Genomic DNA, 72,089 nt, shown 5'->3' with positions numbered 1-72,089 from the left:
GCAAGAATTATACAAATTTCACAACAGTTAAAATTCTATCCTGTCAGAGATGAAATGAACCACCTCTATTGTCACCAAGAGAATTTTCTTCAACGCATGTAAATCCCTAAAATGGTAAGGGGTGCGATCCAGATCCTATGCCTCATGACCTACCATTCAACCAGTAGGGTCTCCAAATTCATTCACAGCCCAACAACCAGTTAATCAATAAATGCCTAAAATATATTCAATTACAAGCAAGATGAAGCCTACATTTTGACATTTGCAAGCCTCTTACACTGAGCAAACAAAAGGGACATTGAGTTTGAAAGGAAGTGCTTTTTGGATCCTTATGTGAGAAAGTCAAAATGTTAGTCAGCTTATTATATATTTCCACTAACATTTCAGATAAAAGATATTTCAGATCAGTAAACGTATTATAAATTTTGAATAATGCTTCAAAAAATGCAACATTTTAGATCAGTCAACAAAATATTACGTAAGCGATACGTCAAGTAAAGCAGTTCAATAATTTCACAACACACATTGATAACGGAAGATACAGTGATATTAAAGAAGTATGACAGGATCTCCAATCGATTATGGTGGTCCCAAGCACAGTAATAAACATTGGGATTCAGGGTAAAAATAATAAAACCATTTTCACAATAGTCATTTTTGACATATGTCAAGAATCATTCAAGCCAATACGCTTGCTATGTGAACAAAAATAGTAGAAAGCAAGCAATGTTTTGGCAGTTTTGATCAAGAAAACAACCATTTTGATGATTGAACCATGTAATTGGAATACCCAATCCCAATGGCACAAGGTCTTAGCAGTCTTTGAGAATGCAATCTTTAATTCTCATTATTAAGAACTTTTTTTTGTTTTTGGTGAATAGTCATTAAGAACTATTACATCAATGAACAAATCAATCCAATTGAACACAACCCAGGAAACTATCAAACAAAAATATAATGTTGACATAGAACATATTAAAAAAAAATTAAAAAATTGTCAAACCAACCTTAATGTAAGGTGCAGCAATGTCTGAGTCCTTAATCCTTCTCATGAAAAGGTTCTGCATGCAATACAGTTAGTTTAACCCTTAATTTGTAAACCCAAAATGTGTAAAGACTCTAAACACTTTCTTAGAAACAAAGGTCGGTCTCTTCATATATGCATGAAGGAGCTATGAGTGTACAACTTTCTGAGTCTTTCTGAATATTATATATCTTTTGTTATAGGTCAAACTATATATGTGGAACTTTCATGATATGCATATATATACAAAGATAAGGGATATGAAAATGAAACCTTTTCTTGCCCTTTTCTCTAGGGCCATGAAACCAGTCTAGAAAACCACCAAAACACAAGTGGTTGTCACCTACAAACATTAACGTTGTAATCTCAGCCTTATATTCTGTAGTTTGTAACACTTTCTCTAACATCTTGTTGATGAATTAATGTTATGGTTGTCTTTAACCTTTCAGATGGTCCAAATTGACAAGAGTTGGATGACAATAAAAAATAGATTAAGTAATAGGGAGTATCAAGAAGGGTAGGCCTGAAGGATAAGATTTGGTGTCCATGTATCGACTGCTTGAACCACAAAATACATATGAGCCACGTTGTTAGGATTCATTTGATTCGAAGAGGGATATCTCTTTCTTACAAGAGTTGGGTGCACCATTGGGAACTAGTCCCCGTGGCTCAACCTATCACACCGAATGACGGTCACCATGACATACATAGTCAAATTGGAGGGGAAGATCCGGATGACGAGGATGATTTGCCTATTATGTTGGAAGAGGTTTGCAGGGGTTTTGCAATGGATGATGAAGGGGATGAATTACCTGCTAGCTTTGAGAGTGAACGGATAGAACTTTGATAAATTATTTGAAGATGGTCAACGTAAACTGTACCCAGTTTGCATAAGGTTCACTGTGTTATCATTTGTTATTAAGATGCTTCATATTAAGGTCTACAACAAGTGGAGCAACAACTCGTTTGATATGGTTATGAAAGTTTTCAAAGCCACTCTACTCGAGTGTGATGAGACTGTTCCATGGACCATATACGCCGCCAAATTTTTTTTGCATGATTTGGGTTTGGGCTATGTTCCTATTCATGTGTGTAGGTATGACTGTGCACTATTTTGGAAGGAGAATGAAAATCTTGATAATTACCCCAAGTGTAAAGAGCCTAGATACAAGTTAGATGACAGGAAGGGCTAGAAGATCCCTCATAAGATATTGAGGTACTTTTCTTTGACACCGAGATGGAAGAGATTGTGTATGTCCAAGAAAACCTTTATAGATATGAGATGGCACAAGGAGAAACATGTGGATGATGGAATATTGAGGCATCCAGCTGATGGTGCGGCATGGAAAGACTTTGATCGGCAACATCCTATGTTTGCCATGGATCCACAGAATGTAAGGCTAGGGCTCACCACCGATGGTTTCAATCCATTTGGAAATATGAGCACATCGTACAGTATGTGGACCATTATACTAATGCCTTACAATCTCCCATCGTGGAAGTGCATGAAAGAGCTTTTTCCCATGATGTCATTGCTTATTTCTGGACGATCGGCACCTGGAAGAGATATCGATGTTTACTTACGACCATTAATTGATGAGTTGAAGGATTTATGGGGGAATGGGGTGCAAACTTATAATGTAAAAAATGAACAATCTTTTAGAATGCATGCTGTAGTGATATGGACCATCAACGACTTCCTTGCATATGGTAACATGTCAGGGTGGACTACCAAAGGCTATTTGGCTTGTCCCATTTGTAATGAGAACACATCATCACAAAGGTTAACAAGTAAGATAGGGTACATAGGTGCTCGTTGTTACTTGCCCGAGAACCACAGATAGTGAATGAGCAAATTGTTTGACAGACAAAGTGAGTTCAGGTACAGACCTTTGGAGTTATCAAGGGAGCAAATATTAGTGTAAATTGAGACTGGGACACATAAGCCATTTGGAAAACATCCAAATAACAGGAAAAGACAAAGGGACGAAATCTAGTGTTGAATTAGACAAAGAGAAGCATTATGTTTGAGTTGCCTTACTGGAAGACACTCAAGCTTCGACACAACCTTGATGTCATGCACATAGAGAAGAACATATGTGACAATTTAGTGGGGACATTATTAAATGTGGATGGGAAGAACAAGGACACGGAAAAAGCATGAATTGATTTGGCAAATTTACAAATCTAGAATGGGTTACACCTATAGAGGCATAGAGATGGGTATACAAACTTGCTAAGATACGGGAGAGGAAAACAAAAGATTTTAATCAAGTTAAGTGCATCAAGAGTGAGAATTCTAAGGTATCGGTGAAGGATGAAGAGATTAAGGAAAGATGGAAGAACTATTTTGAGAAACTATTAAATGAGGAACATGGAGGTGCTACAATAGGGGGAGAAACAACCAATAATATGATAAACCAAGGCTATAGGTTCTACCGCAGGATTAGGAACTTTGAAGTGGAGATTGCACTTAAGACGATGAAAACAAATAAGGTTTTAGGACCCAATGATACCCCTATTGAAGCTTGGAAGTGTTTAGGTAAAAAGGGGGTTGCTTGGTTGACTAGGTTGTTCAGTAAAATTTTGTTAATTAGGAACATGCCAGATGAGTGAAGGAAGAGTATTTTAGTGCCAATCTATAAGAATAAAGGAGATGTCAAAAATTGCAACAACTATAGAGGAATCAAGCTAATGTGTCATATAATGAAAGTGTGAGAGAGGGTGATGGAACACCAATTGCGAGATATAACTGAGGTGTTAAAGAATCAATTTGGGTTTCTGCCTGGCAAGTTAACAATGGAATCGATTTATCTTTTCAAGAGAGTAATAGAAAAGTATCGAGAAAAGAAAAGAGACATTCATATGGTGTTTACCTTGAGAAAGCATATGATAGAGTGCTCCGGGATATAATATAGTGGGTGTTAGAGAAGAAAGGGGTGATAAAAGGTTACATTGATGTGATTAGGGACATGTATGAAGAGGTGGTGACCACTATTAGATTGCCTGCTGGCAAGACAAATGAATTTCCTATCATTGTAGCATTACACCAGGGATCTACCTTAAGTCCTTATCTTTCTGCTTTAGTTATGGATGAGTTGATGAGAAATATTCAGGATGACGTGCCATGGTGTATGCTTTTTGTAGACAATACTGTGCTAGTGGATGAGACTAGAGAAGGAGTTAACACAAAGTTGGAGATTTGGAGAAAAGATCTTGAATCTAAAGGATTCCAGATAAGCAAAACTAAGACAAAGTACATGGAGTGTAAGTTTAGTAACAGTAACAATGAAAGTAGAGAAGTGAAGATTGAGAACCAAGAACTGCTTAAGAGTGAACATTTTCGTTATTTAGGGTTGATTATCATAACAGCGGGGGAGATTGATGCAGATGTGGCCCATAGGATTAAGGTGGGATGGTGTAAGTGGAGAAGTATGTCTGGGGTACTGTGCGATAAACGAATACCTAGCTAACTAAAAGGTAAGTTCTATAGAACAGCTATTAGACTAGCGATGTTGTATGGGACGGAGTGTTGGGCAACTAAGAAACAACATGTGGATAAGATGAGCGTGGTTGAGATGAGGATGCTAAGGTGGATGTGTGGCAAGACTAGACAAGACAAAATTAGGCATGAGTGTATTTGGGAATGGGTAAGAGTAGCACCAATAGAAGATAAGTTGAGAGAGAATCGATTGAGATGGTTTGGTCATATTCAATGGAGACCAACAGAGGTAGTAGTGAAGAGATATGATACTGTAATGGTGGATAGGAGTGTTAGGGGACGGGGTAGGCCTAGATTAATGTTGGCTAGCATTGTAAATATAGATACGGATATTCTTCATTTGACTAACGAAATGGTCTTTGATAGGATCGCTTGGAGAAGAAGGATTCATGTAGCCAACCCCATTTGATGGGAGTTAAGGCTTGGTTTGGTTTGGTTTTCTTTGATGTCATGGTTCACTTGGCTGTTCAATTGCCGTGTGAGGCTATACTTGGAGTGCCAGTGCAATATCGGTGGATGTAACCAATTAAACGGTAATTATTTATGCTCTTACAATACAATTGTCATCAACCTATAATGGTAATCCATATTGTTGTATAGTCTTGACATAATAAAATTATTTTCTCTTATATCCTACTTGGAATTCTAAAAGGATTTGTTGCCAATAAAGTGCATGTTGAAGGTTCAATAGTGGAGGCGTACATTTCCAAAGAGTGTACAACTTTTGCTCGATGTATTTTGATGGAATTGCAATAGTGTTTAATCGAGAAGAAATGAATGATGATGGTGGTGACCATGGCTTGGGGTTAGCCATCTTCTCTCAAACTATTTGTCCATTTGGTCTAATCAGTAGGGCACCGGATGTGTGTGTCTGAGAACGAGAGATGGCTCACTGGTTTGTCTTATACAATAGCTCTGAAGTGGAACAATATTTGGAGTACGTTTTCATAATAGAAAGATTTTAAAGAGAAAATTTAGGTTTGTCCAATAATTCGTAATTGTATCTTTTACTTATGACCTCTTGTTATTAACTAGGGAACACAAGATCATTTTGCAAAAGAATTTCTGAAGTGGTTCAAAGAGCGTGTAATACATATATTTATCCAACATTTGAGCACATTATGTTATAACATACAAAAAGTAACATAACATATATTTCTTATGTAGATAAATCACCAGCGAAATCAAGGGTCGCTAGAAGCAATCGATGAATTGCGGTCGTTGGCCAATGGTCCTAATGCAATAGTCAACACATATTCGAGATGCATTTCTAATGGTGTTCGATTTCATGCCATCGATCGTGAAAACCATCATAAAACACAAAATAGTGGGTTGGTTGTAGAAGGGGAGTATAGCTTGCTTTTCTTGCTCCTTTCGGATACGACTAGCCCTATAGTTCAGACTCCTGTGGTTCTGAATTTGATTTCACAACTGCAATGTGAAATAGATAAACACAAATGAGTCAAAATCCGAAAAATCTTTAGGAAAATCAATGTTTGAATTAAATGCCCAAAATGGACTGTTTTGCCAGATTTTAGAGTCCCCACCTAAATATTTTTGAGAAATTTAGGAAGCTCGTGACTCGTACCAAAGGCCATTAGTCCGTTATCACCAAAGTGTCTAGGCTCGGGAACTTAGGTATGAGAGGGAAAGGTCATGAATTGAGCACCCCACTCACCCGATCAAAGATTGGCCTCTATTAATCATGATGTGATTCTTATTTACATTATATGCTCTTGTTCTGATTATTGGGCTAATTTTTACTATGTGCTACACACAAGTATAGATCAATCCACAAAATTTGGAACACATTGATTTCATGTTTGTTTTGAAAAAGTGTTTTGAATACATGTCACTTGAAAAAGTAAGCTCGTATTTACATTTAATCAGATTATTCCAACTTAAATAAAAAGGACTTTATCCACAGGCATTCAAACAAGTATTTCATTTACGCATTTAGCCTCATGGAAAGCATGCTTGACATAGCAACAATCATACACATGCAATATGCTAAAGCAATAAATGCTTACCTAGTACTCCAAGGCAAGCCAAACAAAGCAAAATAATTAGAAAACATGCATGCTCCTAAGCAATGCAATATGACTAATGCAACACACACATTATGCAAACAATTAGTTCGACTATTAGTATAGCATATGATTCAATCCAAGACATGGGATAAATCATGTATTTGATTAAAAGAATTTGAAATTGACATTGGTTAGTATGATAAGCCGAACCCTTATGCATGCTAGATGAATGGATGCGAGTCATGGACAATGCTAATTAAAACATGATGCTCTATGCTACCATCATAAGTTGAGAAATAAAAGGGAGAAAAAAATAGGGGTTGAAAGAAATACACACTTATTACAATTTTGCCCTCATGCAAGAGGGTCCGAATGGGTGCCCAAGTGTCCAAATTAATTAACTATTACAAATTTAAATGGAGACTAATTAGCTTAACGAACTAACTACTTATTACATACCTGAATGAATTCTAACTTTAACTAGCTATCTAATTTTATGACAACAAGGATATTATAACAATACTAATTGCAACAATAATTATTTACAACAATAATAATTACAATTATAATATTAATACAAGCAACAATGAGGCACAATGATCATATGCATAGTGTCCAGAAACTACTTTGTCTGCCCAGACCTGCTCTGTTTCACCCTCAGCCACTACCTTCTGTTTATGCCTGAATTCACTGTTTACCAAACATTGGGGGCGTCCAAAAATAGCTGGTCGTGCCCTAATTTTATGCCAAAAATATTTTTGTTCTATGAGGTGAGAACAGTGCAGACAGAGCCTTTCTAGGCCTTGTTTGTCTCTTCTGCTCTTCTCTGTCATGGGGAACTCAAGAGAAGAACGAATTCGAGTCTGAAACCATCAACAATAACAAGTTGATTGCTTGATGATTTCGGGCACGTTTGGATTTTTTTTTTTTTTAATAAATGCAATGAATAAGACCACTCCTCCCTCATATCATGGAAATTATCATGGAAATTAAAAAAGGGAGGTAGACACGTCTCAAGACTCATCAAAACATCATGAATTGGTATGTGACAATTCTTGACACGATGAACTTAGCATAATGTCTGGCCAAATCCAACTATTCTAATCCCTTTTCTTTATATCGGTTTTATTGATTTTAAGACAATTTTATTAGTCTTTCCATTCTTTAGTCAATTTGTCCAAAATGGTAGTTAAGTCCACTAAATGAGAAGAAACGTCAAATGAGAAGCAATTCTTGGCATGAAAAAGGGACTACACCTTGACGATGAACCTCCGTAGAGGTTAAGCCATTGAGCATAGGTCTCTTTCTCATGCCTTGAATAACCATCAATCTTTTGAAATAACTCTCAAACAAAAGAAAAGAAAAAAAAAATAGGGAGGTTGCAGAAATGATTATGCGAGATTGATCATTAGAGTGAGACTCTTGACATGAAAACCAAGCAAAGGAAAGCTATCAACTCGAATGACTCGGTGTCTAAGGCCTAAACAACCGAAGCCATAAGGACTTACAACACAACAAACAAAGTATTTAAAGACTAAACGAATTAAATAAATTAAATCAACCCTAAACGAATTATGTTAAGAGCACCAAAAAAAAAAGAAAAGAAAAAAGGGTAATAACAAGGAGATACCAAACTAGTAAGCAAGAACAAGGAGAGGTGGCTAACCCTTCCACTTTTGAGACTTCTAAACCATGCTTTTTAGCCCTTTTAAACTCTGAAAATCAGTTTGTAAGCCAACAAGAATAGTGATAAAACAAAGGGGATGAGTTATGAAATAAGGTTCAAGAAAGGGAGTCAACCCTCTCTACCTTTGGCAGCTATTCAAACCCAAGTTCTAACACTTGAAATGGATCCAAAAAAGCACAAGAACACAAGAAATAGATAGCTATAGATTGAAATGAAAGCAAAGGCAAAGGTGACAAGCTTATACCTCTTGAAAAGAGTAAGCTTTGATTGTTGATCAAACTTGATCCAAAGGCCCTCTCAAGTTTGAATTGTGATTCTCAAGGCTCAACCAAGGCTCCAAGGTTAAGGTTTGAGGGTGTGTATGGTGTATGGATATAGCTCAAGGATGGTAAGCTTGCTCAAAGATGGCTTGTCAAGAAAGAAGGAGCTCTTAAGTGAGTGTATAGGCTCTTTGGAAATTGTTCAACCCTCAAAATAGATATGACCTCGTGTTTATAGAATTTGAGCAAAATAGGTCGAAAATATCTTCAAAAATAGATAGCTGGCAGGCTTCTGCCCAAAACAGTGTTTATCGCCAAGAAGGTATGACCGGCCCTAAATGGGCACGGCCAGCTCCCAATGAGGCACGGCCGGGCCCCAATGTGCTCCCATGTTCCTCTGTTTCAGGCTCAGTGTAGGGTAGAACAATGTTCAAAAAGGGACCTCTGAGGTAAGAAGAGTGTAAGTAGGAAGGTGTTGGGATTGTTTTAAAGCTCAACCTTGGATTCCTTCATTGAAAGTCTGAATCATACACAATGCAACTTTCATCATCGAGTGCACAGGACAAAGCGCCCAAGTCTTGCGAGTGGTCAGAAATGGGGTGTCTACAGCGAGCATAAGGGTCATCCAATGCATTTCTATGGTTACTTGATCAAAGTATGGGAAATGACATGTTTGTTTAGACATCGAGTTAGTTTGTACCACTGTGAATGGTTTAACACTGGTAGTAAGAAGACTTTTCTCACGAGTACACATGTCACAAGTGTTGATGTAAAAAGTTGATAGTATGAACATGACCCCTTTGTATTCCTAGCTCAAGTAGAACAAGTATTCGACGTTAATGATACCAATTTAGGTGGGAATCGGAAAGTTGTAAAACGATTCCACTATCGAGCAATTTGGAATATGCCTGAGATGGATGGTTTGCTTGATGATGCTCTCAATAGTGTGGTCTAACAAGACGAAACCACTGAGGTTGTACCAATTGTGGACAAAACCAGTATGCAAATTGAAGGCATTGGCGATGAAGGGGTTTTGTGTAGAGATGATATTAAAGGTGAAATTATTTTGAATATAGTGGTTTTACAATCTCATATTCAAACAGAAGTCGAAGCTACTGATGATGCTTTCATTTGTGATACCGATGAAGATGACTTCAGTATGGACAATGATGAACAAGAAGGAGATGAATTTGACATCGATTCGGATATAAATCATGATATAGAGCCTTGATGTATTTATGTAATAGATAGTGATTGAATTGAGGAGATACTACCACAATTTTTGTTATATCTGTCTTTACTATGACTTGCAAATTGCATAGATGGATTAATCTATATATGAAACTATTACCCAAAAGACAACCTAAGAGGGGGGTGAATTAGGTTTTTACAAATAAAATAATAATACTCTAATAAAAATTATGACTAGCACAATAGATAAATATAGTTAATGAAATAAAAATAATTAAAACAAGTGTTCTAACAACTATGTTAATTAATGATTTTAGCACAATAAAAATATGAAATATAACTATGGCAATTTAAATAAAATAAAGATATAAGGAAGAGAGAGGCAAACAAATTTATAGTGGTTCGGCTTCAACTCAACCTACGTCCACTCCTCAAGCTTCACTTGAGATTTTCCGTTATTCTCTAGCTTCACAGGGTGCTAACAACCTTTTCATAGATGGAGCAACCCTCCACGGATTTTACACAAACTTTCTAAGTCCAAAAACCACTGAGAGTGCTACACTCTTATAGGATTGAAAAGAAGGTATTTTTGCTTTCACAGAAAGCTACAAGAATTATCTCTCAAAGATAGATATAAAAATGAGACTCTGATTTTTCTGCAATCCTCACACAGGAAAGATGGGCTTCAAGCTATATGACTGAATGTATAATTTCTGAGAGAGGATCTAAACAAAAATTGAAGAACACTTCTCAGAAAAAAATTTAGAGAATAGATGAGAGTGATTTTAAATCAAAGAATATTTTATGGTTTTTGTAACTTGTTTGTAGTTGCTATCACTTGTTCACATCAGAGGCTTTGGTATATATAATGAAACTTATAGCCGTTTATAGCTGTTGTATTCATTTGAATTTATAGCCGTTTATAGCCATTGTATTCATTTGAATATCTTTCATTCCATCATTACTAATTTGAATATCTTCCACTCCATCATTATAAATTTGAATATCTTCCACTTGAACCTTTGGAACCTTTTAAACTACTGTTGTGCTGGGCTGTTTGAACCTCTATTTTTGGGCTGTTTGAACCTCTGTTTTGGGCTGTTTGAACTCCTGATTTAATCAAATATTAAATACATGCTAACAACATTTATGATATAGAGGTGAGAAATAATGGGACAAAATAAATTTTGATTCTATTTTTGTCTTTCAAATAAATTAAAACATAATTAAATAAATCATCAAAATAAATGTTGATTCTATTTTTCTCTTACAAAGAAATTAAAACATAATTAAATAAATCATCAAAATAAATAAATCTAACAATCTCCCCCTTTTTGATGATGGCACACAATGATGTTTTGATTTGATTTGGGAGTAAGAAAAGCTCCCCCTCAAGTCATGCTCTCTGAATTCATTTTTAAAAACATAGGTTAGCACCTGTGTAATAAATAAGCTTTAATCAGAAACATGATATGAGACTAAGATATCAAACTATAAATACATAACATCAGATTAGTTTGAAAATAATATCATAATACATAATATCATATAATTTCTCCCACTGTGACATTATCAAAAGGAAATTATGGGTCAGAATCTAGAGAAGGAGGAGGAAAATGATAGTGATAAATGGCATCTATACAATTCAAAACATACATATATATATATATATATATACAATTCGCACGCCTCTCTTTGTTCCGTCGAAAATCGCGTCGAACATGTGTCATCGCTTTTGCGTTAGCCGACCGACAAAAGCGAGACGGGTCAATCAACGGCCTCGGCTCTTTCTCCCTCTTGTCTTCTTCTTCTCCGTCTTTTTCTTAATCACGCTTTCCTCTTTCTTCTTTTTCATTCGCTTCCATCTCTTTCTTCTTCTACATGAGACAGATAGAATATGGAGACTGAGCAGAGCAAAAAGGCTGCCAAAAATGACCCTCCTATTGATTACATCTCTTTCTGCTACTTTATGGCCTCATCCCATCCCATTACTCTCTTTCCGGACCTAAATGATCCCGTAAGCGCTACTAGACCGAGTGCCCCGGCTCCTACTCTTCCCAACCTTCCTATGATGTCGATTGAGCAAATAATGACAGCTCAATCAGACATTGAAGACAATCATTTCACACTGACGTCCTGTATGGAGATGGTGACTGCAGTCACAAAATTGGCTCACCAACTGCAGAACCGGACGAGTGAGCTCCACCAGGTCAACGCCCAACTCTTGCTACTCCAGCGCATGTACAAGGATGCGCGAGCAGAAATTTTGCGTATTAAAGGCCGAAAATAAAGAGCTTAAACGGAAGACCACCTCCATGGCCCGATTTGGAGCAACGTCGTTCTTGGCCTTTGATAGTTAGCGGGAAATCGTCACTCTCGACGAAAGCATGGGTGCAGGGCCTTCAAGGGCTTCCCAAGGTGATAAAAAGAGCAAGAAAACGATGGAAGAGGCGAGTAAGTAAGATCGGCGTATGGCCATAAAAAAAATGAAGGGTTTTTTTTTATGTAAATATGTTTATTTTGATCGGCGTATGACCGTAAAAAAATGAAGGGTGCTTTTTTTTATGTAAATATTTGTATTTTGATTTGTTTTTGTTTTTATGTTTAAGTACTAAAAAATGAAATTAAAAAGCAGAAAAAAATAAGAAAATTAAGCCCAAACAAAAAATAATAATGAGAAAAAAAATAAAAATAAAAGAAATTAAGTCTAATAGCAAAATAAAAAAATTAAATTAAATTAAAATAAAATAATACCAGTAGAAATTAAACTTAATACTACGTAGGTGTTGCTGGAATGGTAATGCCAAAAAAATACCATGAGGGTTTAAAAAAAAAAATCAATGTATGCAAAATTAATTTTACCTCAAAATGCAGAACTCAAAAAAAAGTTACATAGTTGAGAATAGCGAACTATTAAGGAGAATAAATGTATGAAGGACTTGAAAGCATTCAACTGATATAAATGTTTCCATATCAATGTAGCAATACACATATATTATTTTCACAAAAATTCAAGTTTCACAGTCATAACAAAACTTTTTAAGTAGAAATCGACATTCCAAGCTCGCCACAAATAAAATTGAAGCGATCCTTGCATAGGGGTTTTGTGAAAAAATCCGCCAATTGCCTGTCGGTGTTTACAAATTCAAGTACAATATACCATTTTTGAACATGATCTCTTAAAAAATGATGTCGAATTTCAATATATTTTGTTTGTGAGTGTTAAACTGGATTTTTTCTTAAATTGATGGCACTAGTATTATCACATTTAATAGGGACATGATCATAATACAAATCAAAGTCCTCCAATTGTTGTTTCATCCAAAGTATTTGTGCACAACAACTTTCGGAAGCTATATATTCAGCTTCGGCCGTTGATTAAGCAACATAATTTTATTTTTTGCTAAACCAAGATACTAATGAGTTACCAAGAAAGTGACAAGTGCCACTAGTGCTTTTTCTATCAAGTTTTCATCCGGCAAAGTCGGCATCCGAGTAACTAATTAAATCAAATGCAACACCTTTAGGATAAAACAGTCCCAAATTTTGAGTGCCAACAAGATATCTAAAAATTCTTTTAACAGCACTAAGATGTGATTCCTTAGGATTTGATTGATATCTAGCACACATACAAACACTAAACATAATATTGGGTCTACTTGCAGTTAAATAAAGAAGTGAGCCGATCATATCTCGATATTTTGTTTGATCAATGGACTTACCTTTTTCATCCTTGTCTAACTTAATGGATGTGCTCATAGGGGTTCCAGCTATTTTTGAGTCATACATACCAAACTTTTTGAGTAGTTCTTTTGTGTACTTAGCTTGGTTGATAAAAATTCCTTTCTTACATTGTTTGATTTGAAGCCCAAGGAAATAATTTACCTCCCCCATCATGCTCATCTCAAACTCACCTTGCATACACTTAGCAAATTCCTTACACAAGGTTTCATTAGTAGCACCAAATATAATGTCATCCACATATATTTGCACAATAAGTAAATCATCATTTTTAGTTTTAACAAAAATTGTTGTGTCAATCTTTCCTCTAGAAAAATTATTTTCAATAAAAAATTTACTTAATCGTTCAGACCATGCACGAGGTGCTTGTTTCAAACCATATAAAGCTTTTCATAGTTTAAAAACATGATTTGGAAAAGCATGATCTTCAAAACCTGGATGTTGCTTAACATAAACTTCCTTATTTATAAAACCATTAAGAAAGACTTTTTACATCCACTTGATAAAGTTTGAAATCTCTAAAACATGCAAATGCAAGTAACATGCGAATGGCTTCTAATCTAGCAACTGGAGCAAAGGTTTCATCGAAATCAATACCTTCTTCTTGATTGTATCCTTGTACAACAAGTCTAGCATTGTTTCTTATAATTGTGCTGGATTTATCAAGCTTGTTTCGAAAGATCCATTTGGTACAGATAATGGTATGATCTTTAGGTTTTGGCACAAGTTCCCACACTTTATTTCTCTCAAATTGGTTAAGCTCTTCATGCATAGCTATCATCCAATGTTCATCGAATTCAGCTTCTTGAAAGTTTTTAGGCTCAATATGTGAGATAAAAGCAAGCTACTACAAATGTTTCTAAGTGAAGAGCGAGTTTCAATACCTTTTGTAGGGTCACCTAGGATTAAATCCTTAGGGTGATTATGAACAAACTTCCATTCTCTTGGCAAATCATCATTGTTTCCTCCTTCTTTTTGAGGTGGAAGAATAGCTTGTTCAATCTCTTTGTTTAACTTACATGGTTGGTTCTCTTCTTTGTAGATACTTGAATCTTCCACATTTGGTTCTAAATCTATATTATCACTAACAGCTTGCTTTTGAGCAGAGATGTTAGTTTCATCAAATGCCACATGTATAGATTCTTCCACAACAATAGTTCTTTTATTAAAAACACGATAAGCTTTGCTAGTTAAGGAATAGCCAAGAAAAATTGCTTTATCAGATTTTGAATCAAATTTACCTAAGTTATCCTTACCATTATTATGCACAAAAAATTTACAACCAAAAACACGCAAGTGACTAATATTGGGCTTTCTATCATGCCAAAGTTCATAAGGAGTCTTTTTTAGAATAGATTTAATTAATGCACGATTTAAAATATAGCATGTGGTGTGAATGGCTTCGGCCCAAAAATATTTAGGAAGATTATTTTCGCAAAGTATTATTTTACTCATCTCTTCTAAAGTTCTATTCTTCCTTTCTACTACAGCATTTGGTTGAGGGGTTCTAGGAGCTGAAAAATTATGTCCAATACCATGCTCATCAAAAAACAATTCAAATTTCTCATTTTAAAGTTCTCTACCATGGTCGGTTCGAATGTTAGTAATAAGAAAGCCTTTTTCATTTTGAATTCTACGACAGAGTTTTGTGGAAGAGGAAAATGTTTCATCTTTGTGTGCTAAAAACATAACCCATATAAATCTTGAATAATCATCAACTATAACAAGACAATAATGTTTACCACCTAGACTAGATGTCCTTGAGGGACCAAATAAATCCATATGCAATAGTTGTAAGGGTCTAGTAGTGGAAATATGAGATTTTGATTTAAATGATGTTTTAGTTTGTTTTCCTTGTTGACAAGCACCACAAAGATGATCTTTTTCAAATTTAATTTTTGGAAGTCCATTAACCAAGTCCTTTCTCAAAAGTTTAGCAATTAAATCCATATGGGCATGACCAAGTCTTTTATCCCATAACCAACTATTTTCATTATTAACATATAAACATTTAACATCACTAGCATAGAGATCATTGGGATGAAAAACATAAACACTATCATGACGATTACCAACGAATAAAGTTTTATGATCATTTGTGCTTTTAATTATGCAATGTGATTTATCAAAAATAACTCGATTACCTTTATCACATAATTGACTAATACTAAGTAGATTATGCTTAAGTCCATCAACAAGTAAAACATTTTCAATAGAAGGATTAGGAGATATACCGATGCTACCAATGCCGATGATTTTTCCTTTCTTGTTGTCTCCAAAAGTAACAAAGCCTCCATCTTTGGATGACAGTGTAGTAAAGAATGATGTATTTCCGGTCATGTGTCTGGAACATCCACTATCAAGGTACCACTTCCCTTCTTTAGCTTTGGACTTAAAGCAAATCTACAAGATGACAACCAAGTGTTGGTTTTTGGTACCCATAGTTTCTTGGGTCCTTGGTTAGTTTTGTTAGATCCCTTAACAATCCAAATCTTTTTAATTCCCATGTTTATATTATTTTTGAATGGACAAGAAGATATATAATGACCATTTTTTCTACAATAATAACAAGTAATATAAGGGTGAGTCATGAGAGGTGCCTTTTCAAAAATTGTATTGAGATTCTTTTGTTTTTTAATAGGGTCATATCCAATGTCCACTTTATCGAAAACACATCTTTGATTTCCAAGAAGCATGTTGAGATTATTTCTACATTTTACAAAATTTTCAAGTGTTTTTGTTAAATCATAAATATTGTTTTTTAAAGTAGTTTTCTCATTAGAGATAATATCAAAATCATTTTTCAAAACAATTTTTTCTTTCTTTAATTCTTCTACATTAATAGATAAAGATGCAACAGATTTCTTCAACACATTAGTTTTGGCACAAACTTTTCTATATTCATCTTGTAGTTCATGGAATGCACTTTCAATTTCTTCATAAAGAGTAGTTACCTCTTCTTGAGTAGAGTCTTTATCTTCAAGAGCCAGGAAACATAAGTTGGCTACTTCATTTTCAATTTCATCACTTGAGCTTTCGTCTTCACTTTCTCCTGAAGCTGCTACCATGGCCTTTTTGTTTCTTTTGTAGTCTTTTCCATGATTCTTCAATTTTGGACAATCCATCTTCATATGTCCAGGGTTTTTGCACTCATAGCAAATAATAGGCTCTTTCTTGTTATCTTTGTTTTACTCTTTCTTGAAAGGTCTTCTTCCTCCATAATTGTTTTTCTTGAAGTGCTTTTTGAGATTTCTACTAAACATGGCATAGCTTTCATCCTCAATGGAGTTTTCATGTTCTTCTTCATTTGATGAGGCTTTGAATGCAATTTCACTTTTCTTTTTGTTTTCAACATCCTCATGTCCTTTCATGGTGATCTCATGAGTCATAAGGGAACCCATAAGCTCATCCAATCCAAGTGTGGAGAGATTTTTGGCTTCTATAATGGCCGTGACCTTTGCTTCCCAATTCTTTGGTAAACACCTAAGAATTTTTCTCATTAACTCACTATTAGTATAAGTTTTGCCATGAGAAGGTGTTTTTGCTTTCACCGAAAGCTACAAGAATTATCTCTCAAAGATAGATATAAAGATGAGACTCTGATTTTTCTGTAATCTTCACACAGGAAAGATGGGCTTAAAGCTATACGACTTAATGTATAATTTCTGAGAGAGGATGTAAACAAAAATTGAAGAACACTTCTCAAAATTTTTTTCAAAGAATAGATGAGAGTGATTTTAGATCAAAGAATATTTTCTGGTTTCTATAACTTGTTTGTAGTTGCTATCACTTGTTCACATCAGAGGCTTTGGTATATATAATGAAACTTATAGCCGTTTATAGCTGCTGTATTCATTTGAATTTATAGCTGTTTATAGTCGTTGTATTCATTTGAATATCTTCCACTCCATCATTACTAATTTGAATATCTTTCACTTGAACCTTTGGAAACTTTTGAACTGCTGTTGTGCTGGGCTGTTTGAACCTCTGTTTTTGGGCTATTTGAACCTCTATTTTAGGCTGTTTGAATTCCTGATTTAATCAAATATTAAATACGCTCTAGTAACATTTAGGATAAAGGTTTAGGTGAGAAATAATGGGACAAAGTAAATTTTGATTCTATTTTTGTCTTTCAAATAAATTAAAACATAATTAAATAAATCATCAAAATAAATGTTGATTCTATTTTTCTCTTTCAAATAAAACATCAAAATAAATTGTGATTCTATTTTTCTTTTCCAAATAAATTAAAATATGATTAAATAAATCATCAAAATAAATAAGTCTAACAGAAACTAATGCCTTAATGGATGTTCATTTGTTAATTATATATTTGTTAATTTTCACTCTTCATGTATATATTTGTACACATTTAAAATTTGTGCTTATCCATATGCTCCTTATGCTCTTTGACTTTGATTATTGTAAAATTACACAGAATGGCTCCTGCAAAGAAGATGCACCATTTAGCACCACCAAAGAGGGCATTAATTGAACCGTACTCATCCCCGACCGATACACCTACACATTGTTCTGAAGGTCTTGCAGCCGATGGATCTGAGACTATTGCACCTTCTTTGTCTCAAACTAATGCGATGTCAAGATCTGAGACTGTTGCACCATCTCTAGCTCAAACTAATGCAACAGTTGGATCTGAGACTATTGCACCATCTCCGTCTGAAACAAATGCACCATCTCCTCAAAGTCAAACGAGTGACGCAGATAATTAACTATGTTTCATCCAGCAAAAATTTATTTATTTGGTTATATTTTTAAATTTGTAAATACAATAATAATTTTCCTGAGACTATCGCAACATCTCATTCTCAAACTAATGTGATGTCAGGATCTCAGACTATTGCATCATCTTTGGCTCAAACTAATGCAGAAGCTCAATCTGAGACTATTGCACCATCTCCATCTAAAACGAATGCACCATCTCCTCAAAGTCAAACGAGTGGCGTAGGTAATTAACTATGTTTCATCTAGAAAAATTTATCTATTTGGTTATATTTTTAAAAAATACACTAATAATATTTTGAACATGAAGATGCATCTTCATCAAGGCGTGTGCGGGGACCAACAATTGGAAAAGCAAGAAAAAAAAAATTACGAACGGTAATGGAAACAAGCTCTATATTCCAATCACTGCAACATTTAATGCATTGGAAGGTCTGCTAGAGACCTCAGGATTTAATGAGATCGACCTTTAGGTTAAGAGGATGTGCCCCATTCAAGGCGTTTCCAGTTGCACTGTTGTTGATCCAACGACAAAATGGGTTGTTCAACAAGTTGTCCGGGTATGATTTTCTTTCAATCATGGTCTGTGTGGATTATGGAATAAGTGCTCTTTTCATGTGCATATAGGATGGATGGTTAGTAACTTTGTTGTAGTTTTAAGTGCTAATTGTTGGTTATGAAATCTTCAAAAAGTCTAGTTGCATAATGAGTATGCAACGAGTTTTAAATGTTGAACGTTGTGTGAAGTTTCGAATACTTGTTAAGGTTTTATTACTGTAGCTAGTTATTTTCAAGTTTCACATGTGCAATTATGTTGCTTATTTGGTTTGTAATAGTTCTAGGATAAATTTGAAATTGGGGATGACTATGAAGACAATTCACTATGTCAGCAAAAGGAAGTGTTATGTGTTACATAAAGATTGGAAAAGAAATGAGAGAAGCTTGTACATGTGGGAACTGACCCCTATGTCCATCCATATAAAGGAGTGAGCCTAGATGATTGGAAATATTTGATTGATCATGTATGGTTGGATCCCGAAAACAAGGTATGTTATGATTTAGTTATGAAATAGTAATGTATTATTTACAAGTAACTGAGATCTTCGAGAATGAAGGATTAATTTATCTACCTATAAACAACTCTAATCTACTCACATGTATAACCACCTTCAATATTACTACGTACTCTTATTAGTAGTAACTATATATGTAACAAACCCTTATAATGTGGATTATGTAGTGTCGCTATGACGTTGGAAAACTTAATAGGAGCGAGCTACCCTAAAATCACACTAGTGGGTCTCAATCTTTTTCAGCGGCGATGAGCATTGCGGTGAGATATATTTCATTGATTTTATTAACTTTATCCATACTTATGTAATATGTTATCACATTAATGAAAGAGTGTTGCTCAGTGTTTGGCATTGTCATAGTTGAAGAAAATGGTGGATTATTACCAGATATCTGTGATTTTTATGAGGACACTCATCAGAACAAGAAGACAAAAGAGTGGATTGATCCTACATGCTGTGATTTACATGCAAGTATTCTAATCATTTGGCCACTCATAGAAACTATTGTGTTTGTTTTATATTAACAATATTTATATTTTACAATTACAGGAGCATATGGAAACGGTGCGGGATGAGTCTATCACCTCTGGAACGCCGATGACGCAAGAGGATATCTAAAGAGCGGTTCTTGGAAAGAAGGGATACTTGAGAGGATTTGGGGTTGGACCAAAGCCCTCTTCCTATGAATCTGGGTCGAATGCTGCATCACAGGCACGTAAGGAGCAATTGAAAAAGCTTACATTCAAGTTGGAGATAGTCCGTGATGAGCAGTAGAGACAAATGAGGAGCAGCAAAAAAAGAAAGAGGACCAACAAATAAAAGAGGCAGAGAATGCAAGACAACGTGAGGAGATGCAGAGGCAGATTTTTTAACTTTAGAGCATGTTGGCTCAAGTTTTGATTAATGGTGGCCACCAAATTCCCCACCGTAGCTAGTCGTGGTAATGGGTAAGTGTGTTAAACCAGATTTCATTATATTTGTGTTCAAAGTAAAGGCAAACAAATGTGTAATGAGAATATAGATGAAAAATCTATAGATGCAAAATACAAAAACAAAAACAAACGTGTAGGTAAAGTCTATAGATGAAAAATACAAAAACAAACCAAAATAGGAAGATCAAGGCTTTTGTTAGGCATATATTCATATGTGAAAACAATTTATTATCCCTGTATGCCATAACCCAATAGCTTGACAACGTGCAATCTGTAAGATAGGTTACTGTTTTCTTAAACTTACTGTTTTGTAAATTTATTCTTGTGTTCTATTGCTTCTTTGACACCGAATAACATAGCAGCCAGCAGGAAGAACTGAGAGTATTGCACCATCATTGTAGCACCAATAACTTGCACATCCACCATATTCTTCTTCCTTTTCCCTATTCAATAGAACGCATGGTTAGATATTTAGACGCCAAAAATGTTATGAAAAAAAGGCAACAAGGGGCCGTTCGGGGGAAAAAATTGGAAGCAAACTTGAAACACCCCCGAGATCATAATGGTCACCTCGGCCTAGATTAAAGAAACTTGTGAGAGCAAGCGGCACATCAATAGGATGCACGGTTAGAGATTTAGATAATAAATTGTGATGAGAAGAGGCAAAAATGGGGCGTTTGGGAGAAAAAATTGGAAATAGCCCCCAAACAGCCCCGAGATCATCACGCTCACGTAGGAGTACATTAAATAAACTTGTGAGAGCAAGTGTCGTGTCGATAGGACGCACAATTAGATATTTAGAAGGCAAAAATGTAATAAAAAAAGGTGAAAAAGGGCCGTTTGGGGGCAAAAATTGGAAACAGACTCGAACCACCACCAAGATCATAATGGTCACCTTGGCCTAGATTAAAGAAACTCGTGAGAGCAAGCAGCGCGTCAATAGGATGCACGGTAAGAGATCTAGACAAAAATTGTGAGTAAAAGACACAAAAAGGGGCCGTTTGGGGGAAAAATTTGGAAATAGCCCCTAAACAGCCCCGAGATCATCACAGTCACGTAGGAGTACATTAAATAAACTTATGAGAGCAAGCGGCATGTCGATAGGATGCACAATTAGATATGTAGACAACAAAATGTTATTGAAAAAGGTAAAAAAAATACTGTTTTAGGGCTAAAAAATTGGAAATAACAACGAAACATCCCTGAGATCATAATGGTCACCTCAGCCTAGATTAAAGAAACTCGTGAGAGCAAAGCTACGTGTCAATAGGATGCATGATTACAGATTTAGACAAAAAAAAAATGTGAGGAAAAGAGGCAAAAACGAGCCGTTTGGGGGACAAAATTGGAAACAACCCCCAAACAGCCCCGAGATCATCGTGGCCTCGAAGGACTAGATTAAATAAACTTGTGAGAGCAAACAACGTGTCGATAGGATCCACGGTTAGAAAGTTATGCAAGAAATTGTCCATTGAAATGTGAAAATATGCACAGTTAGAAGCAAGAAATGGCATATCATGCCTAAACCTCGAATGTAACAGACATTTCTTGGCAACCTCATATATGAAAGCTATACCTTCGGCTTCACAGAGATGTAACAGTTGGAGAAATAGGAGTTATGAGAGGTATTGAATAAACTGCATTCATGGAATTACCATATAGCAAAAGGCTACATATATTTTCAATTACCATAAGACTCCAACAAAATGTTTTCAGAAAATCTTGTCAATCACATGGACTTACAATTGATAGAATTTTACACTTCACCCTTAAAACGGCTTCCACAACTTACAACAACTTTTTAAATAGTGGTGTGACTTCTAAGTTCAAAATAGCTCGAGCCAACAAGAAAACACTACCTTTTCTACATAGTTCTTGAAATAGTAACAAAAATAAACATTTTTGTAAAGAACAATAATAAGAAGCCTTATTTAACTAAAGACCACAGATGAAAAAATCTGGGGATGAGACCAACGTGGTTGGTATTAAAAGTAGACGACAAACAAAATTGGAAATGAACATATTGATAGCATTGTAATGTTGGCTGGATATTTACATATGACTACTGTTGTTTTATTTACAAACTAGTATTGAGAGTTCAATAATTTGTTCCAGTTACCTGTACTGAAATTGGACATTTTTCATTTCTTGTCCAATTTTATAATCATTTGATGTGCAAATTTTTCATAAAAAAAGTACGTGACATTATTTCTCTATTTATTTTGTACAGATGGATGAACTTGTGCATGAAGCTAAATTGTACAGGACTAGGTGGTACTTGTTACATTTTTTGAAGAATTATATATTTTTGGATAGATGTTTTGGTGGAACATATTTGGGTATAATAGTAGTTATATTTTTGGATGGATAGAGCGATCGCGGTTGTCCCTTTACTGCTCTGTTGTATTCCGGACTCGGTTCCGTGGAGTTGGTAGTTGTATCTATCGTGTTGTCGTCCTTTAATTCCATTTGTTTGAGTTATAGGATGTGTTGGGTTTGTTTCGAACAGGTGGGTTAAACCTTGGTCTAAAAATCTTGTTGCCAGGTTTTTGGTCATTCCGCTCAAGCGGGCCTTGTTGCGCTCGAGCGGAGATTGCACACTCCCAGTATTTCATGTCCCTGCAAAATTTCTGCAGGTGTGATTTTTACGCTCAAGCGGGTTTCTTTACGCTCGAGCGGTAGCGCTCGAGCGGGTACTCTGGCGCTCGAGCGGGTAGTACTTTTTGGTGTAAGTTCTGGGAGGGGGAAATCTATGCTCGAGCGGACTAGTTTTCGTGCTCCAGCGGATGTACTTTATTCATGTGTCTTGGCGCTCAAGCGGGCCTTCTTGCGCTCGAGCGTACCTAGTTTTTTGTTCTTGACGCTCGAGCGTTGTGTTCTCCGCTCGAGCGGGAATGTCATATATCAGTTAGCAGCTGGGCATTTTAAAATCACTTTTTACATTCTCTCTCGCTCTCTTACTTTCTAAAAAGCTATTTTGAGAGCTCCTCTCTCTAGAAACTCCATTCTCTCTAGGGTTTGATCTAGTTAGAGTGTCTCTCTATCCTCCGGCCTTTGTAAAAAGTGTGTTGATCGTCAAGGGCTTCGTGTTGATCCGAGAATCGTAGTGTTTGGAGCATTTTCACTTTCTTCTCCTTCTCCGTTTGAGCTCTAACTTCGAGGTAGGGATATCCTACTCCTTCTCATGAGTTTTGTCTTTAAATTTTAGCATTTTGATGAGTTGGGGGTTGTTGGGTAATTTTGAGAAAGTTTGGGCCTTTGTGTAATTTTACAAAAGTTAGGATTTTGTTTATATAAACTTATATGCATGTTTGGCATAGAGAAATGAGATCAATATTGGTCTATTGGTAAAAATGGAACATTAGGGTTGTGATGTTAATTATGGGAAATGCTCTAATTACATTGATGAATTAATTAGTATAATTAATTTGAAGAAAAGAGGAATTAAGTTGAGAATGTTGGAATTGGAGGTGTATGGGATTAAAGGGTGTAGTTAGATTCGTTTATCGCTCACCTAGTTGAAATGTTGATTATATATCCATTTGGTGCATTTATTTTCAGTATAGAAATAACTGCTTTGGGCTATCGGTGGAGGATAGTCTTGATTGTTGTAGACACTGCATGATGATTAGGCAAACTAAAACTAATCGATTGAGTATGCTATTGAATATAGTAAGTGGAATAATATATAAATTCTATGTATTGATTGATTGTATATGACCTATGTTTATATACATGTGTTGTGTGGGAGGAGATGGAGGATGTACTCCGCGGTTTAGGGGAAGATAGGGGATGGACCTCTAAACCGGATTTTGTGTGACAGTGATATAGCACTACAATGTGTATCAGGCTGCGAATTAGAAGTGTTTTGTTTCATTAATACAGCACTACAATGTGTATTGTTTGAGGCTTATGGAAGTGTTTGAATTGATTTGATATAGCACTAAAATGTGTATCATTATCAATTGTAAAGTATAGAAGTGATTCTATGTTATGTTGATACAGTACCGAAATATATATCTTTCGCAAAGTGTGGGAATGGTTTATGTGTTATTGATACAACATTAAAATGTGTATCCCTCATGGATTTTGAAAGTGTTTTAAAGATGAGTCTAAACCTCATTAAGTTATTTGGCTAGGTGTTGAGCCTTGTTTTCAAAAATCAAAATTGGAAAGGACAGGGGAAATGAAATGTAACATGGACTTAATGTCATGAAATCGAATGTGATATAAGTGGATGTATCTGTGTTGACCATCTATCAACTGCTAATCTTTTAGTCATTGTTCATGGCTAGTTTAGTATATTTCTACTGGGCTGTGGCTCACCCTTTATGGGACATCATTTTCAGGTACAGGTAGCATGCCACCTCCAAGGACATAGCTTGGGAAGCTAGAGGCAGACAGATTGTTTTGTTTACTTTCTTTTGATGTATTACATGTAAATTCAAGCCAAGGGCTTAATATGTATTGAGTTAGCACTCTTCTTTTTGTAACCAATTGTTAACTTGGAAAGCTGTAAGCCCGTAGGGCATTTGCTTTTGTTGTTAACATGTAATACTTTTGTAAGGAACTACTCTGATGAATAGAAGAATATTTATCTTTTATACCAATGCATGTCTAAGTTGATTGGTTTTAATGTTATTATTTTGAGGGCGTTACAACTTGGTATCAGAGCATATCGAGTTCGAATACTTTGGGTACGTGGGGAAGTGATTAGTATCACAATGGGTTTGTCTCGCTTGTTAGAGACTTATGCATGACATTATGTGTTTATTTGATAACATGTTTATGTGACTACTTGGGTATGGGATTTAATTTCTAGGATGTTGATTGGATCCTTGGGTTTCTGTGAGTCTTGTTGGAAAAGCACTTGATCAATGCTATTTCTAACCGGAACTCTAGTAACGCCTTGGGACTATCATTATCCGGAAATGAAATTCGTAAATGCTTATGTGTTTATGTGCTTACGTGGAGTGAATTACAGTTGTCCATGCATTAGGACGTGAGTATTATAGCTTCGACACATTTATGAATGTGCTAACGTTCTTCGTTACTTTTATTAGGATGTCAGGACGAGGACGTGGTAGACGTGGCAGACGTGGTAGGCAGGAGATGCCTTTACCGGATGATATTCTGGCACAGCAGGAGGGGGTTGGCCAGGCCAATGTGGCCGAGCCAGCAGGTCAGGAGGCTATGGGCGCTTTAGCCCAAGGGATAGCCGATGCTTTGAGGGAGTCTGTGGGTATTTTTCAAGCTGAGAATCCAGTTCAGGCTCCAGTTCAGGCCCAGGTTGTTGAGGCAGGGCCTTCCTTCTTGAAAAGGGAGTTCTTCCAGTCTAACTCGGACGAGTTTATTGGGGATCCGAAGGAGCCACTGAAGGCTGACGAGTGGTTAGAACAAATGAGTAAGACGTTCGAGATGCTTGGCATCGAGGACGTTGAAAGTGACCTTGGCATCCTTCCAGCTTAAAGGGGGTACGGGTCAGTGGTGGAAATACATGAAGGGCCGTATTGCTGGCACGTGGAAGGCTTTTGTGGAGGCTTTTAAGGAGAAGTATTTATCTCCGGCAGTCAGGGAGAAGCTGAGAGACCAGTTCTATCAGCTTTTGCAGTTGAGTTCTTCAGTAGCCGAATATGAGGCTGCTTTCACTAGCTTGTCCAGGTTCGCACCTGAACTTGTGGCATCCGACGAACGCCGCTGTATTGAGTTCGAGAAGAGGTTGAGGCGCAGCCTCAAGATGAGGGTTGGAGGTTCGATGATCCGAGATTATGGGCGCTTGGTTGATGCTGCAGCCGATATGGAGATCATGATGCAGGAAGAGGAGGGGCAGAGAGGCTCCAAGAGGAGCCAAGATGGTTAGGGTGATGGTAGGAGATAGAGGAGTGCTAACCCTCAGCAGTCTCAGGGGGGTGTTGCTAGATCGACCTTTCCAGTGCCGAGTGCAGGCTCGGGGAGAGGTAATCAAGGAGAGTTCACCTGTTATAAGTGTGGTCAATTGGGCCACAAGGCTTCAGTTTTCCCACAGAGGGGAGGAGGTCAGAGAGTCTTCAGCTAGACCGCAGAACGAGAGTCAGGGCAGGGGTCAGCCCTTGTCTTGTTATCAGTGTGGTCAGCCTGGGCACCTGAAGAGGTTTTGCCCACAGTTGAGTGCCACTTCGGGCGCGTCTAGTTCTAGGCAAACACAGGGTTTTCAGCCAGCTCAGTCTGTGCAGGCCTCGAGAGCCAATCAGGGGGCTTCATCGTCCCAGTCTGTGCAGCAGTCGTATGCTTCGAGGGGTGAGCAGTTGGATCAGGGGCCTACTAGGCGCGTGTATGCTGTTATCGCGCAGGATGTTGTGCCTGCTCCATCAGTAGTGAGAGGTACCTTTCTGTTTTGCAACTCGGTTGCTAGTGTATTAATTGATACGGGTGCATCTCATTCTTTTGTGACAAAAATACACTTTAGTGACACTATATTAGTGGCATATTTTTAGAAAATGCCACGAAAAAAATATTTGGTGACACATTTAGAAAAATGCCACTGAACCACAAACATATAAAGCACTAGTAGCATTTCAATAAAGAAATGTCATATCAATTTTATGGCATTTTCTAAAAAGAATGACACAAAAAATTTGTTTAGTGACATTTATTAACAGATGCCACTAAACTTTAGTAGCAATGACATTTTTTAAAAAATGTCACTAAACTAGGTAGGTGCAAGTCACTTTTTATGGCATTAGGCGAAAAGTGTCATAAATAATATTTTATAGCATTTTGAGAAATGTCACTAAGTTAAAATATTTTAAGATTTTTATACAAACATAAAAATAAAATATAACAATAAATCTCTAAACATCTTTTTCATATATTTCAACAAGCATGAATTAAGCACCAGTTTACCAAAAATTGGAAGGAAAAAAAGAGGGGGGGGGAATAGTGATATAAATGATTGGTTTGATTAGGGTTCAAGGCAACAAGAAGACATTCCCATAGCAAAAATTTAATTTCTGTGTCGATACGGGGTTTCTCTCTCTTTCTCTCTCTCTCTCTCATGATCTCTTAACTCTCTCTTTCTCTCGATTGCTCTCGATCTTGCATCCTCTCTATGTGTTCTCAATCGATCATTCCTTCAATTAATCAATCAATCAATCCATTGAATGGTGGAGGAGAGTTTCAAATACGTGATTTTGATCCGTGACATCTCCACTGTGAGTATCTTTCATCGTTGTTCGCTGTATTATTTAATTATTGATTCTCAATTTGATTGTATCTTTAGCTTTGTACTTTTCTTCTTGTTAAAAATCTGAATTTGAATCACGAGTGTGGCCTATCTGTTTGTTGCCTGAGTTGTCCTTGGAGTTGAAAGAAAGCTATAGTTCCACCGTTGTTGTAAATGAGCTATATAGTTCCACCGTTTGTGAAGAAGACAAAAAATTGCAACTTAGCAGTGAAAGTTTTTCAGATAGATGTGTTCGTTGACTTGGGAGTTGCAAGAATTTGATGGTGTAAAGGTGATGGCGGTATGTGATATTTGTAGAAGATTGAGGTGCATTCTTGCAATCTCAATATATATAGACATATATATATATATATATGTGTGTGTGTATATGTTCTACCTTCTGAAACACCAAGTATGTTTTCATCTTTCTTGTTCTCTTGTATGTTCCTCCTTGTTTTCTTCCTCTTGGTGAAAATTTTTTCCCACCACGTGTTTGATTTTATGCTCAAATGAGAAATTCATTAGAGTTTCACTTTCTGATGTCTCTATGCTTTTTCCGCTTTCTTTTTTTGTTTTGGTTAATAGATGTGTTAGTTTTGATTGTATCAGCATATTTGTGAAATTGTTGCATTGTAGGAGCTACTTATATGAGACTTATTATTTATGTGTTTTAATTTGAGAAATACCACGCCATATATTTGTTTGAGAAAAAAAATGAAAAATTTGGGTTCTAACTTGAGCTGGGTTTTGAAAAGTATATTAAACAGATACACATACACATACATATACACATCCAATTTTCAACCTCACTGAAACAAAGATAATAATTCTCAAGTTGTGAAATTTTCATAGCTAAAAAGATAGTTTCATTTTTCCAAAGTCCACATCCAGGAAGTTTACTGAATCCAGACATAACTTGAATCTAGCAGCCCTTGCCTCATAGTTAACTTCCTTACTATTCATAGTTAACTTGAAAAAAATAGCATTCGGGTTTGATTCAGCCAGTTGACAGATCTGATACAAGATAAAAAGGGGAGAGACTATTAACATATTAACCACCAGTTATGTAAAAAACTGAAAGTATTAGTAAATGAGCTCAAGAATGTATAACATTTGCTTCCTCACCTTTATTTAGTCGTATGCCGTAGTCAAGCTCATTTGTTAAGCCCTTTATAGCGACCCCGGTCTTTTCCCATTTGATTATTCTATCCGGACTTAGGTTCCGTAGATTCTGTCATTGTATAATGGTTGTTGTTGTTGTTCCTTATTTTCTCTTTTGGAATTATAGGATGTGTTAGGCAGGTTTGTTCAGGTTGGTTGGGTTTAGAAACCAAGTGTTGCTGTCCAGGTTTTTGGTTCTTCGCTCGAGCGAGGAGTTGTTCGCTCGAGCGAGAGGTAGTGTTTGATTTGGACCTGTAGCTGTGCATTATTGGCTCGAGCGAGCTTTTCTTCGCTCGAGCGAGTTAGTTCATCCTTCGCTCGAGCTATAGTTCCTTCGCTCGAGCGTGTGTCTGGGTTCAGACCTGAGGGTTTGAGTTCTTCGCTCGACCGAGCTTTCTTTCGCTCGAGCGAGCATTTGAGTTGTTGGCTCGAGCAAGGCTTCCTTGGCTCGAGCGTAGTTTCTCTGTGTCTGGTCGCTCGAGCGACCAAGTCTTCGCTCGAGCGAGCCTGTCCATTTTAAATACACAGCAGCGGGATTTGATCAGTCTTTTTCATATTCTTTTGATTCCAAACCCCAGGTTCGACCTTTCTCTCTCCCTACTCACCTTCTCTCTTAGGTTTGATCTGTTTAAAGAGTGTTACAACCCTAGTTGCTTTATTAAAAAGATAGAGGGAGTCAAGAGCTTTCATTTAATCTGAACATTTGGCAATTTGGAGCATTTTGGTCTTTGGGCACTCATCTCTGTCTTCACCATTTGGGTTGTTTTCTCTGAGGTAGGGATTTCCTACTCCATTTTATAGGTTATGTTCTAAGTTTTGGTATTTTAATATGTTGGGAATACTTTGGTAAATTTTGGGAAAAACCTTAGTTGAATTATTGAATTGATTTGTATAAGTAATTCATGGAATTGGGAAAAGATGGTTAAATTCATGGAATTGGGGAATTCATTGATTAAATGGCATAATTGGATAATTTGAATCATTTGTCTATTGAATTGTGGACATAGTTATTTTCAGTTTAGAAATAACTGTTTTGGGCTATCGGTGGAGGATAGTCATGATTGTTGTAGACATTGCATGTGGATTAGGAATAACTGGAACTAATCACATTGGTTAAGTCATTAATTTTGACTGTGGCATTGATACAGAAAATACGTGTATTGATTGAGCATTGCATTTGCATACATTGTTTGTGTGTGGGAGGAGATAGGGGATGTACTCCACGGTTTAGGGGAAGATAGGGGATGGACCTCTAAACCGGATTTTGTTTGGGAGGAGATAGGGGATGGACTCCATTAGCATCACTTTTATGTGTGCTTATTTATATAGAAGTGTTTTATTGATACAGCACTAAAATGTGTATCAATCTGGAAGTATGAAGTGTTTGATTTGAGCTTGAGTCTCATTTGTTGTTAATATTGGAAGGATGTGAATATGATATATGTGATTTCACTGTTATAAGTTTGGCCAGGTTCTGAGCCATGTTGATAAAACTGGAAAGTAAAATGTATCTTTGGCAATAATGTCAAGAGTCTGTAAAATGAAGTAATTGATTATTTTGGTTAACCATCTGTTGAATGCTATTGCTTTATTCATTGCTTATATGTGGTTTAGTATATTTCTACTGGGCTGTGGCTCACCCTATATGGGAACATCATTTTCAGGTTCAGGTGATAAGCTACCTCCAAGGAATTAGCTTGGGAGGGTTTGGCTTCTGGATTGAAGAAGACTACTTTTAGTTAACTGTCTTAAATTATTAGTACATGTAAACATTCAAGCCTAGGGCTTTTCTTGTATTGAGTTAGAACTCATATTTTTGTATCCAAGTGTTGGCTTGGAAAGATGTAAGCCTGTAGGGCATTTTATTCGATGATACATGTAATGCTTTATTTTGTAATACTCTGATGAAAGAATTAATAGATTGTCTTCTTTAAATAATGAATGTCAATGATATATATAATGGGTTAATTTTGAGGGCGTTACAACTTGGTATCAGAGCGTACCGGGTTTGAATACTTTGGGTACGTGGGAAGTGATTAGTATCACATTGGGTTCGTCTCGTTTGATAGAAACTTAGTGTAATGTTATATGCTTATGTGATAACATGTTTATGTGATTATGTGGGTATGGAATGTAGTTTCTAGGATGTTGATTGGACCCTTGAGTTTCTTGTAGTCTTGTTGGAAAGGCACTTGATCACTGCTGCTTCCAACCGGAACTATAGTAACGCATTGGGACTATCATTATCCGGGAATGAAATTCGTAGGTGCTTATGTGATTATGTGCTTACGTGGAATGAATTATTGTTTTCCATTGAATTAGGACGCGAGTGTTTAGCTTCGGCACATTTATTAATGTGCTAATGTCTTTGTTTCCTTTATTAGGATGTCAGGACGAGGACGAGGACGCGGTAAGCGTGGTAGGCCGGGTAGGCAGGAGGTGCCTGTGCCAGAGGAGATTCCGGCAGTTCAAGAGGGAATTGGCCAGGCCAATGTGGCCGAGCCAGTAGGCCAGCAGGCTATGGGCGCTCTAGCCCGAGAGATAGCAGGGGCATTCAGGGAGTCAGTAGGCATTCTCAGAGCTGAGAATCAAGCTCAGGATCTTATTGCTGATGCAGGACCTTCCTTTCTGAAGAGGGAGTTCTTCCGGTCTAATCCGGATGAATTTGTGGGCGATCCTAAAGAGCCACTTAAGGCAGATGAATGGCTCGAACAGACAACGGAGACGTTTGAGATGCTTGGCATCGAAGACGAGGGGTTGAAAGTGACCTTGGCATCTTTCCAGTTGAAGGGGGATGCGGGTCAGTGGTGGAAGTTTACTAAGGGGCGTATAGGAGGTACGTGGGAGGCTTTTGTGAATGCATTCCAGGAGAAGTTTTTATCTCCGGCAGTCAGGGAGAAGCTGCGAGACCAGTTTTGTCAGCTTAAGCAGGCGAGTTCTTCAGTGGCCGAATTTGAGGCTGCATTTACTAGTTTGTCCAGGTTTGCACCTGAGTTGGTGGCGTCTGAGGAACGTCGTTGTATTGAGTTTGAGAAGAAGTTGAGGCGTGGCCTCAAGCTGAGAGTTGGGGGAACTATGATTCGGGAGTATGGGCGTATGGTTGATGCTGCAGCCCACATGGAAATCATGATGCAGGAGGAGGAGGAAGGGCAGAAGGGCTCCAAGAGGAGTCAGGATAGTCAGAGTGATGGTAGGAGACAGAAGGGTTTTAATCCCCAACAGTCTCAGGGTAGCTTTGCTAGATCGACTTTTCCTGTACCGAGTGCTAGTTCGGGGAAAGGCAGTCAGGGAGACATTACCTGTTTCAAGTGTGGCCAGCTGGGCCACAAGTCTCCAGTTTGTCCTCAGAGGGGAGGAGTTCAGAGAGCAGCATCATCTTCGGCTCAATCTCAGAGCCAGAGTCAGGGTAGAGGTCAGCCACTCTCGTGTTATCAGTGTGGTCAGCCAGGGCACATGAAGAGGTATTGCCCACAGTTGGGTGGCACACCTGGTGCATCTGGTTTGAGGCCGATTCAGGGTCAGCAGCCAGCTCAGTCGGGTCAGGCCTCGAGGGCTAATCAGGGGGCTTCATCATCCCAGACAGTGCAGCAATCTTATGCTCCTAGGGGAGAGCAGGTTGATCAGAGGTCGTCTGGGCGCGTGTACGCTGTTACCGCGCAGGATCTAGTACCGACTCCATCAGTTGTGAGAGGTACCTTCTTGTTTTGCAACTCGGTTGCTAATGTTTTGATTGATACGGGTGCATCTCATTCCTTTGTGTCTGTTGCATTTGCATCTGTTTTGGAATTGGAGTTAGCGCAGTTAGCATCTCCTATATGTGTAGTGTCACCTCTTGGGGGTGAATTGTTTTTGAAACAAGGTGTTAGGGGTTGTGATATAGAGGTTGATTATCATAGAATCCCATTTTCCTTTGTAGTTATGCCTATGAGGGGTTTCGATGTTATTTTGGGTATGGACTGGTTATCGTCATACCGGGCAGTTATTGATTGCTACCGCCAGAGGGTCACTTATTGTACTGTGAGCGGAGAGTATTTTCATTTTCTGGGGGACCGGGTTGGTGATGTGTTGCCACCGGGGTATGTTCCACGAGGACGGAGTGAGCTTAGTGGTCTACTTGCTAACCTGTCGATTAGTGAGGATAATGAGACTCAGATTGTATTGCCAAGGGTGGTTTGTGAGTACTCGGATGTCTTTCCCGAGTATCTTGTTGGTTTGCCACCGCATCGGGAGATTGAGTTCTCTATTGACCTAGTGCCTGATACGGCGCCGATTTCCATGGCACATTATCGTTTTGCCCCAGCCGAGTTAGTTGAGTTGAAGATCCAGCTCCAGGAGTTATTAGACAAGGGTTTTATTCGTCCTAGTGTTTCGCCGTGGGGAGCACCGGCCCTCTTTGTTAAAAAGAAAGATGGTGCTTTGAGACTTTGTATAGATTATCGAAAATTGAATCGGGCTACGGTTAAGAATAAGTACCCTATGCCCCGTATAGATGACCTGTTTGACCAGTTGAAGGGTTCCCGTTGTTTCTCTAAGATAGACTTGAGATCGGGTTACCACCAGTTGAGGGTCAGGGAAGAGGATATTTCGAAGACGGCATTCCGTACGCGGTATGGCCATTATGAGTTTCTGGTGATGCCATTCGGACTCACCAATGCACCGGCAGTCTTTATGGACTTGATGAACCGGATCTTCCGGGAATTCTTGGATCGGTTTGTAGTCGTTTTTGTGGACGACATCCTTATCTATTCGCCTTCTGAGGAGGAGCACGAGGCACACTTGAGGGTGGTGCTTGAGTTACTTAGAGCCCATAGGCTGTATGCCAAGTTTGGGAAGTGTGAGTTCTGGCTGAGGGAAGTCAAATTCTTAGGCCATGTGGTATCCGGTGAAGGAGTGTCTGTTGATACATCCAAGGTAGAGGCAGTGCAGGATTGGGCACAGCCTAAGAGTGTATTTGAGATCCGCAGTTTTCTGGGATTAGCTGGGTATTACCGTCGGTTTGTGAAAGATTTCTCCAGGTTAGCATCACCGTTGACTAGACTGACTCGGAAGGGAGTCAAATTTGTATGGAGTGAGACTTGTGAAAAGTCGTTTCAGGAGTTAAAAGTTAGACTGACTACCGCTCCAGTATTGATTATACCCGAGAGAGGGTTGGGTTATGCAGTCTATTGTGACGCCTCACGAGAGGGTCTGGGTTGTGTGCTAATGCAAGAAGGGAAAGTAGTTGCCTATGGTTCTCGTCAGTTGAAAATTCACGAGCAAAATTACCCTACACATGATTTAGAGTTAGCAGCTGTGATTTTTGCCTTGAAGATTTGGAGGCATTATCTTTATGGTGAGAGGTTCGAGGTGTTCTCGGATCATAAGAGTCTGAAGTATTTGTTTACACAGAAAGACTTGAACTTGAGGCAGAGAAGGTGGATGGAATTCATAGAGGATTATGACTTTGAGTTGCATTATCATCCGGGAAAGGCCAATGTGGTGGCCGATGCCCTTAGCAGGAAACCTGTTGGTGACATAGCTAGTATTGCCATCCGAGAATGGGAGATGTTGGGTGCACTTGGGGAGTTTGATTTACTTCTGGGCGAATCCGTTGAGGCTGCGGCCTTGTTTTCTGTTATTGCACAGCCTTCACTTGTGACTCGAGTGTTAGAGGCTCAGAGAGGTGACTTTGAGGTAGAATCTCTCCGTGAGAAGATTTCCGGTGGGAAGGTTGAGAAGGGTTTGATGGTATTTTCCGACCTGAGTGTGAGATACCGTGACCGTCTGTTTGTGCCGGAGTCTTGCCGAGAGGAGGTACTCCGAGAGTTTCATCATTCACACCTTGCGGTGCATCCGGGAGGCACTAAGATGTATCGGGATTTGGGTCGTCAGTTCTGGTGGCGGGGTATGAAGAGAGATGTGGCAACTTTCGTATCTAAGTGCCTTACTAGTCAGCAAGTGAAGGCTGAACATCAGAGGCCAGCGGGTTTATTGCAACCCTTGCCTATTGCCGAGTGGAAGTGGGAACACGTCACTATGGACTTCGTTGTGGGTCTTCCGAGGACTCAGCGGGGTAGTGATGCTATTTGGGTGGTTGTAGATCGGTTGACTAAGTCGGCGCACTTTATTTCTATGCGTGTGAGAGATTCGGTAGATCATCTTGCCGACTTGTATATTCGGGACATAGTGAGATTGCACGGGGTCCCAGTGACGATCGTCTCAGATAGAGATCCTCGTTTTACTGCCAGGTTGTGGCAGAGTTTGCAGAGTGCCTTAGGCACTAAGTTGACCTTTAGCACGGCTTATCATCCTCAGACTGACGGACAGTCCGAGCGTACTATTCAGATACTTGAGGATATGCTTCGGGGTTGTGTTCTAGACTTTAGTGGGTCGTGGGAGAGGCACTTACCGTTGGTGGAGTTTGCCTACAACAACAGTTTTCAGTCTAGTATCGGTATGGCACCATTTGAGGCCTTGTATGGCCGACCGTGTAGATCTCCTGTGTGTTGGGCCGAGGTGGGTGATGCACCTCTGTTGGGTCCAGAGTTGGTGAGGGAAACGACGGAGAAAGTTGAGCTTATCCGTAAGAGGCTTGTTACAGCACAGAGTCGTCAGAAATCGTATGCCGACCGTAGGAGGAGACCTTTGGTGTTTGAGGTGGGTGATCATGTCTTTCTGAAGATATCACCTAGACGGGGTTTGATGAGGTTTGGGAAGAGTGGAAAGTTGTCCCCTCGATTCATTGGTCCGTTTGAGATCCTTGAGAGGATTGGCGAGGCTGCTTATCGTTTAGCTTTGCCGCCGCAGTTGTCCGGAGTACATGACGTGTTTCATGTGAGTATGCTTCGGAAGTATGAGCCGGATCCATCACATGTGTTGGATTGGACCGATTTAGTAGTTGATGAGGATGTTTCATATGAGGAGAGACCGATTCGAGTCTTGGATAGGTGGGATCAAGTTTTGCGAGGCAAGACCATCCCTTTGGTCAAAGTTTTGTGGAAACACCATGGAATGGAGGAAGCCACTTGGGAACGTGAATTGGAAGTCCGCGAGAAATATCCGGACATGTTTGTTGATGTAATCTTATAATTAGATTCTGTTATATTGTTGAACTTAAGAGCTTTATATATGTCTTAAGTTGTAAAACATTGAGTATGTTTTGGTAAATGGGTGTATCTTGAAACTTGTTTCATTGTAGAAAGATTAGTGTAACATTGTATATGTTGATTACATTGTTGGATGTGGTATATATATCATGCAGTTGAATATGATATGGAAATCGTTAACATTGAAAGGAATAATGCATAATAGTGGTGCAGGTTGAAATATATGTTGTTTTATATATTTTGTGGGATGCCTCTTGATAAAGAGATAAAGTGACCAGTATTGGGTCAAGTTGTTTATTATTGTTATATACTATCTTTGGGTATTGAGAAAAAAAAAAAAAAAAAAAAAAAAAAAAAAAAAAAAAAACCTGTTTTCAAATTTATGCCTAATTTCGGGGACGAAATTCTTTGAAGGGGGGGAGGTTATAGCGACCCCGGTCTTTTCCCATTTGATTATTGTATCCGGACTTAGGTTCCGTAGATTCTGTCATTGTATAATGGTTGTTGTTGTTGTTCCTTATTTTCTCTTTTGGAATTATAGGATGTGTTAGGCAGGTTTGTTCAGGTTGGTTGGGTCTAGAAACCAAGTGTTGCTGTCCAGGTTTTTGGTTCTTCGCTCGAGCGAGGAGTTGTTCGCTCGAGCGAGAGGTAGTGTTTGATTTGGACCTGTAGCTGTGCATTCTTGGCTCGAGCGAGCTTTTCTTCGCTCGAGCGAGTTAGTTCATCCTTCGCTCGAGCTATAGTTCCTTCGCTCGAGCGTGTGTCTGGGTTCAGACCTGAGGGTTTGAGTTCTTTGCTCGACCGAGCTTTCTTTCGCTCGAGCGAGCATTTGAGTTGTTGGCTCGAGCAAGGCTTCCTTGGCTCGAGCGTAGTTTCTCTATGTCTGGTCGCTCGAGCGACCAAGTCTTCGCTCGAGCGAGCCTGTCCAGTTTAAATACACAGCAGCGGGATTTGATCAGTCTTTTTCATATTCTTTTGATTCCAAACCCCAGGTTCGACCTTTCTCTCTCCCTACTCACCTTCTCTCTTAGGTTTGATCTGTTTAGAGAGTGTTACAACCCTAGTTGCTTTATTAAAAAGATAGAGGGAGTCAAGAGCTTTCATTTAATCTGAACATTTGGCAATTTGGAGCATTTTGGTCTTTGGGCACTCATCTCTGTCTTCACCATTTGGGTTGTTTTCTCTGAGGTAGGGATTTCCTACTCCATTTTATAGGTTATGTTCTAAGTTTTGGTATTTTAATATGTTGGGAATACTTTGGTAAATTTTGGGAAAAACCTTAGTTGAATTATTGAATTGATTTGTATAAGTAATTCATGGAATTGGGAAAAGATGGTTAAATTCATGGAATTGGGGAATTCATTGATTAAATGGCATAATTGGATAATTTGAATCATTTGTCTATTGAATTGTGGACATAGTTATTTTCAGTTTAGAAATAACTGTTTTGGGCTATCGGTGGAGGATAGTCATGATTGTTGTAGACATTGCATGTGGATTAGGAATAACTGGAACTAATCACATTGGTTAAGTCATTAATTTTGACTGTGGCATTGATACAGAAAATACGTGTATTGATTGAGCATTGCATTTGCATACATTGTTTGTGTGTGGGAGGAGATAGGGGATGTACTCCACGGTTTAGGGGAAGATAGGGGATGGACCTCTAAACCGGATTTTGTTTGGGAGGAGATAGGGGATGGACTCCATTAGCATCACTTTTATGTGTGCTTATTTATATAGAAGTGTTTTATTGATACAGCACTAAAATGTGTATCAATCTGGAAGTATGAAGTGTTTGATTTGAGCTTGAGTCTCATTTGTTGTTAATATTGGAAGGATGTGAATATGATATATGTGATTTCACTGTTATAAGTTTGGCCAGGTTCTGAGCCATGTTGATAAAACTGGAAAGTAAAACGTATCTTTGGCAACAATGTCAAGAGTCTGTAAAATGAAGTAATTGATTATTTTGGTTAACCATCTGTTGAATGCTATTGCTTTATTCATTGCTTATATGTGGTTTAGTATATTTCTACTGGGCTGTGGCTCACCCTATATGGGAACATCATTTTCAGGTTCAGGTGATAAACTACCTCCAAGGAATTAGCTTGGGAGGGTTTGGCTTCTGGATTGAAGAAGACTACTTTTAGTTAACTGTCTTAAATTATTAGTACATGTAAACATTCAAGCCTAGGGCTTTTCTTGTATTGAGTTAGAACTCATATTTTTGTATCCAAGTGTTGGCTTGGAAAGATGTAAGCCTGTAGGGCATTTTATTCGATGATACATGTAATGCTTTATTTTGTAATACTCTGATGAAAGAATTAATAGATTGTCTTCTTTAAATAATGAATGTCAATGATATATATAATGGGTTAATTTTGAGGGCGTTACACCCTTGATCCACTAATCCTTTAGTACCTCTTATAATCTGTTGATCAATTTCATTTGGGAATGAAAAAGTGACTTATCTCGTTGGCCATTTGTCTGCAGGTGAATGGTGTTGCCTAGTTGCATAGTGACATTTTAAAGTCCGAGTTATTTGTAGACTACCACCACCAGCCACTGCCCCTCCGATGATGTTAGTTACATGAGCACCAATCGATTGATTCGGTGAGATCCTTGGATTAATCCGGTGAGAGCCTTGGATTGCATGCCTTATTCGATTAATTCAATTTCTCCTCTCTCATCTCTCTTTGATTTTGATTTGATTTCTAGAGTTTTGATTTCGATTTCTAGGTTTTTGATTTTGATTTGATTTCTATTCAATTAACCTAAATTTTTCTCCCTTGCAGTTTCATTTCAACTCTTTGATCTCAAGCAGCAAGGATTCATAGAGAGACAGGACCTTGTGAGGTATTTTGAATTGTGTTGTGTTTATAGCTCTTCAATGAAAATTTCTATTGATTTGGTTATGTAACATGTTATGGATTGCCAATCGTAGTTTTTTTTATAAATTGATTGTAATGCACTCCAACCCCAACTCTTAACTTCCTATATTTCTGTACCTTTTGCAATTCGAAGTTTATATAGCTGAAACCTATCTATACTTTGTGGTTCTTCATTATATTTAATTCAATATGATTTTCAACGATTTGATTGCTGTCCATGGACCTAATCCCGATTTTGGCACTTCCTCTCTCAGGTTTTAATATATCAAAATGAGGCTGAAAAATGCTTAATTGAAACGTCTATAAATTCATTGCGTATAAGCCTGAAGGTGAGATAAAGTAGTTTACATTTGGATACATTCTTGAGTTCTTTCCGTTGGTTATGGATGAAATAGCACATGATGCACACTCACTATCTCACTTGTGTGTATAGAATCAGATTAGACGTACATACACACTCACCATCTCACTTGTAGTATGATTTCTTCGTCAAAATTTATGAATATATATATGATTGATTGTTTTTTTTTTTCTAACTGTCTGTTTGGATTGGGTGATTTGGTAAGAAATGATTAGAAATGAAGAAGAGTAAAAGAACTCTCTTATTTTTGGGGTTATAAATTACGTGAGATTTGGTGTGAAACAAATTGATTGGGTATATGTTTTTTTCATAATCTGGAGATTTGTCCATTAAAATCTGATGTTTAATCTGATGATAGATGATGTATTAGTCTTAATTATTTAATAGATGATGTTTAAATTAGGTGAGATTTCGCCTTATTTTTTTTGGATTATAGATGATCTATTAGTCTTAATTGAATAAAATCTGATGTTTAAAATGTTTTGTATTGTAGTTTACCAAGGAATTAGATCTTGATTGTTTTGGTGGTGTAAATAAATTGAAATTGAAAAGGGGTTTCGATTATTACTGTTGAAAACATTGACAAAAAGCATTGCTGCTTATTCTGTTGATTGGAAATTTTGTTATATTTTGTTTAATTATTTAATATGTGGTACAATGTATTGACTGGCAGTTACTTATCAAAAAAAAAAAAAGAAGACGGAGATAATTAGTATTATTTGATGACTCATTGATTTTTTGATTGCTTGGTTATGAATTATGATTAGAGGATGAAACTGATTCATGATTTGAATTGAATGTTTATGTAGAATGGAACCTCAGAAGAGGTGAAGAATATAGTTTTTGTCCTTAATGCTGGTGAAGTGCCTTCTCAGGATGTTGCAGGTAAGTAAATGTAGAATGAAACTCACAGCTAAATTGGTGTGTTTCTACTCTAATTTATATGTTTTCACCTGTTACTAAACACACCAATTTAGCTGTAAGTTTCATTCTACATTTACTTACCCGCAACATCCTGAGAAGGCACTTCACCAGCATTAAGGACAAAAACTATATTCTTCACCTCTTCTGAGGTTCCATTCTACATAAACATTCAATTCAAATCATGAATCAGTTTCATCCTCTAATCATAATTCATAACCAAGCAATCAAAAAATCAATGAGTCATCAAATAATACTAATATAAAACTTCATTAAACTATCTTGCAGAAAATTAAGGGTCAAAGTTTTAAGAATGTTTATGTCATATGCTGTGTTGGTTTCAGAATATGGGAAATCTCTGCAGTAGACTGGCCTTCCATCAGCAGTAGCTGCTGCTAGATCATCATCAGACTTCACCTCCACTAGAAATCTTAGCAGCTCATCTTTTCTATATATTTACATAGACATAGCAATGGCAAAATAAAAGTAACATCAGTATATCTAAGCTGTCGATTTGGAAACTAAATCTATTTAAATACCTTATATTGTTTTTTTGTTGATCTTTGAAGCTGAAACATTGAATAAAATCCTCTACTGGGGTAGCAAAGATAAATAACACCGCTGAAACTTGCTCATTTCCAAGAAGATGCCAAGTATGTCAATTGCTTTCCTATCTTCATTAGCTCATTGCCGAGACGATGCCAGAGTTGCTAGATTTTGATAAGGATCTTGTTCATTTGGAAGCAGCCTAAGGTTTGCATTTTTCTTAATGTAGTATGTGAATGAGGTGTCTCTAGTTGATTTGTACAATTTATTGCTTGTTCTATCTACATATCAAATGGCCAGATCCAATTGAAGTCTTTAGCTAAAGAAATGCAAGCTGTGAGTAAAGGTCTTGAAAAGGTTGAGCAGGAACTCACTGCTTCAGAGAATGATGGTGCCATCTCTGCAGGCTTCCAAAAGGTAAGGGACATACTTGGGACACTAGCTTACTCTTTTCTCTTCTTTTTTTTTTTATTTTTTATTTATTTTTTATTTTTTCAGATTTATGTTGGATCTTCATAGATGTACATAATTCTAGTTTCATGACAAAACTGGTGTATGTTTGTTGACAGTGATGCTGAGATATAAAATAAAGGGGATTTGCCAATACTGAAATTTTAATCTTAGTGGAAAATTCAGCAGTAAATTTGGTTTGATTTTTCTTTTGTTAAAATTTACAAGTTCTTGCTTAGTTAAGTATACTGACACATTTATCTTGCAGGGGAAGCTCAGTATTTTAGAGATGTATTTGTATGTAGGTTAGATTAGATGATGGAAGTGAAAATGCTAACATATTTCATTGCACGAGTCTAGCTAACTTGGTTAAGAGCCAAATTTAATTGAAATATTTCTAACAGTGTTACCAAAAAAGGCTAATGAGAGATTTAGGGCTTTAAGTTTATAAGCTACTTGTTCACAAGTTGTCGCATTTTATAAGCTATTGTCTTTGTTTGGATGTGCATACGGCTAGGCAAGGTTATGTTCTTGTGCGTGTGTATATATATATTAAAAATAACTTTCTACGTCATGCAAAATTATATCATGAAAAGTGTAATGATTTATGACATGCAAGGAAATAAAGTAAAAGATTATGTATGGCATACAAAGTATGTCATAAATATATTAAAAATGATATTCTACGGCATACAAAATTATGTCGTGAAAAGTGTGATGATTTATGACATGCAATAAAATGCCGTAAAATATTATATACGACATACAAAGTATGCTATAAATATATTAAAAATAATCTTCTACGGCATGTAAAATTATGCCATGGAAAGTATGATGATTTATGGCATGACAAAAATATCGTAAAAAATTATATACGACATACAAAGTATGTCATTAATGTTTAATTTATTATTTTTTACAACTTTACCTGCATGTCGTAAATGATACTTAACTTTTCACGGCATGTTATATAACGGCATTTGTGTGCATGCCGTGAAAGAGTTTTTACGGCATGCATTGCAAGCTATAAAAATTTAATTTTGTTGTAGTGCTTGATCCGATCATATGGACTTGTCAAAACAATTGGACAAGCTATTGGAGCTCATGTTGCTCAGCCTGCTCCATTTGTGGTATATTTCTTTCGTAAATAATAATTTCATTAACAAATTTTTATTAACTTAATATAGTGTCAATTACCTTTATAAGTTTATCTTTTGGATGCAGATTTCACAACTTATGGATGCTAGCCGAGAATATTTATACAAGGGAGGTTGAGAGTTTGGGAACTGATTTTGTTTTGATAATTTGTCTCTCCAAAATATGGATGCCACTATAGCTTTTCAGAACTTATGGTTGGAATAATTTTCTTTTAAATTTTATTTGCTTTAACTTTGTTAATGTAGTAGAATATTTTATAATTTCAGCAAGGAAATTTTATTGCAATATAAATAAATTTATATTTCAATAATAAATAATTGATTGTGGTTTGAATTTGTTTTTTATGTGATTATCCTATGGTTGTAATATTTATTTATTGTTATGAAAATTTTAAGGATGAATGGATGTCAAATTAATACAGGATGTGGTGATTAATATTCAATTGCTTATAAAAGTGATTCAATAAGTTCCAATGTCATTTATATCCATTTAATGGCACAAATGAATGGGATTTAGTGGCATTTATATCAATTGTAAGATAACAAGTGTCATTAAAAATTCATGCAGTGGCTTTTTTTAAATTGCAAGTCTTCTTTAATGACACTTCATAGCGTCACGAATAGTGACTACCATGACATTAAAGTGTCACTGAAAGTGTGTAGCCTTGATGGTGTAATGGCATTTAGAAGTGTCACTAATTCTTTTTTTAATGGCGGTTGATAGTGTCACAAATAGTATATATCATGACATCAAAATGTCATTGAAAGTTTTTAGCCATGATGGTGCAATGGCACTTGCAAATATCTACCGTGTCACTAGTATCTACCGTGGCACCGATAGAAATGACACTTGTTCAAAATGCCACAAGACTAAAAAATGTCATTAGAAGAATAGTTTTGTGACACTTTCAAATGTCACTAAATTAAAAAAATGTTGTAATGGCTATTACAATAGCTATTTTATTAAATTCTCAAATGATGCTTGTGAGCTAATATAACTAGTATTATCATATTTTAATTTTTCCATTTGATTAGCTATTACAATAGCTATTTTAAATTTTTTTTTTAAATTTAAGGATAGCTACATTTGAAGAGCCTTGTGAGGCTCAATAAATAGTTTGTATGTATAAATAGGTAAAATAAAGAGTAGCGTTGAAGTATATAGATTAAAAAAAATATTTTTATTTTATTTTATATTTTAGCTAGTAAAAAGTGAAAAGTATGGCTAAAGATCCCATTGGAGTGAGTAAAATATATGAAGCTAGCTAAAATAACCAACATGCCTTGTTTAAAGAGTCCTTAAAGATACTCTAACTTAATAGTAAAAGAATTTTTAAAAAATTTAAATAAAGAAAGAAAAGCAATTCAGTTACGGAAAACTTCATAAATATAAAAAAATAAAGAGGAAAGAAAGAAAAGGTAAAAATTAAAATATTTTAGATTTTTTCATTAAAATGAGAATAATTTAAGAAGTTCCCATTTTTTTTTTCAATTACTACAAAATTTTAATTTGAAAACCTAAAAATGATCATGTATAAATTGCCTAACGTGAATTAATTTTATAATCCATCACCTTGAGTTATTTTTAGATTTAATATAAATAGTTATTGATGTAACATTTTAACAACTACTAATCAACAAATGAAGATTTTATTTTTTTCTAAAACAAAAAATATAAATAAAGATTCCATTTTTGCTCCAAATGGAAATATTTATGTTAAATACATGAACCAGCCATATTCAGAGGAAAGTGGAAGGTCTTTTCAGTTTAATTGCAAGAAAATAAAGGGAAATTTACCCAAAATCCCATTACATAAACTTGCATACCCAAAAGCCATGTATATTTTCTTATGAGATTATAAACGTCTGTCTCGTAAATGTTGAATTTACAGACAACCAATGTTTTTGTGTCACAATAGCAAAGTTGTGAGCCTTAAAGGTCACGTTTAGAAATAAATTATTTTAGTAATTTTATAATTTTTTAAAAAAATATTGCAAAAAATTAGAAAGAGTAATTTAATAACTTATAGTGATTTTTTTGACTAAAACTGAAGGTTGCTAAACGAGGCAATCTCCCTCAACATATTATTCCCACACTGCAACTCTTACACAATTTCCTTCTCACTCTGGCAACTCTCCTCCTCCAGCAAAGAAAACGGTGACTCCATCCCTTACCTATACTAGCAATTCCCCTTCTTTATCTCTCCGTCTTCTCTGTCAGCAAGCCCTCATCTCTATTATGATTACAAATCGGGACATAGCCACTGTCATGCTTTCTCTCTGTAAAATCTTATTAAAAGCTTAAGCCAACGATTTATGTTCACCAATTTTTGTTTTTTTTTTTTTAGCTTTGGTCGTCATCTTCGTTTGCTTTAATCAAATTGTGCACAAATTTGAAATTACCACTCTGTAGACACCCCAGTTTTGACCGACCTCAAGACTTAGACGTCATTGGTTGTGCACTCGATGATTATGATTGCACTTGTTCTCTTTGAGTGCCCGAAGTCCTTGGTGGGACGCCCTGTCTTTGAGCCTTTAAAGCTTGTCCATTTTGTGCTTTGTTTTGCACCAAAAGCTTAGTGTTTCAAGTCTGGAACTTTTGGTGACCTGTCGGCCATCAGTGGTGGCCATCGGCCACCAGTGTCTTTTTCTAGATATTTGTTGACAGTTGTGCCAGCTGTTAGCACCTTGAACTGCATCTCCCTACACATGTATGGTAGGATGTTTCTAAGCATAAGGCATGTTGTTCTATAAATAGGGGGGTTCCTCCCCCATTTTGGAGGGTTAGCAATTTTGGAACAAGATTCTCTCTCTCTCTTTAGCAATTTTGTGCATAGTTGCTTGGATACACTCCACTTTTGTCTATCAATCCTTAACAAAAGTTACTAGTCTTTGGGCTGAGGTAGCGTGGGACCCTCTTTGAGCTCTAGGAGGTGGTCTTAGCGTGGTTTATTGCCTCATTTGTGTCTTCCCTTCAAAAGGTATAACACTCTCCTTTTATACTTGTTTTGCACACTTGCTTTGCCATCTTTTTCAACTGTTTTGGGGCTGGTTTTGAACTATCAAAAACTCTATTTTTGTGGCCTAAAAGTGTTGGTTTGAGGCCATTTTCAGTCAAAAGGTGGTTCACCATTCTTACTTCTTAGTTTGTAAAGCTTTTGTACCTTTGTTAACCACTTTCAAACCAACTTTTTTTGGCGTTTTAACAACTGAATTTCAAAAGTTTTTCAGTGCCAAAAATTCATTTTGAAGTCCAAAATTGGAGGGGTTAGCCTCCCCTCCTTGTGTCTTGTTTGCATGCCTATTTAGCCCCATGTATTAGCTTAATGTTTTAGCTTTTGTGGCTCAAGTTCAGTATGTTTTGAACTTTGTTTTGAGCTATTTTTCCATTGCGTTGGCTATTTGGTACTTTTAAGTCTTGTATTGCATAGTTGTAGTGTAAGTCCTTTCACTAGCTTGGTGTTTTAGGGCTTTAACCACCATTGGTTTGAGTTGATTGCATGTTTTAGTGCTTTTTCTCACCTAAATTCAGCACTTATAATCTCTGCAATCTCCTTCATTTCTTCACTTTTCATTTGCTTTGAGGATTGTTTCAACCTTAGGGTTGTTTAAGCTTGAGATTGAGGCTCATGCTTAATGGTTTAATCCTCCTTAGAGGGTTAATTACCAACGGCATGAAGCTTCTTTCATGCCTTAAAACTATCCTTTTGTTGACACTTCTTTCACCTTAGAAGACGCTCACCAATGGACAAATAGATTAATGAATGATTTGGTAACTAAAATGTGTAAACAAAATTGGCAAGTAAAAGTGGCAAGATAAACATCTCTTGGTGTTGCATTGCATGTGTTCAAATCGGACGTTAATTTGAACACAAGGAAAATGGGACATTTCATACTCAAAAGTGATGAAATGTGCCATTTTCCTAGGTCTCCATTGCCCTTGATCATGCATGATAACGTGATGGTCATTTTGGTCTCATTTTGCATTTATTAAACTTGCACAATTGGTTTCACAAGCCAGCATGCAATGAAATTGCTTGATTGATGGTTTATATACTAAATTTTGTCCCTCCTTTGATTTCCTCATGAAAAGGAGAGGCAAAGTGTGCAAACAACCCTTGAGAAACACACTATTTTGCTCTATTTGCTCTCTGTTGCAACAAGGAAGTCCAGCTTATCAGTGGCCGACAGCCACCACCAGTAGCTGACCGGCTACCAGTGGTAGCCGATTGGCCACTATTGGTAGCCGACTGGCCCCTTGTTGGCTATCAATGAAATTTGCACAGTGTGTTGGTAAGGTGGAGCAGAGGTATTCTGGAAGTGGGCAACAATTGTTGGTGTTCAATGTGCAAACAGAGGCATTTAGCAGGGCAGTGAATTTTCGGATGGAAATCCAGCATGCATGGGCCTCCTCCCTCGCTTCCCGGAATTAGCTAACTAGTTTAATTAGCAGTAGATCAAATATGTGTTGTCATTAATTAGTTGTAGCTAATTAGGTTTGTAAATAATTAGTTAGTTTAACTAGTTATTCAATTTCGTTTTGTAATTAGTTAACTACAATAGTTAATTAATTCGGTTTGTAATAATTAGTTAGTTAGCATAGCTACTTAATTAGATTCGGTTTGTAATAAATAGTTAGCTTAATTAGCGTAGCTAGTTGGTTAGCTTATTCATTCAGACCCTCCTTCACAAGGGCGTAATGTTGTAATAAGTGTGCGTGTGTGTGTGTATGTCTTCCAATCCCACGTCTTTCTCCCTTTTATTTAATCACTTTCGATGGTTAGATTCGGGGCATGTTTCAATTAGCATACCTTATGCTTGCATCCATTCATTTGTATTGCATGCACCGAGGCTCAGCGCATCATTCAAACTGCATTGCCATTTTAATATCTTATTCGAATACGTGTTTAATCACATGTTGTTTAAAATTTATTCATATGCCATATTAGTAGTCGAGCCTATTAATTGCATTATTGCATGTGTTGCATTAGGCATCTTGTATAGTTAGGAATCATGCATATTTCACTAACTCATGTTTTCCTAGCTTGGAGTACTAGGTGAGTTTTTACACTTTAGCATACTTGCATAACTGTGAAATGTTGCGATGTTTAGCATGCTTGCCATGAGACTATGTGCTTAAATGCTAAACTGAATGAATGTCTGTGGATGAAGCCTTGTTGTTTGCACTGGAACGATTCAACGAATGTGCGTTTTAAGCCCACTTTGTTGAGTGGCAAATCATGTTTTAAGCCCATTATGTTTGGTTGCAAATTCGCAATCTTTAAGCCCACTAGACCTCCGTCCCAAAATATTAGTTCCTTATTTCATGTTTCATTATCGCAAAATATTAGTCCCTTTTCAAAAATCAAGTACAAAAATAATATAAATTTCCTATTTTGCCATTCTTTTAAATTTATTAACACCATAAAAAATACACTTATGACATTGATATTTCCCAAAAAAATGTACTATCAAAGGGTAAATTTGAAAAATTAATTTTTTAAAGTGCAATAATTGTACTACCAAAAAAAGTTAGATTCCTCAAAAGGGACTATTATTTTGAGACAGGGGGAGTATTACTTTCAGAAGTGTTCGGTGGGTGAATGGGAAGGAACAATGGAGAATGGGATAGATTGCTTGTGGGTCCCATAAATTGCTGCTGTGGCACTTTATGGTTGTGTTAGGTTTTTGTTCTTGGCAATCCCATTTGACAAAACTCCTTTCAGTTGTAATTTTATTCGTTCTTTTATTTAAGTGAGGCTATAAGTATTTAGATGCGAATCCAACCCGAATTGTGCCTATGCAGTCGAAGTTGTTTGTCTGCTTGAGCTGCCGATTGTGCGCTCGAGCGAAGATCGCGTCCTTTCAGAAGTTTCACTCACTTGCAAAAGTACTATGAGTTGTTTTTTTCCGCTCGAGCGGCCATTCCTGTGCTCGAGTGTAGATCCATGTTCTGAAACAAGAATTTTAGTCAGTCCGCTCAAGCGACCATTCTTGTGCTCGAGTGGAGATCGCGGATCTGTTTGCTATAAAAGTTACAGTTCAATCAGGTTTTAGGGTATGGCTTCCAAATATTTTTCTTGGGTATTACGGTTTTCATCTAGAGCTTCTTTGCTTGTTTCCTTTGATATTTGTAAGAGTTTAATCATGAATTGAGTGGATTATATCGAAGGGTTTGTTTAGTTTGTTTCTATTCAAAAAATGGAGAATTGTTCTTTGGTGGATTCCATGGAATTTGGGCCTGAAGATTTGGTGGATTCCGGAGTGGCTCATCGTCATAAATCTAATATCAGTGTTGTGGATTCAACGTTAAGAAAGACAATACCAAGGTGAAGACGGGGCTGGAAGAGGCACATAGGGGTCGGTTCGATTCAGGCGTGGATTTGCTAGATAATTGAGAGTGCACTTGTATAATTCTTTTGTGTCCTCTTAGTGGATTGTTTTGTGGCTTTGGCCCGTGATTTTTTATCATAATTGGAGGTGCTCCAATTCTGGTTTTTTCACGTAAAATCGTTGTGTCGTTTTGTCTTGAATATTTGATTGGGATTTTTATTTACTGCTTTGTCACGCCTCACTTTTTATTACTCGAAGTATTACCAATTTCATTTACTTAATTCCATTTCAGAGATAACATGCGGAAATAAACTCGTATATTCAACTTGTAGAAGTGAATAACATTGCTCTCATTTGTATGCAAATAAATACAACATGAGAACACTAAATAAATTGCCCTTGGGCTTACATCATTAAAAAGTCAAGAAGAAGGGTATAACCCTTTTACATAAATGGCATTCCGCCAACACAAAAGAGGCCCCGTGGCCAACAAATAAGAAGATCCAAAACCTTGTAGCACATCCTGGCTATCACCTGAAAAAGATTCAACAACGTGGGATGAACATATAGTCCAGTAGAGATCTCAACATGATCCTCAACAATAACAACTTACAGATAGCTATGATCATGAATGTTCAATCTCATACTGGAATAGTAATGTGGCAGTTTATACAAAATATACATAAGTATGAATTTTTCTCGAAAACAGCCATTTCATTCAACGCTATAAGCGGTTCACCTTCTTTACTTTCAATTACCCATTTTTCCAAACTTTCATGACTATAACAGTTTTAGAAAAAAAAAAAACAATTTCACCAAGCCCATTACTCTTCCCCCATTTTCCGTACTTACAACAAAATGACCTTTTTTGAAAACATGTTCACAAATACCCCTTTTTCCTTCACACTTTCCAAAATCTCAAAATGGCATTTTGGTTTGTTCCTAATACATTCATATCAATACATGCGTGCCTTAAATAAAAGGGAAATAACAAATCGTCAACATGTATATAATCCACAAATGAGGCAGCTCAGCCTTTCAAAACTGTAACTATCGCAACCCATAACATATTCAGATACACTGACGATAAGAATTAAAACTCTGCTCTACCGGCTATATGCACAGTAGCTAAGGATATGCCAAAGCGATAAGCGAGATAATAACTCATTTTAAACATTTCATACCTCATAATAGATACACATTTTAGTCTGGTATCAATCTCAGACAAAAACACTTCCATACTTCACAAATGATACACATTTTGGTGTTGTATCAATATCAAACAAAAACACTTCTATACTTCACAAATGATACACATTGTAGTGCTGTATCAATGTCAAACAGTTTCCGGTTTAGAGGTCCATCCCCTATCTTCCCCTAAACCGTGGAGTACATCCCCTATCTCCTCCCACACAACACAATGTATATAAACAATTATCATATACAAATTCCTCAATACAACAAAGCATCACTAACAAGTGTAATACATACACATAAACTATTCAATAATGTTTAACCAACACAAGTGTAACGTATACATCACAATTCAACACAACAATGTCATCCTCCACCGATGACCAAGGACAAAACCTCTAGATGCATGTATTCAGTACACCTAATAAAAGAGACTCAACTCTCAAGCAAACCTTAAACCCAACAACGACACTAGTACGATAGGTAAGGATAAAACCCCCAAATGTGTGTATTGGACACTCATGATACAATAGTTTAATTCTCAAATTTATTTTCCGAGACTCACATAGAGTTAACATTTCATTTACCATTTTCAAGATCAACTTCATAATTTTCTTAAGTCAACATGTTCCATCACTTATTCCAAAAACACTTTTTCCTTTTCACAAAACCAATTACATTCTCTTCATTTTACAAAATCAATTCCATGGATAATAAGCCATAACCCAACTTGATTCAATACGTTCATTTCAAAATAACCCCAACACCATAATTAATCCCTTAACTGTTAACACCTTCTACACAACTCATATTAACAATAGAAATTTACCAACATTGTTCAACCGTAAATCCTTTTTATTTTACCAAATCAAAATATAATTTAGGGCTTTCTCTTCTTTCAACAATAACATGCTAATTTTACTCTCTAATTAGTCCAAACCACAGTCAGTGATAACAAAACCATTCTCAAACAACCAACCCTAGGTTCCCCTCATGATTTTCAAACAAATCCAACACGAATATGATTTTCATGCAATACAAAACTACCACATGTCTATCTATAGACGGAGTATTGAAAAGGAACAAAGAAATCCCTACCTCAAATGGAGAGACCAAATGGAGAAGATGAAGGCCAAAAACCAAAGTGCTCCAAATCGCCAAACTTTCAGATTAAAAATGAAGCCCTCAACCCACTCTACCTTTCTTACAAAGGACTTAGTATAGATTTACACTAGAGGGAGATGAAAACCAAGAGAGAAGGTGTGTAGGGAGAGAGAAGATGGTTCTAGGGTTTTGAAATCAAAAGGGAGATGAACAAGTGATATTGAAAGGTTGTTATTAAAGCCCATTAATTGGAAAATGAAAGGACAAATTAGAATTAAATGAACACTAACTAGCATTAAATGAACACTAACTAGAATTAAATGAACACTAGTTAGAAATATGAATGGACAAGTTTGTCATAAAATCCCACTAATGGAATATCAATGGATCACTAATTCGAATTGAATGAACCATTATGAAAATTTAATAGACACTAGTTGGAATTAAATGGACATCAACCCTTCGTTTTCAAACACAACTAACCTGTTTTAAACCTACCCAACACGACCAAAGACTCATATACAAAGAGTAAAGGATGGAAACAGGAAAAAGACAACAATACATCCACGGAACCGAGTCTGAAATACAATTAAACAATGAAGGGAAAACCGGGATTGCTATATGCTTAAAATTGATGCATAATTACAAATCAACATCTCCGGAATTTTTAGATTTTTGAGGTTGGTTGTCCGTAAATGTTGAGTTTATGGGACGACCATACATAATTTAATCTCTTTTCTTATAATCGTATAAGTCCTATTTAGTTGGAAAGTTATTCCATAAGATCCTATTATATTATTTTTAAGGGTTTTAGTGGATGAGTATACCCTTATTCTTTCTTTCTTTTCTTTTTTCAAAATTTTTTTGGCTTAAAAAAAAGGATGCTCTGAGGTGTCATCACGACATCCGTGGGCTCAGGCCCCAAGGTAACTAGTTGCCGGCCTAATTTGACCCAACCCATAGGAAGGGACCCACGATCGAGGCACTAGCAGAGCTCAACCATATGTTGCAGATGAGCCCAGATTTCGATCGGAGTACAGGGCGAGATCTCTAAAGAGCCAGCTGGAAAACAACCATTTTTTGCCCCACAGGATTCGAACATGGGTCACGCCCTTATTCATTCACGAATTCACATAATTTTTTTTTTTTCACGTCAGATTCGTTTTTGGAAGGTCAAACCCTATACACATTTCTGGTGGGATTTTCATTTTTGGAAGGTCAAACCCTATATACATTTCTAGTGGGATTTTCTGTTGGAGTGGTTCCTTTAATTAATGGGATTCATGTTCTATTTGAATTTTGAGGGTGATCAAATGTGAATATCAATGTGACAAGAGGTACAGATCTCTGTTATTATTCTCCCAAATGTCACATATATGGGTTATGAAAATCTGACATATCATTTTACAAAGGTTTGTCATATTTGTTTTTGATTTAATGCCATGTTGGTTTGGTTGATGTACTTTCATTTCAATGGGTTTGTTTTGTCTTGACTTTTGGATTGGTGATGGATCAAAAATGAAGGGCAAGAATGAATCTGACATATTGCCACCTAGTCTGGAAACCCCATATCAGAGTCAACCCCAAACTGTCACTTTTCTAAAACCTTAGTTCATTATTAGTCCTAAATTATGGTTAACACGCAAGTGGTCCAAACGTATATCAAGTTATGCAAAAATCACAAATAGACCATAATTGAACATGACAAAATATGACAAACCAACAATGATTTTGAATTCACAATGTTTTACAAGTTTACATATGTTTCCTCAAGTTTTGGGCCCAAAAGGATGTGTTTTGTCGGTTTGAGTTTCAGTTTTGAAACTTGAACACCAATCTGGAAATTCCAGAATTTGCACCTTCCGCTCGAGCAGTGAAGTCTGTGCTCGAGCATAGAATGCGAGCTCTTAAAAATTTTTTAGACTTTTGCAGACCGCTCGTGTCACGACCCGAACCCACCCCTATGGGTTAAGGCCATAACCGGCCAGTAATCACGAGATTAGCTACGGCCTCAACCAAATAAGACAAAACTCATCAAAGTAAAGGGGCCAAAAGGAAGCAAATTTAAAACTTTGTCCATAGAGCCGTGCTTATATGCACATCATAACATTCCACATTTACATATGTTAATAACTCACAACAGAAAGTGTAGTAGCATAAGGTTCTGTACAGACAGGATCATTCAACTCTAAGTCAGCCAAACAAAACTATACACAGACGTATGCCGAAGTCCTCACCAACATGACAAAATACACAGAAAGGCAAGAGGGCCAAGACGTGTCTCGTGCGTGAGACGCAAGGGATGACTCTTCAAACTTTGGTTGTTTCGTACAGACTTCACTGAGGCTGGGTCTGGACCTCTCTTGGCTCACCTACAAACACATGAATGAACGTGAGCAAAAGCCTAGTGAATAATATCAAATAAGGAATATACATTGGAACAATATACATCAAATGGCCTTGGGCCCAATTCATATTTCTAACTAATACATACATACATAGATATATGTAAGTTAAGTCACTGCGGTTCCAAACGCATCGTACGGCCTCGGGCCCAATCCATTCGTATCATTCAGTCAAACTGGCCTTTGGCCAATTCATACTTTCAGGTCAAACTGTTACTCATGTCAAACTATCATTCGTGTCAAACTGTTATTCGTGTCAAACTACCATTCGTGTCAAACTGGCCTCTGGCCCATTCATTTATGTTAAACTGGCCTCTGGCCCATTCATTCATGTCAAAACGGCCTTCAGCCTATCCATTCATATCAAAACGGCCTCCGGCCCAATCATTTATATCAATCGGCCTTCAGCCCAATCATTTATATCAATCGGCCTTCAGCACAATCATTTATATCAATCGGCCTTTGGCCTAATCATTCATGTCAATCGGCCTTCGGCCTAATCATTTATATCAATAGGCCTTTGGCCCAATCATTAATGTCAATCGCCCTTCGGCCCAATCATTTATATCAATCGGCCTTCAACCCAATCATTTATCTCAATCAGCCTTCGGCCCAATCATTCATATCAATCGGCCTTCGGCCCAATCATTTATATCAATCGTTGTCCACCATTCAAATTAATGAACTTACAAAACTTACATAGAAGTAAACAGTTGGACAATAACATATCTCAAAGATCTTGTTAAGACATTACTCACAGTGATCGGCTGATTGATTTGCCCTGGAACTTGACCCTACACATCACATAACACATATGGGTCACAACCGATTCAATCCGTTCTTAATTCACATATTCCTCTTTAGGCTTAATTCTTGTTCTTCTAACTCATTTACCATGCTCAATGTATTCCTAAGAGTACTTGGAAGTGAAAGAGAATAGAAAATGAAACACATAATGTCTTTTCAAAATTTCAGAAAATAGGGTCCCCGCTCGAGCGTGGACTTCCTCGCTCGAGCGGACCCTTGAGGCCTGCAAAAGTACTGGTTATGTCGAATTCACTCTTGAGCGTGAGTTCTGGCGCTCGAGCGGAAGGCCTCTCTACATGGCTCCCCGCTCGAGCATCAGATTACCCGCTCGAGCGGACACCATGTCTACAGAAAATGCTGGGAGCCCGTTTTTCACACTCGAGCGGCGGTTTCCCTGCTCGAGCGGGCACCAAACTTTCTGGGTTTTCCAGAATTGTTCTCGAGCTTCAAATACACATTCAAGCTGGTATTTCTTGTATTTCATAGCCCATAACTCTCATGTACATATACCAACATGATATAAACACCAAATTACAACATATTGAAACTCAATTCCCATGAATCAATTACATGCAAACCCAAATTATACCAAACTTACTTCCAATACATTAAATTCAAGCATTTAAGCTTCATATCTTCATCAATCATGCATGCATGTCAATTCTTGACTCCACTTCTATTTCAAATGGTACAAATGGTGCTTATAACCATGAAACTCAACAAAACTATGCTTGCATGTATGATTCAACACTCATATTTCCATATTCAACTTAGTACATGCTTGATTATGCAAAATCATGGTGATCCTATACATGTATGTGCATTTTTAACTTCAAATTCATCAATTAAAGCACAACTCTTGTTCTTGATCACCAATCAATCTTTAATTCACAAATTACAAGTTAATATTCATGAATCCATTTACCTAGAGGCTTAAACCTTTCAATCTAAAGCAATTTCTTGAGTAATCTTCCAAAATCTCCAAGCTTTGAGCTAAATTGCACAATTCTCTCCCTTTCTTTCTCTCTACAGCTGACTCTCCCTCCCTCTCTTGGAGACAAAATCAGCCAAATGATAAAAAGGAGGGATTTTGAGTGTATAGTGCCTTTTTACAACACTCTCCACTATTTTCATTATAATAATAATAACAATTGGGCACTAATTCATTAATTTAATCAACTTAATCTGGTCTGAATCAATTTCCAATTAAATTTCACCGTAGGCTCTAAAAATTATGCCAATCACAATGGCGTAATCAATTTCAGGTTCTGTGGCCGATAAGGCCATCAATTTAATTCCCAAAGCAGATAAGCAAACAGATATTCCTACGGCGAACAGATAGAAATTCAAAATCACACATTTTCACATAATGGCACACAAAATCATATTAGACATATAATCAAACTCATAATAAGGACCAATTAGCTAATTACGGAACAGGGTTATCATAATCTTCCCCCTTTTAGGAAGTTTCGTCCTCCAAACTTATTTCACCTTTAGTCGAAAATAATTTGAAACGCTTTTCATTCAATGGTTCCAATCCTTTTTGATAGTCATTTATTGCTTAGTCTCAAAATCAAGCAACACTCTGTTCTCCATCAGTCAGAGACTTACCTTTCGCGCCATACAAGGCTTGTATGGTGCCATGCCAAAACTAGAGTGTGAGCCGTTGTTGTAAGCAAAGTCCGCCAACGATGGATAGATTTTTCTAATTCCCCGAAAACCTAAAACACACATTTGGAACATTTCTCCCAGAGTCTAAAAAGTTCTTTCTAATCATATATTAATCTGCGAATGGAAAGCAACGCTAAATCCCAATTTAGTTCCCATCGCCTCTTCATGGCTCGTCAAAATTCAAACATATTTTAGGATACCTGTCTAAAACAATAGATACTGGGACCTCATGGAAACAAGCAATCCTATCGATGTAAGTAGTGGCTAGTCTACAAGCATCATACGAAAATTTTACAAGGAGGAAACGGGCAAACTTAGTAATTCCATATGCAATAACCCAAACGGGACTCATACCTTGGGCGTCCGAGGTAGTCCCACAATGAAATTCGTAGTCACATATTTCCATTTCCATTCCGAAATAGAGAGAAGTTTGCAGTAGTTCTGCCAATATCTGTTATTCAACTTTGACTTGTTGGTACCGAAAACATTCAGACACAAATTTGACAATTGCCTTATTCACATTGGGTCACCAACATATTTGTTTCAAATGCCAACTAGCCTTACCATAGAAGTTTGATGCACTTCCTTGTTACAGAAGTTCAATTCATTCCTCAATAACACCACAATTCACCATCCGATTTGGTATTTAGTTCAGTGACTCCTCACAGTTATGCAAGGTTAACCAAAAGTCTTCAGGAATATGAAGTGGATCTAGCTACTGATTCCCGAATCAACAGAGGTAGCATCGAAGCAATCAATTTCTAACACAATACACGTGTCCTCAATTCATTCAATAGTTTACGGTTTACAATTCAGTCCACATTTAATCCCCTGTCCTATCGAGTCTGTCCATATTATCTAATAATCGTCAAAAGCATAAAGCAATGTATATACAAATCCCCATGATGTCAAGGACAATATCAAAGGAGTCAATCACATATTAAGCACAATTTACACATCCCCAGAGTCTCAATTACATAATATAATGGCACTGAGCAGTTATTTACACAGAGCGTACTGAATTCACACACTTTTGGATAATCAGGGTTTTTTTCCAAAGCTCCTTTGATACTAATAACATCCACATAATACCAAAGGATGACATTCTGGACAAAACAAAGGAATAATCGTCTCGAAATCAAAGCACACCCATTCACGACCGTCGGTGGCCAACTCGAGATCGATTAAACAAACCCACCCGTACAAAACCGTCGGTGGCAAAAGAGATGACTCAACAAAGGTGCTACATAGGCTTAACGTCCCCTAGCACGAAAGGACGCCCCAAGGATGTCATCAAAACAAACATAATACCACTCACCATAACCTGATTTCCCAAAATCCGATAACACTGAAGTAACTACCCTCTCATACCAAACATATTTTGATTAGTCAAGGATAAATGTTCAGTACTGCTTATAGTCAAATTAATCTACCGCCATCGGTTCTCATGGCGTCAAACAAACAAGAATGTGACAACACACAAGCATTATTCCATAAAACTCCCAATCACTGGATTTGCTTAATCCCATTCACTCGTAACAAGTATGTCTTCAACAACTATAGGTCGGTTCTTCATAGTGTTCATGGTTAGATCGGTCTGTTGATAGCCCACAAAAGGTCTTGTCAAATTAAATCAAACAAAGGCCCCCTCAAATCATATTCAATGAGGGTTTTACCAGGCCAAATCAGACAAAGGTTCTATCGTATCAAATCAGATGGAAATTTTCTCAAATAGAGTACATTTGGTTCTGTAAGGCATATTTCATTTGCTTAGGTACATGGTTGATAGTTTCACAACTGTTCTAAGTTTATCAGTTCTCAAAGTCATATCGGAGTCATTCATCACATCTGTTCATATCAAAGTATTTCAAGTCATGTACAATATAGCATTGTCCACATAAGTTCAGGTGTAGTTGCATATGCATGCAGTTATTCATACCAGGAGGTACGTATCATAATCAATAAAGCAGTTCTCAAATAAGTCTTAGATGCAAGCGCATGGTACACAATAACACATTAAACAAAGTTCTTCGATTACACATAATATAGGATTCGTCATGTAGAGGTTCCAAATCAGTCACAAATCATAGGTTTACGAGTTAAGCCCAACATAGTCACATAGCCCAGTCAATTCTCTACCAATCAAAATGCATGGTCTCACAGTTATAGAGTTCATTACTTGGGGTGCTCAACTCAGTCACACAATCACAGAGTCATAACTCTAGTGGTTTAGTCAATGAAGGTAGTACTATAACAAATCACCCCGAGCATAGGTTTAGATGTACATGTGCATGTGTAGAGTTATTCGATATCCCAACACATATTTCACAAATTTCCCAAATGGAACATATACATTCAATGAATAAGGTATTGATCATGTGGGTCCGACCAATCCAGATACACATATAGCAGATATGAAAGAATGCGCCAAATCAACTCAAATAATATCCCAAGCAAAGATGTACACACGTACCAGTCCAGAATCAGTCAACAAATAGGCATTCGTTCATAAACAGTATAAATACCTGGGATAGCAGTCGTAGTATTCTGAGTGCTTTGTGGGACGAGTGCAATCGGTCTATCTTGATTAGCAATTCCTACCATTGGTACGAATCTAACTGAGGCAGAGGATCTATTCACATTTTGTTCATTTCGGGGATAGTTCCTTACCAGATGGTCCATTCCACCACACCCATAACAAGCCCCAGAAATTTGATAACAAACTCCTCGGTGTTTCTTACCACATTCATTACATGTCGGTGCTGTATTCCTTGTAGAGTTTGAAGTGCGCGATGATCCCGTACTTTGCTTTTTAAATAACTTCTTCTTTGAGGAAAAGCCTTGTCTCTTGCTTTTCCATTCAAAAGATTGGTTCAAGTTAGCTTTGGTCATCAGTGTTCGGTCTAGCACCTCAACATATTTTGTGACTTCCAACACATTCACTTGGTGCTCTTGCTCTGGTGGTGGCAAAGGTTCTTGACGTGGCAGCAACTAATACTGTTGTCTTAAGATCTTTGTCATTTCTTGTACTGTTCTTTCCAGTCTATCCAGTCGGGCGGTGGAAGAGTCTGCCAGCTCATGTGCCCTTACTTTATCCATAACCTACACGAACTCTTATTAAGCCTTGCCAAATACTGGAATGCCCAATATAGAAACAAACACAGATACACATGGTACATTCGCACATAGACACATTGTTATATTCCCATTTTATGTATTATCAAGACACAATTAATCACATATATAACAGGTGATTGCATACTTATCAGATATCGCATGCTGAACATTTAATCAGTAATTATATACTCAAATCATATTCCACATAAACACCCATTTGCATAATCGAATGCACATATGCAACTTTTCACAATTCATATGTTCATGTATGTGCATTATAACAAAACAAACTTGTTGTACACATTAGTGCAACAATTCATATCTCATATAATCACATGTTCTCACCATTTGATTAAGCTTGCATTATACTTTATACAAAAGATCCGCAGGTATGAATATACTAAAAAGCATACATATTCAAACAATTTACAATGCAAGCGAATCACAAACTTATAATATATATATCCGTTCATATTAAACATTTAAGCGTATTATCGATGCTTCCAAATTCATACTTATCATATGAATACATCCTGGATCTTCTCTAGACGCTTATTGCTCTTTTGGACAAGTGTGTAAGTTATTAATTCGTGCTTTGATACCACTCTGTCATGACCCGAACCCGCCCCTGTGGGTTAAGGCCATAACCGGCCAGTAATCACAAGATTACCTATGGCCTCAACCAAATAAGACAAAACTCATCAGAGTAAAGGGGCCAAACGGAAGCAAATTTAAAACTTTGTCCATAGAGTCGTGCTTATATGCACATCATAACATTCCACATTTACATATGTTAATAACTCACAACAGAAAGTGTAGTAGCATAAGGTTCTGTACAGACAGGATCATTCAACTCTAAGTCAGCCAAACAAAACTATACACAGACGTATACCGAAGTCCTGGCCAACATGACAAAATACACAGAAAGGCAAAAGGGCGAAGACGTGTCTCGTGCGTGAGACGCAAGGGCTGACTCTTCAAACTTTGGTCATTCCATACAGACTTCACTGAGGCTGGGTTTGGACCTCTCTTGGCTCACCTATAAACACATGAATGAGCGTGAGCAAAAGCCTAGTGAATAATATCAAACAAGGAATATACATTGGAACAATATACATCAAACGGCCTTGGGCCCAATTCATATTTCTAACTAATACATACATACATAGATATATGTAAGTTAAGTCACTGCGGTTCCAAACACATCGTACGGCCTCGGGCCCAATCCATTCGTATCATTCGTGTCAAACTGGCCTTTGGCCCATTCATACTTTCAGGTCAAACTGTTACTCATGTCAAACTATCCTTCTTGTCAAACTGTTATTCGTGTCAAACTGTCATTCGTGTCAAACTGGCCTATGGCCTATTCATTTATGTCAAACTTGCCTCTGGCCCATTCATTCATGTCAAAACAGCCTTCGGCCCATTCATTCATATCAAAACGGCCTTCGGCCCAATCATTTATATCAATCGGCCTTCGGCCCAATCATTTATATCAATCAGCCTTTGGCCCAATCATTCATGTCAATCGGCCTTCGGCCCAATCATTTATATCAATCGGCCTTCGGCCTAATCATTCATGCCAATCGGCCTTCGGCCCAATCATTTATATCAATCGGCCTTCAGCCTAATCATTTATATCAATCGGCCTTCGGCCCAATCATTCATGACAATCGGCCTTCGGCCCAATCATTCATATCAATCGGCCTTTGGCCCAATCATTTATATTAATCGGCCTTCGGCCCAATCATTTATATCAATCATTGTCCACCATTCAAATTAATGAACTTACAAAACTTACATAGAAGTAAACAACTGGATAATAACATATCTCAAAGGTCTTGTTAAGGCATTACTCACAGTGATCGGCTGATTGATTTGCCTTGGAGCTTGACCCTACACATCACATAACACATATGCGTCACAACTGATTCAATCCATTCTTAATTCACATATTCCACTTTAGGCTTAATTCTTATTCTTCTAACTCATTTACCATGCTCAATGTATGCCTAAGAGTACTTGGAAGTAGAAGAGAATAGAAAATGACACACAGAATGTCTTTTCAAAATTTCAGAAAATAGGGTCCCTGCTCGAGCGGACCCTTGAGGTCTGCAAAAGTACTGGTCATGTCGAATTCAAGCTCGAGCGTGAGTTCTGGCGCTCGAGCAGAAGGCCTCTCTACATGGTTCCCCGCTCGAGCGTCAGATTACCCGCTCGAGCGGACACCATGTCTGCAGAAAATGCTAGGTGCCCGTTTTTCACGCTTGAGCGGTGGTTTCCCCGCTCGAACGGGCACCAAACGTTCTGGGTTTTCCAAAACTGTTCTGGAGCTTCAAATACACATTCAAGCTGGTATTTCTTGTATTTCATAGCCCATAACTCTCATGTACATATACCAACATGATATAAACACCAAATTACAACATATTGAAACTCAATTCCCATGAATCAATCACATGCAAGCCCAAATTATACCAAACTTACTTCCAATACATTAAATTCAAGCATTTAAGCTTCATATCTTCATCAATCATGCATGCATGTCAATTCTTGACTCCACTTCTATTTCAAATGGTACAAATGGTGCTTATAACCATGAAACTCAACAAAACTATGCTTGCATGTATGATTCAACACTCATATTTCCATATTCAACTTAGTACATGCTTGATTATGCAAAATCATGGTGATCCTATACATACATGTGCATTTTTAACTTCAAATTCATCAATTAAAGCACAACTCTTGTTCTTGATCACCAATCAATCTTTAATTCACAAATTACAAGTTAATATTCATGAGTCCATTTACCTAGAGGCTTAAACCTTTCAATCCAAAGCAATTTCTTGAGTAATCTTCCAAAATCTCCAAGCTTTGAGCTAAATTGCACAATTATCTCCCTTTCTCTCTCTCTACAGCCGACTCTCCCTCCTTCTCTTGGAGACAAAATCAACCAAATGATAAAAAGGAGGGATTTTGAGTGTATAGTGCCTTTTTACAACACTCTCCACTATTTTCATTTCAATAATAATAACAATTGGGCACTAATTCATTAATTTAATTAACTTAATCTGGTTTGAATCAATTTCCAATTAAATTTCACCATAGGATCTAAAAATTATGCCAATCACAATGGCGTAATCAATTTCGGGTTCTGTGGCCGATAAGGCCTTCAATTTAATTTTCAAAGCAGATAAGCATACAGATATTCCTACGACGAACAGATAGAAATTCAAAATCACACATTTTCACATAATGGCACACAAAATCACATTAGACATATAATCAAACTCATAATAAGGACCAATTAGCTAATTACGGAATAGGGTTATCACAGCTCGAGCGTAGGAAATTGAGCTCGAGTAGAGACTCTGTTCACTCTGTCTTGCGTTAGAGCGACGATCGAGCAGACGTCGAGCATAAAAATCAAGCAACCAATACTTTTGTAGACTTCACAAACCGCTCGAGCAACAGAAGTTGCGCTCGAGCGGACTGCCCTATTTTCGAAAATTTAACTAACTGTTTGAAGTTACATTTTGACATCCTCATTCCATCTTAGGCATTCCTAAGCCCTAATTAAGACATAATAATGAGGATAAAGGCTAGAAACGCACTAGGAATGAAAAAAAATCCAAGTGCACGTTTTAAAATGTGAATCTGTTCCATGTTTGTGTAGGTCACGCTCCGTGAACTGTTTGATCCATTTTTCTACTATTAAAGCTACCTGTGAGTAATAATTTTGTAAGGGTATGTTCAATGTTAAATATTTTTTGAACATTATGATATGAAATGATCAGTTCTATGAAATGCTATATTTTGCATGAATGGATGATCGTCCAAGTTTTTGAAATGTATTTGTGGCATCCTTAACACATCATATAATATGCCTCCCTTTATGAGTCATCGGAAACGTCTTTGTGCACATGAGTCATCAGAATGCCTTTATAGCCGTTCCTTTATGGGTCATCGAATTTGTTAACGCTAATGGATGTATCACGTATGATCATGTGGAATGTATGAACTTTGAACATGAATATGAATTTGTATCCTCTTATGAATAAGAATATGAATTCTGAATCTGTTATGGACATCATTCATTAAAACCTTTAGTTTGTTATTATTCACTTGGCTCTAACTCACTGTATTATTTATGTATGTAGGTGACCAGACGCGTAGCCAGGCTCAATGATGATCGCCTGGAATTCTATTTTTGGTTGGCCAACCTTTTTGCCTCTCGAGGAGGTTCCGAAAAAAGTCAAGTGGTCAAGTTTTGTGAACATGATGCACGTTTAATTATCTTCTTTTATTTGTTTTAAGAACTATTCTTTTATGGCATATGGTCGATGATGTAGGTTGGCTATGTATATGACGTCATATGCGGGTATATGTATGTATGCTTTAAGTTTTTGTTCCTTGTATGTCAGCACAACTCAATGGACTATGTATGTTTTCTATTTTCTTGTGCAGCCCTTATTATGTGATGATCTATTCAGAGGCCTTTGGTAATCCTAGGATTATTGGCCAGTTACGACGTTAAACCTATAGGGACAGGTTTAGGTCGTGACATTAACAGTCGTTGGATTGCCAATATTTCTACGTATATAGTTATGTAACGCCATTGATACACCAACCAACTGCACTTGCACGTTTGCAAAATCATACCGAGGCATATTTTGAATAAACCCTCATTGATTTTTCCATGCTCCGAAAGTGCATTCCACCACACTTCGTAACAATGCGTGAACTTTGTGAAATAATTTCCTAGGGTTGTCTGCAGTCATACGCCTTTCAGTAACGCGGAATTGTTGTTGGTGGTAACGGTTACCTTTGAATGGAGCTAGGTAACCTATGCGATTTGGATAGCTACCATTGACAAGATAATATTTGCCTACAAAAATACCAAAAATTCAAATTAAATACGGCGATATTTTTATTTTTCTAAATATTATGTACCAAAATTTGTCATTATTGTATGATACTTTCTTCAGGATGTGAAAAAAGAACATTGTCATTTGTCATTATCTCATTGAAGATGCGACTATTGTGCATACTACCTGTCTATCCAAGCGATACAAAGGTGAAACACATGTCAAAATCGCACACGGCAATGATATTTTGGGGGTGTGGCAGTATTTCCTATCAAAATATGTTGGAGCCTCTGGCCTCGTAACCCGCGTAGTAACATGTGTTTCATCAATTGCTTCGATACAGTCCTGCCAACAACCCTGCTATCTACACATTCACTTCAACATTGACATGACGCTCATTTACCCTTTTTTTGTCAAGTTAATATGTTTCGGACATACATTGCAATTTTCCTACTTTTTCTTTGCACTACTTCCTGTTCACTTTTTAAATTTTGAACAAACATCTCATCAATGAAATAAATCAACAATTACTGTTTCTAGGGGTACATGAAATGGTTTTTGTTGGAATGTTGATGACACCAAAAGCACGGTGTTTTTTACACGTCACGTCAACATCATTTCCAAACACAGAAATAAACTTAACTGAGTCATGGTTTGAAAACAGTACCTTAAAAGGTAGGTATTTCCGTTTGGACCGCACATATGGATATATATGATGCTGACTATATACTAGCCTGCAATGTGCAACATTAAACTTCTTTATCATCGCTAACACATTATGCACGTGCCAGGACAAAGTCTCCCCCGAATGTTGAGACCGTTCTTAGATTTCTCGATTCTGAAACCCTCTTAACACGTGGATAAACATTGCAATGCTTTCTTGAATGGTTAAGCCATGTTCATGTTGCGGTGCTTGTAACCTGAATTCATTGACTAACGTGTCACACAAAGATGCAAAAACATCCTTCGGCATACACACATTTTCCACAAACCGACTGACATGGCCTGCATACAGTTTGGTTATCCATGTATGTCTAGCCAAAATAGAAGTGGGACATGGCATCTTACACGTGTTTTTTGTACCACTCTTGCACATACCGGCATGCTTCGAGAAATGTCTAGTTATTTTGTTGTTGAAGCCATATGGCCATTTGGTTATGCATTTCCATTAGACCGTCATTGTTTCTATCTTCCCCGTTGTTCATCACGTCAAATTCAATGACACCTACAACATTAGGAACTATGCAAATTAGCTGACTTGTGATGGATTGGGATAATGTAATAGCAGTTGTGAAGACATTTTTTGACCATCAAAGCCACTTTTATTCGTGACCATGTTGAACATAGGTAACAAATGGGTATAATTACATGTAACAAGCTATCAAATCATAATAGATCAACACGTGTTTGCTGCTACTTGCTAACATAAAAACCAAGAGTTATTCACTTGCATTACCAACAAAACGAAAATTACGGTAGATAAAGGTTTAAAAAAAAAAAAACAAACATGGCATGGCAGCTCGCCGTTGTCAATCTATGTTAATAAAAATCACACAGTTTTCTACCAACAATAAAACATAGCTAAGAACAAAACAAAACAAAAAAAAAATAAAAATAAAAATAAAAACAACACACACAACCATCCTGTTTATTACAAGCTCACATCCACAGTAATTCAAAATTTTCAAAGTCACAAAACCCAACCCATGTTCACGTCAATAGCTACCAAACCTGTTGAGCCCCAAACAGGTTCACCAATGGCGTATCAGCACTATATTGTAGTTGTTTCTGTTTTAGGCACCCTATAATGTGGTCATCATTGGGCTGGCACATCATCACCTCCTAGTAATCTGCATTGTCCATCAGTGTCGATACAAAGTGGAATAGCGACGTACCAAGAAGCGAAGGAATGGATCTAAGCCATTGCATGCACTCCAAAATTGTGTATAGTGATTCGTTACTAGTGAGGTGCCTGACAGTGACTTGTTGATTTTTGGCTCCAAACCACGTTTTTCAAATTATTCATGCTATAATTGATGCACCACTTGCTGCTTTCTTTGAATTTGCACAACTTGTTGACGGAGTTCGTTTCCCTTTTACCATAGTATCAATTGGTTCCATTGAAGAATTTGGGTCCACGTTGGCTGCACATGAGGGGATTGGATCAACGAATGGGCGTAATCCTATTTTGGAAACAGAATCTGATGAAACAGCTGCAGATTCAACTACTTTCTCTCCCAGGGTCCAATGATTTTTACCCGTAGCAGAAGCCCCTATGAAGACCATCTCCATCAACTCGTGATGTTCCAGAGTTTTTTTTTCTAAACTTTGCACATGCCTTGTTTGTCTGAAAAATGAAAATTGTAAATAAGAAGTGTTACTACATGCAATATGAGGGTGGCGTACTACCAACAGAAACAAATATAAATGGTATCCAAAAAATATTAAACAAAGCAAACATGCGGAAATAAAAATTTACTTACCGATTCCATCTTATCCCACCACGCATCTGATGCTTGAAACAAACCAATTTCGCTATCAAATCCAATCCCTAAGATTCCTTTGCTGGAATCCATCAACTTCCTCCAAGTATTCCATTCTTTTTTGAGACTCATATATTTCTTCAACTGTTTCAGATCATGTCTTTTTCCAATTGTTTTGTTTCAAATTTCTTTGCCAACGACTTGTACCCAATTTAGCTTAGGACTGGGAATGGGTGATTGCTTTTTGTAATCTCATTGGCAATCAACTACAAGAAAATCCTTGTTGATTCACTATCCTTGGATGCCTTGTGGTGAGGCTTTTGTGTTTCTTCAACACTGCTAGACTTCTCTGTTGCAATCCCTTTGTTTTTTGATGGGGTACAAGGAGAAGTACGTATTGAAGCCATTTCGACTAACCACGAATACATGCTAAGTAATTTATGGGCCAAAATGATCATAATCACAAAATTGCATGGCAATGACTAATATGAAAAATATTTGGTTGTTACGTTGACAATATATAACCATTGCACAGTAATTAAAATAAGAATATCAACACATAAAATTCATGCAGAACGAGTGGACATAGAAATACAAACACTTGTTAAATAATTTTGTTACACTAAAGTAGTAATTAACGTCTCTCCCGAACTATTCATGGAACCATATGCGAATTAAAGTGATTACAGTCAACATCATTACAACAGTCATGCATGCAAAATGCTAAGGTTGCTTACATACGAAACAACAAAATGACAACAACAATGCACAGCACAGAGACAATGGTTTTAAGGAGATGCAACGAGTATTGAATGTCTATGACATCATCCCGCAAGTGCATGACAATGTCATTTGAGGAGGACGCATAGTCTGTGCTTTGTCTCCTTGGTTTTTCACACCAACCAATCCAACGGACACAGGGCTGACGATTGAAAATGACAAAGTTATTAGTTAATTGGTCTGGAATTAAATTCAATTATGACTGTAATTGAATTGGGCACTCACCACAAGGAGCAAAGTATAGACGCCCTGGATTTTTGTTTGATCTGGATATCTTCACAACACATTGACCATAGCCACAGGAACACATCCGACGTGGCTATGTAGTGGAAGTTGCATTTGAGGTAAAAGAAACCATAGTTTGTTTTCTGATCGTGTAAATGACTACTACAACAAATATGGTATAAATGAGGTCCACATAATTCAAAGTTCAGGAATTTTTTTTGTAAAAAATGACAAATGTCCCCATTTGTTTCTAAAAAATGGGGTCATACGAAAGAAAATTTTTTTACAAGCACAAATAACTTGACAAATAGTAAACCAGAAGTGTTTATATTTCTCGTAGTTTAATTTATATTGTTTATGTGTAGAATACAAATATTGTAACAAATGAAACCAAAAAATTTCATAAAATTAGAAACTATGCAGACAAAATTGAGTTGCACAATTATTCATTACGCAAGTTATTGTCAATATATATGTTCATGTTATCTTTTCTTATAAATGGAAATTGGTATGAATGGTTGGTCATTTGTTTGAGTTTTTTTTTTTTTTTTTTTTTTTTTTTCTCTATATCAAATGAACAGTTGTAATTACCATTCTAAAGCCATATTTACAATCTGTCATTTCTTCTATCTGTTCAAACACAAGTCCGTTTTTTTTTTTTTTTTTTTTTTTTTTTTTTAGAGGTTGTGAATCAATCAGTTTTGTTCTTTCAATAGTTGTAATCAATAGGTTTATTTTCATGGACAATTGTTTCTCTTCAAATGAGGCCCATAATAAAATCCTAATTTCATATCTTCCAAATGAATTGAAAATTCCGCACTGATTAACCTTCAACATTAACAAATCTGCCGATAACATAACATTAAAAAAAATATTTTGCATGAAAAATTTATTTCATAAAGAAAAAATGTTCCACCAATACACAACACTGCAACACAATATCAACAACATAGAAGCAAGACATGAACAGAATAGAAAAAAAAAATTAAAATTTTCACAAAAATCGGCAGATAACTGTTGTGTAAAAGCAAAGATTTGAGCCCCCAAAAAAATAAATGGAACACATCCGGAATATTGTAATTGTAGAGAGCAATTTTCTAAAGAAAAACAAAAAAATTGCACACATCACAATTTCCTGGCTGATCCATCATAATACCATGGTTTTCCCATATGCCCAACAAACAAATAACATCTACACAACAAAAAAATGGACGATTAATCGATACCCCAGCAGATCGGGGTTGAAGAAGACAAAATACCCAAAACCCAAAAAAAATCTGTGTACCTGACGATCGGTGGTTGCGAGGACGCGATGGTTGTAGTGTGGCCGGCGATGTGCACTTCAGTGGGCTTGGGATATGGACAACAGATGTTGTTGTTCTTCTTCGCCAATGGTAGATACCTTTTGTGCCTCATTCTTCTCATCTAACCGTTCCCTAGGTTAGGAAAAGTGTGTGGTTTCTTTAGGTGCTGGTGTCATAGAAAAGGATTCATGATGGGGATAGTTTGGTAATTTCCACACAGGCTGAACCCTTTATGTAGCACATGACTCCTTTTTGTCCTTTTTCGCTAAATTAGCCTATTTTGGACGAATATGTCTAAATTAGACCAAGCATTTGATCCCAGATGAGTACTAAATGCAATGATTGTACTTAGATGTAAATTGCTTGGTATGGGAGCAAATTGATGATGAAATTAAATTAGAAAGAATTAAAATATTATTTTTTAACCAAATTAAATATAGATGTAACAGCACAAAAAACAAAATGATAAAATGGGAAGAAAAAAATGAAAGCCATTTGCTGTAATAATACCTAACTGGCTCTTATTTATAATAGTAAGATTTGTGGCTAAATTAATCTATTTTGGACGGATGTGGCTAAATTAGTCCAAGCGTTTGATCCCAAATGAACACTAAATGCAATGATTGTACTTAGATGTAAATTACTAGGTATATGGCAGCAAATTGATGATGAAATTAAATTAGATTAAAATATTATTTTTTAACCAAATTAAATATATATGTAACAAAATTAAATATATATGTAACAGCACAAAAAATAAAAGGATAAAATGGGAAGAAAAAAATGAGAGCCCTCTACTGTAGTAATACCTAATTGGCTCTTATTTATAATAGTAAGATATATATTGTGTGTGTCCAATTGACACATAAAAATATGGGAATGGCTTCTGTCCAGTCCTTAATCGGACTGGACCGTGTTGTTGGGTCCGTGGAAGCCCACCACGGGTCCCGTTTTGATAATCTGAACCGTTCAATGTGTAGAACTCGTCGAGTACTATATGCCTACAAAAGATCATGTTGATCGGATATTGATAGCTATGTGATTAGAATAGATTTTTGTCAACCGTTAATTTATTCACCGTCCATTTTTTTATACAAAACTGATTTGATCACATAGCTATCAATATCCGATTAACATGATTTTTTACAAACATATAGTAAATGACGAGTTCTACACATTGAACGGTTCAAATTATCAAAACGAGACCCGTGGTGGACCTCCAAGGGCCCAACAGCATGGTCCAGTCCGATTAAGGACTGGACAGAAGCCATGCCCTAAAAATATTTATTATGGGGCCATTTGAAAAGTTTTTAATCCATTTTAGGTCACATCATTTCTCACATTTTTATACACAAAAGGACAAGAGAAGTTTTTTTTTTAAAAAAAAAACTAAAAAATTAGCTTTTAATCAACTTCCCAAATCACCTTATACAAAACTGATTTGATCACATAGCTATCGATATCCGATGAACGTGATTTTTTACGAGCACATAGTAATTGACGAGTTCTACACATTGAACGGTTCAGATTATCAAAACGAGACCCGTGGTGGGTCTCCACGGGCCCAACAGCATGGTCCAGTCCGATTAAGGACTGGACAGAAGCCATGCCCTAAGAATATTTATTATGGGGCCATTTGAAAAGTTTTTAATCCATTTTAGGTCACATCATTTCTCACATTTTTATACACAAAAGGACGAGAGAAGTTTTTTTTTTAAAAAAAAAAACTAAAAAATTAACTTTTAATCAACTTCCCAAATCACCTCTATATATACAAGAGCCTCAAACCAATTTAAAAATGAGAGTTGAAACAAATTATAATATTTAATTGGTGCAACACATTAAATTTTTTATTTTAAAAATATATTGATATCATATTACAACTTTTACTGTTTAAAATTAATCAAAATCAATCAAAATGTGTACTTTATTATTGAAAAAATTAGTGAAATATCTCTCTTCAACTTTGGGTAATCGGAAAGGTCTAATATATTTTTTCTTATTAATTAAAGTTACTCAATAATATTATTAAAGAAACTTTCAGTCAGAAATTTCTCCATGATGAACTGAAATTTTTCTGTGAAATTTTTTAAATTTCTCCGTTAAAAAAAAAATTATTTGTAAAGAATTAAAAAAAAAAATTCTCTAAAAATATTAAGAAATCCCAACAATTACAAAAATATTATATATCTTTTAACTTATAAAATTCTTATATAGATCTTAAACTAAAAACCATTTTATCCCCTACACAAGTTTCTATGAACAAATTCAAACTCAATCAAAAGTTATCATACCTTTTTAACGGCTCTGAAGAACCCATCCGTGTATGACACTTACCAATCAGATTTTGTTTCCTTCACTAGGCAAACCTGCACGCACGTGATTCAGGCGGCACGATAACAGGGTGTTTGGCAGAAAGTTTTTAGTATTTTTTAGGTTAAAATTTAAAATAAAATAAAATAAAATAATTAATAAAACAAAATATCAAATCAAACTCATAACCATTTTATTTTTTCTCTCATAAACATCACATTCAACTATAAAAAAATCTAATTATTTTTTCAAATACAAAAAATTTAACCTATTAAAATAATCAAAAGTTAAAATAACCTGCTAAAATAGCAATTTCTCAGGCGCCCACAATAATAACTCAATTTGTTGAAATTATCATGTTTGTTTGATTGGATGTGTTTCATATAATTTATTATAAGTTAAATGTTGGTAATAAAAAAATTAAAATAAAAACATTTTTATTTCAGCTTTCACATAATTTTTTTGGAACTTAATTAATCTAGTTTTGCATAAGTTATAAATAGAAAGTGCATCAAACACTTTAGTGTAGATTTTTTTAAAAAAAATTATTAAAAATACTATATAACAAATAAAAAAAATTAAAATAAAATTATTTCTTCTTCAGCTTTCACATAATTTTTTTGAACTTAATTGGTCTGTTTTTGCATAAGTTATAAATAGAAAGGGCATCGAACAGTTTAGTACCATTTTTTTTTTAAATATTAAAAATACTATAAACACCACAAATAATGTGCACCAACAACCCTATTATAAGTTATCAATTTTTCAAATTATGTATCCTATTTTATATTGGACGTTTAGGCTATAAATTTATTTTTGAATTTTCTTTATCCAAAAGTTCAGGCATTAGAATACTTTGTCAAAAAGGACAAGTTTAGGCAAAATGACCAAAATACCCCTATATATATCATAGACACGATAGAAATTCTCATTTCCAAACAACCATTCTTACTCTGTCTCTCTCCAAACCCTAACACACACACACACACACACACACACACACACACACACACACACACACTCTCTCTCTCTCTCTCTCTCTCTCTCTCTCTCTCCCATCTTCATCTTCATCTTCGTTGCTAATTACCTCTATCGTTGTCAACCTCCTTCGTCGCCACCGATCTGGACTCTCTCTCTCTCTCTCCTCGCCATCGATCTCTCTCTCACCGCGTTGTATTGCGTCACCATTCGATTCCTCTCTCTTACTCTTACGTCGCCGATTCGGCAACCTCCACCACAACGACATCATTCTCCCTTGCGTAATCTTCATTGCCGAAGACGACAACGAAGACAACGATAACACCGTCATATGCTTGATCAAGCGGTCATCAATTCGTACCCTAGGTTTCCATTCTCAAAGGCTAAAGGTGCTGGAATCAACGATTCAATGTGTTCGATTTGTTTGTGCGAGTACAAGAAATTTGAGATGCTAAAATTGTTGCCGGAACTTGCTGCTTCCAACGTCTCTCTCGACGCTACTCTTGGAGGTCATGTTGCTTTCACAGTACTCCAATGGTCGGAGT

General features: G+C 36.7%; 1 long non-coding RNA gene across 1 annotated transcript; it reads left to right on the top strand.

The window, feature by feature from the left end:
* Nucleotides 1–27,084: 27,084 nt before the first annotated feature.
* Nucleotides 27,085–39,781, top strand: LOC114256309 (uncharacterized). Its single transcript, XR_014344248.1, has 5 exons — nucleotides 27,085–27,370; nucleotides 38,124–38,265; nucleotides 38,455–38,486; nucleotides 38,776–38,850; nucleotides 39,692–39,781. It is a non-coding gene; the product is annotated as an uncharacterized LOC114256309 (long non-coding RNA).
* The last annotated feature ends 32,308 nt before the right edge of the window (nucleotides 39,782–72,089 follow it).

This window comes from Camellia sinensis, chromosome 11, assembly GCF_055761805.1.
Source record: "Camellia sinensis isolate YWXY chromosome 11, ASM5576180v1, whole genome shotgun sequence".
NCBI lineage: Eukaryota > Viridiplantae > Streptophyta > Magnoliopsida > Ericales > Theaceae > Camellia > Camellia sinensis.
Note: the sequence above shows the minus strand (reverse complement) of the source record. Positions and strands in the feature narration are given on the sequence as shown.